The sequence below is a fragment of the Podarcis vaucheri genome (assembly GCF_965113315.1).
Source record: "Podarcis vaucheri genome assembly, chromosome: 4".
NCBI classification, from domain to species: Eukaryota; Metazoa; Chordata; class Lepidosauria; order Squamata; family Lacertidae; genus Podarcis; species Podarcis vaucheri.
In genome coordinates, this window is record NC_138762.1 from 52,544,016 (window position 1) to 52,604,963 (window position 60,948).

The 60,948-nt window shown below is 41.9% G+C and overlaps 2 protein-coding genes across 5 annotated transcripts; one reads left to right on the forward strand and one right to left on the reverse strand.

The window, feature by feature from the left end:
* Positions 1-8,827: 8,827 nt before the first annotated feature.
* On the reverse strand, positions 8,828-21,527 carry MRPL39 (mitochondrial ribosomal protein L39). 2 transcript variants are annotated; one of them, XM_082220790.1, is made up of 10 exons: positions 21,359-21,527; positions 18,184-18,390; positions 17,115-17,254; positions 16,114-16,213; positions 15,166-15,233; positions 13,550-13,662; positions 12,227-12,292; positions 11,097-11,250; positions 9,540-9,587; positions 8,828-8,953 (listed from the first exon to the last, which is right to left on the reverse strand). In XM_082220790.1, exons 2-10 carry the CDS (start codon positions 18,335-18,337, stop codon positions 8,888-8,890), a joined length of 909 nt encoding a protein of 302 aa, XP_082076916.1. In that variant the 5' UTR covers positions 18,338-18,390; positions 21,359-21,527; the 3' UTR covers positions 8,828-8,887. The 2 variants fall into 2 exon arrangements, with proteins under 2 accessions (XP_082076916.1, XP_082076915.1); XM_082220789.1 differs by lacking the exon at positions 21,359-21,527 and adding an exon at positions 19,815-19,973.
* Positions 21,528-31,211: 9,684 nt separating this feature from the next.
* JAM2 (junctional adhesion molecule 2) lies at positions 31,212-59,967 on the forward strand. 3 transcript variants are annotated; one of them, XM_082220803.1, is made up of 10 exons: positions 31,212-31,435; positions 41,624-41,689; positions 46,836-46,946; positions 48,486-48,638; positions 49,695-49,900; positions 51,049-51,151; positions 51,836-51,943; positions 55,506-55,521; positions 57,036-57,066; positions 58,380-59,967. In XM_082220803.1, exons 1-10 carry the CDS (start codon positions 31,381-31,383, stop codon positions 58,410-58,412), a joined length of 882 nt encoding a protein of 293 aa, XP_082076929.1. In that variant the 5' UTR covers positions 31,212-31,380; the 3' UTR covers positions 58,413-59,967. The 3 variants fall into 3 exon arrangements, with proteins under 3 accessions (XP_082076929.1, XP_082076930.1, XP_082076931.1); XM_082220804.1 differs by having other exon boundaries at positions 31,215-31,435; positions 57,039-57,066; XM_082220805.1 differs by lacking the exon at positions 58,380-59,967 and having other exon boundaries at positions 31,241-31,435; positions 57,039-58,373.
* Positions 59,968-60,948: the final 981 nt, after the last annotated feature.

The following is a 60,948-nucleotide window of genomic DNA, read 5'->3' on the forward strand; positions in this document are numbered from 1 at the left end:
GGTCAGATCATCTCTTTCAGAGAACCATTAACTATTTAGCTGCTTAGTTTAAGAGGTCAGCGTAAGGCATATTTTATTGGCCCAAACTACCCTTGACATGTGACTAAGTATTATGTTCTTCTTATCTTTGCCCATTTATATTCTTACCTTTGGTTTTATGTACATTGCTTTGAGAATATCTTTTCTTTTTCTTGATTTAGTGCTTTAGAAATTCATGTATAAAGTAAATAATAAATAGAAGCAACCCATTTGCATTCATTACTCTTTTTAAAAATAGCTTACAGAAATTACATAGTCTATAGAAAGTACACAGTGCATTTTCTAACATTGCATGGGATTTTTGTCACACACGCGCGCACACACACATTCTGAGAAGAGTGAAAAAAGAGGTCAGGGGATTTACTGAAAGCAAGGGGATGAGTCACCTTCATGACTTATAAAATGTCCCAAGGTTGTTAGGGGCTGGCTTTCTTTGCTTAACTTGCTCTACAAGGATGCACAGCACAGGGTCAATGCCAGCCACTTCCAGGGCACTGTTAACATGTGCTTTCTTTGTGTAGCTGGGCTTTTATTCTTTTTCCTCTCCCTTCAAGAGAGGGAGAAAGAGAAAAGGACATGCACATTGTGTGATTTTCGGTGCTCACGAAGTGGATCGAAAGGAAGTCTGTGGCCTCTTTGCTGAACTGCTTGCATCTATGAGGAAACAGCCTGCAACAAACAGGTAGGAGTATTTATGGTTTTTTAAAAGAGAGATTTAAAAAAAATTACAACACACAAGGAAATATAGAGTGGGCCAAGGAACTAGGGCATGGTGAAAGAGTCAAGGTGGTTAAAAATCAACCCCAGACATATGTAGAACTTCACCCAGACTGACAGGCTTAGGACAATGTGAAAACATAAATATAAATAAGCTCTTAAAAATAAGAGACTGTTATACAAACCAACAGTGTCTATCATTTGGGGTGCCCTTTAAATTATATTATGCCAAAAAGCCAAGAAATAGGGGCAATGCTTTAAAGAATTGTGTTAAAGTAACAAGCAACTGACAGCCTTGGGGGTCTTGCAGGTGATTTAACATTTGACTGTATCTACAGAAGTGACTGTGCAAATACAGCAGATTTTATTCGTTTTATAAGATGGTTTTACAAGTTTGCTTTAGCTTGCTACATATTAGGGCCACAAATCAGTACACCATGATCCAGTTACAAAGGTTATAATTAAGACCCATGGAAATTATTGTTGATTTTAACAAGACTCATGCATGGTCCTCTCAAGATACAACTCCTGTTTGCAACATTCCTTTATCAAAAACATCCTTTAAAAACTCATTTAGAACATGTATCCATACTCGCATCTTGAGGGTGATCTTTACAAAAACATGATTTATAATATTAAAATAACCAAATGCCTATAGAGGTATATTATAGTGATTTAAAATGCAAGTTTGGAGTCTTTTCGTATGCAGGTTCAGTTTTATTATATCAAAATGCAAGTAACTTGACAGATATTTCTATAATGAAGTAAATCTTTAGATGAGCAAAAGTAATATAGATTGTAAAGAGGATTTTATCTCTCATACACCCATCACACATGCAGTGAGAAAGACAGTGAACTCAGTCAAATAAGTGTCTAGATTTATTGGGGAAAGTACCGGTTGAGCATTTACTATGATAAAGAAGGTTGTAAGTTTGCTGGTTACTCCTGAGTAAGCATGGCTAAACCCATATTTTGTGCTCAAAATATTAAAGAAAGTAACTTCAAAAGGTAAGGAAATGCAGTTTTAAGTACATTGATGTCATGTAATGTTTAAATGTATTCAGAGACATATATCACAGAAATATCTTCAGCAAATAACTAATGACCAGTTTATACCTGCAGCAGAATCAAGTAGTAAAACTTTTCCTGGATAATACCAGTTCATGCTTGAATTGGAACTGAGAGGAGCATGGCTGTATTGCAGGTTTAAATGGGTGGAAATTGACTCCATATAAATAGAAAAATAGCACGGCAGGGTGAAAACTAGGATGAATCCATCTCCCAGACATGCTGAGATTCTATAGGTGAAAAGAGTCATTCCTCTTTGAAGCAGCATAGACAAATGCAGTCTTCCCATGTTGCAACCTGAAATGATATATCCTAGACACAGCTTTACTACTTGATTCTACAGAACGCTTTCAGCCAGCCCTTAAGCTATGGTTAGCGAGGAAAGAACATCAGAAACCATGGTTTCCTATTTAAAAAATGCACTTTGGACTGTTTTTCATGGTGGATTTGCATTAGCACTGCAGCCTTTATCAACTTGGTGAACTCCAAAGGTTTTCTGACTACAATTCCCATCAGCTTCAGAAAGCCCGCCCTATGCTGGCTGGGGCTGATAGGAGTTGTGGTCCAAAACATCTGGAAAGCCCCAGGTTGGTAAAGGCTTCACTTCCGTTCCAAGCACAGCACATGGTTTTCAGTGGTGCCTCCTACCCATTGCAGCTCTTTCTACCTCCAACTGTAAGAGTCAGAGGAGCCTCCAGAAGAGTATGGGCCACTGTGCAGAGAACTGTGGTATGGAACAAGAAATCAGTGGAATTTGTGGCACAATGTGCTTTGCACACGTGCTTTTCGCTAGCACAAAAACATTGCTGGATAGAACCCTTTGGGTGCATCCAGCCCAATTATAATCCAGCACCCCAGTCAAGCCCAGCCCCACAGCCAAGGCCCCTGGAAGGTGAACTGCACCATTTAAACAACAGTCCCAGAGTCCATCTTTTATGAAATGAAAATAAGGTGTTGACCAGTTTGGGTGAATTCCTATGCATCTGAACTGCAGAACTGGTGGTGGTGGCAATTGTGGAAGAAGAGCTTCATCTTCACATTTTCTTCACTAGGACTAAACAATCCACTGTTTCCATCTCCCCCACACTGTAGGTGGCCAGTTTTGTTTTAATGGAACCATGCAAACCTCGCCTCTTTTGTGGGAATTTGTGTTTGCAAGCTCTGAAAGGTAGCATGAGACCAGCTCTTTTCCTCCCATCTGCCTGAGTGAGGCAGCAGATCACCACATACTTTGGGATGAGTGTGAGGATCATCTTAGCTATACCCAAGGAAGCCCAGTGACTTTTGTTCTTCACTTAAGAGAAGCCTGATGACTTTGAGGGCCAAGTGATTAATGCATTTGAGTGGAAGGTAAGGGGAAATTTGGTGATTCTGCTCATCAGAATAATTAATTTCTCAGGTTTCTCAAAGGAAAAACAATACAATATAAAACAGAGAAAGGGGAGGGAAAGTACCTGCTTGATCTCCTTGTCAGTGAAGGGGTGACTCTGAGTCCAGTGAAGGGGTGACTCTGAGTCCCACTCCCTTCAGATACTGTGTCACCTGCAGTGCATTTTTGTTTACATGAGTTCCTCATGCTTGGCGACAGCCTCTTCCGGGCCTTTGAATGAGTCGAGTCTTGTAACTGCATTTAGCTGGCTTAATTTAGACTGAAAAGAAGAGGCAATTTCCATTTATCACTTAACTCACCGCATCTTAACATGACATCCACTTCCTCATTGCTCTTCAGTTGCGATTTAAGGGCTGCTATGAAAATTATATGCAGCCTCATTCACTTCCTTTAGAAAAGAAAAACTTCTGAAGACAAGCATTATTTCACAACTAACTTCGTGAAAGCTCCGAACAGCAGTTTAGGTGCAGGCCACTCACCAAAGAGGCAGGTGGCAAGAAACCCACATCAAGCAAACTCTCAGGTCAGCCCAGCTCCACACAAGCTGCCTTTGAAACCTGGGTCAAGATTGCAAATGGGTTCCCACATACAAGACCGAAGCTGGGAAGAGAGGGGGAAATTTTAGCCCTCTATAGACTATGGCTAGCTACAAGCTATTATAGGTTGTGGCCAACTAAATTCTATTCAGCATATACCCACTGAAATTAATGGCCCTAAGTTATTAATTGGTGGCCCCTAAGTTATTATTTTCAGGATCTACTCTGAGTAGGGAGGTGGGACCCAGTCCTGAGTAATTGCAACAGAAGGAATTAATTGTCCATAAAGTCTGTTCCCTGTACCAAAATTCTTTTCCTGCTAGAATACATTTCCTCCTTAAGTTCACAGCTTTTTTAATGTTACAGGTAAATCAAAGAGAAGACTGCAGCAGCTTCATCCACTCATGACTTCATCTTTCAGGCCACATGCTGTTAATGCTAATCGTGATAGGGGTTTATTTTATTTCTAACTGACTCCTACGTGTTAGCATTAGTGGTGTGCGGTGCTTATTTCCAGAACTGAAATGGAAAAACATCTGCCACTGGTGGAAGGAAAGCAGGAAGCAGCCACTGTGAGCCACCTTGATGCTGAGAAGACAGAAAATAACTACGGTACTTCACATACAGGTTTGCTAAAATGTTTGTGTTTTCCCACAACAGAATGAAACCACTTTCTCAATAAATCTTTTATTATGACCACGGACACGCACAAGTGACTGTGACTTTTTCTATTCATTTCATAAAGTGTGTGTTTTATTTTCAAGTCATGTGACTGGGCATCTTTCATTTTGCCTGATGCTTGGAAGTGGATTCCAAGCACTAGTGTAACCACAGAGATATTCCCAGTTGCATTTCCACAGCACTTAAGACACACACACTCCAACAATCTTGCAATCATGCAACTGGCTTCTTCCTTTCTTGACCAAGGTCTATCCTGGCTGGTGAAAAGTAGTTCAGGTTGGGAGATGGCATTGACCAGGTGGATCCATGATGTGGTGAATGTGTCTTTGTGCAATGGAGTGGCGCCTGCTGTACTTGAACAGGCAGTAGTATATCGACTCTTGAAGAAACTCACACTGTACCATATGGTTTTTAACAAGCTGCAATTACCCCCTCCTTTGGTAAGTTGGTGGAGAGAACAGTGGCTGGGCAGCTGCAGAAGTTCCTGAAGGACATAGATTATCGAGATATGCTTCAATCCAGGCTCAGACATGACTTTGAGGCTAGAATCGAAAGTGGGACAGGGGGAATGCATCTCAGCTTCTCAGCCTCTCAGTGGCTTTTGATACTACTGACCATTGTATGCTCATGGACCGGCTCTGTATTGGAGTCACTGTTCTACAGTGGTTTTGTTCCTACCCACATGGTCATGCCCAGACAACAGCAATGGGAGATGGTTTCAACCCCTTGGTCCTTGTGCTAGAGAGCGTCTGGCTACGATCTGGTCTCCAGTGCTGTTCAGTATCTACATGAAGCCACGAGGTGCAGTCATTAGGAGTGTAGAAGTGAAGTGTCATCAGTATGCTCAGAACTCTAACTGACCATACATCTCAGTCAGGAGAAGCTGTGCATGATCTGGACTGTTGTCTGGGTGCAGCGGTGGATTGGATGAGGGTCAATAAACTGAGCTTAACCCCTGGGAAGATGGAGGCACTGTGAGCGGGTGGTTCCAGTGGGTGGAAGGTTGATCAATTGTCTGTTCTGGATGAATTTGCATGCCCTCTGAAAGAACAGGTTTGGCGTTTGGAGGTGATCCTGGTTCCATCTTTTGTTACTGGGGTCTCAGTTAGCCTCAGTGGTTAGGAGTACCTTTTACCAGCTACAGCCATTCTTGGACTAGGCTATTCTGGCCACTGTGATTGGCCCACTGGGTAACCTCAAGACTTCATTATTGCAATACAGTCTAGGTGGGGTTACTCTCTTGGGCCTGCTGCAGACACTCCAACTGGATCAAACTATCAAAGGCTACTAGCCATGATAGCTATGCTCCACCTTCAGTGCCAGAGGCTATATGCTTCTTAATACCAGTTGCTGGAAATTGTAAGGGAGGGTGGGGAATGTTGCACACAGGTCTTGGTTTCAGGATTCCCATAGGAATCTGGTTGGTCACTGGTATATAGAGCTACTGAATATGAACATGGGAACATTTCAGCTGCCATACTCCTCTACAATAGCACAGTATGCATAAGCACTGTTAACAGTATCAATGTCCTAAGACTATTGGACATCACCCCAAGGCAGAAGTGGATACCCACAACAGGGCACAATACCAGCACAGCTACCTGTAGCCCATGTGTTTACAAAGTAGATATCACGTCTGTGGGGCAAGGAGAGAGAAACAGCATTGCTACCAAGTTTGTCTGGATTAGTAAACAAATATCTCAGGATTTGATGCTGGGGAAGTTCTTCCAAATACTGCAAGATATGTAACTTTAAAAGGTATATGGTGCAGGAGAGTAATCTCGGGAGCTTGCCAAATATATTGTTCCTGCAACATGATAGTCAAATACAGCCTCTGCATCTCATTCACTCATATTTTTCCATCTTCTCCATGAGATAAATGAATATATACTTCCATACAACTGTGGAAAAAATTAAAGAGACAATCCAAGTGGCTGGTCTTAATGGAGCAGCATAGTGACCACTGCATTCACAGCCCCTGTTCAAATCAGCCTGGGCGGGAGTGGAGGAAAAATGCCTTTTTGCTACACCAGCTCCCAGGCTGACATAGTGAAAAGCCTCAAAACACATTTCTTGCCATCATGTGATAGCTGCAGAGCTGGCTCGGGGGGGGGGGGAGTATTGCATATTGCAAGATTTCCATTTCTGTCATCCACCCCCTAAATAAACCCAGTTTTTCCCCTTCAACTGTTTCAAAGTTTCCAGAAACTTTACATCCTACACCCAGCAGCAAGAAAGGTCCACCACTATGGAAATGAAGGTGGGCTTGGGGTACTGAAATTAGTGCAGCAGATTTCAGAGTAAGCCAAGGCTTGCTGCAGATGTGTGCATCTACAGTACATGTGCAACTACAACAAGTTCTCACATACACACCCATGAATGGAAAACCGCTCTGGTATGTTCAAAACGGGACAGTCTGAGCAGCAGGAGATGCGATGAGCTTTCTACCTCAATGATCCCCTAAAATTTTAATTCAACCTCACAACCAGTCACCTTCCTCAGGAAGGAGGGCTAAGGGGCTAGGTGGTTAGTCCTCCCCATCAACAAATGATGCCAGCCATGCATCTGATATATAGATGCTGCCACGATATAGGAGGCAGACAAGAGGGATCACCTACTGCTGATTAGTCAAGAATATGTAGGGAAAGCAACTGTGTGTGGTACAAGTGAAAGTTGGTCTGCATATATAAAGAGAGGTGATTTTTACCATGTGAGTCAATGGCCAGCATCAGCTCTTCAAAACCTCAGGCAGACATCTCCCTCTGTCCCGCTAGCATGGATTCTATTTCCAGGGATATCAAGGGCTAAAGGTGATAACTCAGCTTGCCAATTCTGTACACAAGAATGAAGAACCTGTGCTCTTCTGGACATTGATAAATTAAAGCTCCTCATAATCCTTGACCATTGGCCATGATGGCTGGGGCTGGTGAGTGATGGAGTCAGTCATCATCTGCCATTACATGGAAATGGAGGTAAAGGTCAGTCTTACTGAAGACTGGGGGCAGGGGCTGCTCAAAATACACTCTATTGCTGCGACATTGCCCTTCGCACTTTTGAAAGACTGGTCTGTGTTCCAGTCTTATCATTTCTTTGACTAATTTTCTCCGGCTGGATCTGAATGTGTCCTTCAGGTTTATTTAAAACACTGTAACATGCGTATGTTTAATTGACTTGTAGAGAACACATCCACCGTAACAGCACTGTAACAGCAACATCTACCATGAACTGAATTTGAACTCATGCAACACAATTCCTGATGCAGAATTTTAAGTCACCAGGTTACCACACCAGAGAATGTATGGTTTAATGTCACTCTTGTAGCCCTCATTTGGTGGTGATGCTTCAGGGCTTCATATCCCATGGTAACCACCTGCACTAGCTCCCGGTGGAGTACAGGGTCAGGTTTAAGGTGCTGGCTTTGACCTTTAAAGCCCTATGCAGCCTAGGACCCATGTACCTACGGGACCGCCTCTCCTGGTATGCCCCACGGACCTTAAGGTCCACAAATGACAACATTTTGGAGGTCCCAGGTCGCAAAGTGGTTAGATTGGTCTCAATTAGGGCCAGGGCCTTTTCAGTGAAGAGACTAGGGCCCTGCAGGAGTTGACATCTTTCTGCAGGGCCTGCAAGACAGAGCTGTTCCGCCTGGCCTTTGGACTCCGTCTGACCCTTATGTTTCCCTCCCCTTATGGTCTTGATTTATCGGCTACTTTTAAATTGAGGCTGCATTTTTAATTACATTTTAACCTGTATTTTAAATTATTTTGTTTTTGTTTTGTTTTCCCCTATTATGTTTTTACTGTGATTTTATTGGTGTTAGCCGCCCTGAGCCCAGCTCTGGCCGGGGAGGGCGGAGTATAAATTTTTTAAAAATATTATTATTAATAATAATAATAATAATAATAAAATACATACATAACCCAGTACATATCAACTGTAAAATGTGCTAAGACTACAGGCTATGGACAGACATTATAGATGAGAGGCGACATCATTATCTAACTGGATTTGAAACCAACTTTCCCAATTCCTATTGCAGCAATCCTGTTGGCATAATTTAGTGGAAGCTTGCAGGTGTGCCAGCACATAGACTTATAAAACTGTAGAGTTGGAAGGGACTCTGAGGATCATCAAGTCCAACCTCCTACCATGCAGAAATATGCAGCTATCCTATATGGAGATTGAACTTGCAACCATGGCATTACCAGCACCGTGTTCTAACCAACTCAGCTATCCAGTGAACTTTCCCATCCGTAAAACTTTCATTTATGTTTACAGCTTACTTCTGATTTGATGAAGTAGGAGCAAGGGCCAACAAATGCTTTTTTGTCCAAGTCCATGAAAACCTACGGTCAGAAGTCCTCTTTGGGGGATTGATTGAATAATGAAATGGTACTTTACAAGGAAAACACAATTTAATGTTGACAAGTTTTACCCATGTGCAAATTAGAAAGACTTAGGCCGGTTCAATATTTGAGATTTCATTTTCATCTTTTGCTTCTTTCATTTTGTCTTCACTGATCTGCAAAACACAGTAAATAATTTACTGGAAGCATATATTCTCATATGCTACTTGCACCAGTTCCGAGTCATTCTTGCTCCTTCATTTAGAGCAAGTGAAGAAACACTGCGCTCATATTAAACAACCTGTCTATTAGCAGCCACTCTTTTCTCAACATGGATATTTCTCAACAAAACTGTTGTATCTGATGTATGAATGGCAAAGACACAGCATAGCTTTTACCTCCCCTGGGAAATGCTAATTTCCTCCGTCTTAAGGCATTAACACTTTCTCACTGAAAACTGTTCTATTAATACATACCATATTGGAGGAAATTACAGTTCTGTTTTAGTTACATATGCAAATTGGGATTGCAAAGCAAAGTTCCCATACTTTTTGAAGTTGTACAAATAAGCAGCAAAACTTTCAACAGATGGGCTAATATGGATCATGTAAAACTGATAATTTAAAATTTGCATTTTTGTATACATTTGATCCATAGCCCTATAAGAAATAAAACATTAAATACCCAAAGACAGCATGTCAACAATTCTAATAATAATAATAATAATAATAATAATAATAATAATAATGCAACTAGACTTACTAAGTTTCGAGACCTTTCCCGCAATCTGTGCCATATTGTGTGATGAAGCTGGAATGTGAAAGGGTGCAGTCAAGTATATAGCCAGACAGATGTCTTACCATGTCTACTTTAATGGCCTATGACAACTACTACTCTGACAAGAACTTCCGTCACTACAGTTTCACAATAACTACTCAAGAGGGTTTTATCCAACTTAGTCATACTCTTAGCTAGCCCATTGTAATCAGTGGACGAGTTAGCCATGACTAAATTAAGCCCACTGATTTCAATGGCTCTCGCAAGTATGATTTAGCAAGATAAAACTTAAAATGTAGCAGTATTTCTTTATACCGTATGTGTTTGGTTTATTTCGTTTATTAGTAAAATATAATGTAAAAAAGGAAAGTAAGCAACACTTTGGTAAGTTAACTTTAAGTGCCAGAAGAAGAGTATCATTTTTTTTTCCAAATATCTGTATCAAATGCATCATGCTGCCTTTTATTGTAAGCAACTTCGTAAACTGAGTATTTAAAACCCCCAAATATATCAAAAAAACTTGTGGTGTGTGTGTGTGTACATAAAAAGATTCCTAAATGCAAGCACATGCTTGTAACAAATTTATTTAAGTATGTAGAGAGAGATTTCTTTCAGCTCTTGACAAAAACTGCCAAGGGAGCACTGATCCAACACACACAAGCTGTTTAACATCTTTAACAAGTTTGTTCTCTACGATATACAAGAAAGATCTAACTACTGTTGCAAATGGACAACCAACAAATAGTATTAAATGGTCTGGTTGGGGGAAGTGGGGAACAGACCCCTTTAGGGAAGCATCCAACATCACATAAACGGAATTTCAATTGTGTGACAGGACTTCCCCTTCTTCTCTGCTCATACTCTCCCTGCCCGCCCCCCACCCAAAATCTGCTACAGAGGGCATCTAGGTTAGGAACTTTAAAGAGGCTGTGCTGCTTTTTATTCTTCATTAAAAGGAACAGATGGTCTTCTACATCAAATTTATATTTATATATTGAAAGTGATTCAAGCTGTTCTTTAATTAATTAAATAACATTTGCACCCAGCCTTTCCCTTAAAAAAAAGAACAAAAACCTAACAATTAAATTAAAAAGAAATGTAATTAACATAAGAAGGCTCCCTATGACAAAACTCAAAAAATCAAGCCATTTAATGGGGGCGGGATGCTCCAATGTTGTTGGACTTCCATCAGCCCCAGCCAGCACAGCCAAAAATCAGGGATGGTGAGATTTGTATTTCCACAACAGTGGGAGGGAAACAGCACTTCTATGACTGCTGTATAACAATTTTTGGTTTCCTCCTCTTTGTGCCATTTATAATTTACAGGTTTCAAATGAATGAGTTTCTACTTATTCTATGAAAAAGAGTAGTGGAACTACACATTGGAACTAAAAGTGCTATATCTCATGTCTAACGGGATAACTGAAGCTACTAACGCACCTTATACTGAAGCCCTGAAAAAAGTAAGACAAACACATCCACAAGCATCTTTTATGTTCCTTACTTCAATCACAAATATCTATAAGCAAATTGATGACTTACCTTTAAGTAAATTGGAACAGAGAGACCCTGGAATCTCCGCATAAGCTCAGACTCAGCACTTGGAACATTATGAGCAGCTGTCACCTCATACTGGTGACATAGGCTGGTTCTGGGAATCTGTGGGCCTTCACTAATGTCTACAAAGTCGCCTAACCTGATTGAAAGCAAAAACAAAGAAAGATTAATAACTTTTTTAAAAAGTGTATTTCCCCCCCAAAAAAAACATTTGTCTCATTTACTGCAAAACAAAAGCCCTGCCAATGCGATGCACCAATAGTCAGTAGATTTCAGAACTGTTCTTTTAGAAAACCTGATGTTGTTTATAGGTGAAGCTGTTTATGGGAGGAACTAAGAAGTATATATGCTATTATCTGTGTCACCTGCATTGACAGAGGAGATGCATCATTTGGGACCCCAAAAGGGAAGGTACCAGATTATTGTGGTAACACCATAATAAACCTAGCCTATGGAATCTAGTAAATAGGACAACTGACATGTAGCAGTCTGATTTTTAAAAGTCACATTTAAGGCATTTTGAACATTCTAGGCAGAAGAAGTCAAATCCCGAGAGCTCCCTATCCTGTAAGCAGAACTTTGCTCTTGGAACTCTAGATCCAACTCACAAGTACGGAATACAGTGGTACCTTAGGTTACAGATGCTTCAGGTTACAGACTCCGCTAACCCAGAAATAGTACCTTGGGTTAAGAACTTTGCCTCAGGATGAGAACGGAAATCGCGCGGCGGCAGCGGGAGGCCCCATTAGCTAAAGTGGTACCTCAGGTTAAGAACAGTTTCAGATTAAGAACGGGCCTCCAGAACAAATTAAGTTCTTAACCCGAGGTACCACTGTATTACATACAAACACATTTAAAATGTGATTCATTTCTATGCTGCTCTTCAATGTAAAATATCCCCACAGAGTCTCACCCCATGACTAGAATACGACTGAAAGCTGTTAAACAAGTTGCCTACTTGTACCTTCATTGTATCTGGGGAAATTCAAATCATTTTTGTGACTTGATGACAGGTAGCTCACGGTTACAAGGAATCCTAGCGTGCAAGCGCACGCGTTCTCTCTCTATATATATAATCCTAGTTATGAAACAAAAGCAAACAGGATTTTGCTCACCTGTGCAATTTTACTATTCTTTCAGAGTTCTGTGAAGCTTGCTGTTCAATTAACTCCCTTTTGTACCTACAGAACCAGAAAAGAGGCTCATAACTCAACATCACAAGGTATAAAGTGGAAGATCATAACCGAACTGGAAGAATACACATTATGCCACACTTCTTTGCATATTCATAACCTTATATTTTCCTTTCTAACTACTAGGTTCAACCGCCCTCTTTCCGAGGAGTTCTTCTCAAGGAATTGCCAAAAGAGCATCTTTCTTACAGTCCGCCAGTCCTAGGTAAGCAGTAGGCTTCCTTCTGTTAACTACTCAAATCCACAACAAACAGTGACAGTGACAGTGGAGTTAACTCAGATACATTACAAGCTCCACAATATATATTATATATTATATTATATATATAGGCATTATAGATACCTATACGTTCAGGCTTAAGCACATTGTTTCTCTTAGACAACACATCTCCCTTTACTTATATTCATTAACACTCTTTGTAGTATATTAATTTAGACTATCTACTACACAGCAAAAAAATAAGTTACATATGTAAGCTCTCTCACAGGTATGCATGGCATATATGGCTGCTTGGTTGACCTGAGTTGTTCCACATTCCTTTAATTACCAGCAACAGACTGTAGTGCCATCTACTGGCAAAAATGATGAAAAACTTCAGGTCAGTACCTTAGCAACTGAAAATTAACATTACAGTGGTACCTTGGGTTACATACGCTTCAGGTTACATACGCTTCAGATTACAGACTCTGCCAGAAATAGTATCTCGGATTAAGAACTTTGCTTCAGGATGAGAACAGAAATCGTGCTCCGGTGGTGCGGCGGCAGCGGGAGGCCCCATTAGCTAAAGTGGTGCTTCAGGTTAAGAACAGTTTCAGGTTAAGAACGGACCTCCGGAACGAATTCAGTACTTAACCCGAGGTACCACTGTACAGTCCTGTTTATGAACAATTCAATTTACGAACTCCACAAAACCAGAAGTAGTGTCCCGGTTTGAGAACTTTATCTCGGTCAAAGAACAGAATCCAAACGGTGGAAGGGCACTGGCGGTGGAAGGCCTCATTAGGGAAAGCATGCCTTGGTTTAAGAATGGTTTCGGTTTAAGAACGTACTTCCGGAACGGATTAAGTTTGTAAACCGAGGTACCACTGCAATTGTTTAATGTAACCAATTGGACCAGCTTTAAAACTCACTTAAATTACATATAAAACTTATCTCGTGAAATACAATACACAATTTCAGCAGAAGATACGGGTGGCCTGCTTTTAAAAAACATGTGCTATTAAACATAATATGGTAATACTGACTTGTTATGCTGAAAAATTTCAAGCGCCACTTTTGCATCAACATCCAGCATTTCAAACGGAAGGTCTTTATGAATTAGCTTGCTAACGTCTTTTGTAAGAGAATGGAGACTTTCCTTGGAAAAGAAGAAAAAAAATGTATGTATACACAGATCAACAAGACAAGCAAGGAATACAGAATGAAAATTAGCTCAGATGACTGAAATCCATGCCATGTAAGGGTTAGCCCTCACCCTCCAGTGGATTTTCCAAGGCCAAACCAATTGGGATAAGTCTTGCCTATGCTCAGCCTTGGAGTAAGGCAAGACGATGCAATATATAGACAACAAATAGTAAATATTAACTGTTCCCGGTGATTTTTCCTTGTTGTAATGTTTCATTCCCCCACCCCACCCCATAGACTGTAAAATTATTTAGCTTCTTTGGTTTTACAGCCACCCATGAAAAGTGCTCTCACTACTTTACTTCCACATAAGGCAAATAGTATTTACTCTGGAACCAGCCTGAAACTGCATTTACGGATTAAATAATAGACCAGAGCTTTCCAAACTCTTCATGTTGGTGACATGCTTTTTAGATATGCATCATTTCGCGACATGGTAATTCAGTTTTACTAGCAAACCGGAAGTTAAACTAACCCCTTTGAGCCCCGGGAGGAGCGTGGGGAGCGTTCGCACGACACACCTACACACTGCAGCCGACACAAACGTGTTGTGACACGACAGTTCAATAAGCTCTGTAATAGACCTTCTCTATTATACAAGCTCTTGCATGGGAAGGTCAATCTCAGTTTATAAAGACTAATTTGTAGTTAATTAATTCTCATGTTCACTGTTGAAACTAATACAAATAAAAGGGGAGGAATCATATTTTTACACAATATAGTACAAATGCTTGAGTAATTCCAGATGCCTGGTTTTGCTCAGTCAATTACAAGTATGCTGGAAAAGGACTAGCCTAAATAAAGTTTTGCCAATGCCAACCTAAATATCCCCAAGATGTGACTCCAAGCCTGAATGGATCTTAAGGAGACTTCTGTGAACAGAAGAGCTTCTGGAATTCATGGATGGCACTGAGATCCAATAAAAGATCCCATGCGCTGAAGAGAAATAAGCATTTTTCACTTATTTCTTCTTCCACCCTGCAACCTTCTGCGGGAGGTTTGGAACAGATTTTCAGGGGATGAGAGACAAGAGATGGAAGATGGAAATAGGCAAAAGTCATCTTTTCTGGTGGGAGCAAACTCAGGGTGGACTCCAACAATGCATAAGCAGCTTTCCTCTCACCTCTTCCTCTCCTCCGTCTTGAAGAATCCTATGTGTCCCCAAGATTTGTTTCAGAGGGTCCCACAATCCTCCAGAGCAGATTTTAAGGGCATGAAGAAGAGGAAAGGAGAGGAAGGGGAAATCCCAATGCACAAACAGAACTCTCTTCTGCTTAGGAACAGGCAATGTTGGATACAAGCTTTAGGATCCTAGCTAATGTCTATTGGACAGTATTTGCTGGCAGGTAGATCTGTGTTTGGTGAAAATTTCCCCTGTATTTTGTAACACTGAATAACCAAATATCCCCCAAATAAAGAGTACACTGGAACATGTCTAGGGAATCATCATACTTACAGAAGTTGGTTTCCAGTCGTCCAGCCTGCTGTCCAAGATTGCATCGTAGCAAAAAGCTCCCGATATCACTGCATGGCAAGTCAAGATCCAAAAGAAAATGAATAATTTTTGAAGTTAAGTCTGAACTAAACCTATTTTGCAATCCTAATGGTAGCCAACATATGGGGCTTCCTACAGTATCGGAATGCTCTTATACATGTTTATGGTGCAGCCAATGTGGAATATTGGGTATGATTATGGTTGCACCATCTAAAATGGGTAGTGATAGAATAGAGTAGGAAAAGAGGAGAGCAACCACAATATAGGGGTTGGGGCATTTTCTTTACAGCAAAGATAAATAAAACCTGGGTGGCTATTAAGGTCAACCTCTGACACCCTGCTCTGAGTTTCACCACCTTCTGGTGACTGGAGAAAAGGGTTTACACTTGCACTTCATCTTTGGAAGTCCTTTTTCAGAGAGGTTCTCCCAGTGTCAATGTTGTTCTCTTTTCAGCAAAGGTGAACGCATTTTTATCTGCTCAGACCTTTTAGATTTTCTACAATTTTTATCAGAGGTAAGTTACATTGAGAATCCATGAAGTTGACTAACAGTAGATTCCAAACAGCTAAGTAGTATTTCGCCATTCAACTTTTAACTAACTTATAGAATTGTCTGCTACAAGATATGGCAATGGCCATTAATGATGCAAACAGATAAAAATTATTTGATCCATTTGCGAAACAGGTTTTCTCTTTCCCCAAATCTCCTCACACAGGGCAAGGGGCCACTACAGAGCTGAGGAGAGGATGGGGAAGTCCACTCATACGAGATTAGAATTACTCTAAATTACCAAAGCTTTTGAAATGCATAAATTAAACAGACCTTTAATCAAAGAACCTTCTACATGTGTTCCAATATACAATGATCAACTTTCAAGAACAGTAAGTTTGCAACAGCAAAACATGTACCTGGCACTTCCGGAGCTCTAACAAGAGTGACTGGGTATTCATCTTTAAAGGCCTGTTCTAATACACAGCCCAGCATCATGGCACAAGAGCGCCAATAGGCCTGCAACAAAGGATTTCAAACAAACTTTATTTATTCTAACATCATGCCATGCCAGTTCAGTTCAAGTGAAAACAAAGTGTAAAATTCTCAAAATATGCAAGAAGACAGCTGCTAATATTAATGGATATCTCTCCACCTCACTTCTGACATAAAGTTTGCTTGTGGTAGAGAAGTGGAAATGTGAGGAGTGGAGCTGTCCTCCATTTTCATGTACTGTGTAGGACTAGTAATCGTTGAAAGATATGAAGCCCTCTAGAGCAGAGCCACATGTACAAGATCTTTCTAGAAATTGTTTGCTATATGGTAGGATCCAGATTCCCCATTAGAGGAATGGCCAGATTCTTTCCATTTTTGGAAGGCACCAAGATCCAACAGAGACTCTCTGATAGAGGAATAGGAGAAAGCGATCTTCAATGGTTCCTCCTTTTTCCTGTCTCCTCAAGCTGCTTCCCACACTATTATAGAGGGTCTCACAATTTTCTGGAGAGCTTTCCAGGACACACAGGATAAAGGAGAAATTGGGGGAGTTTCCTTCCCTGCCTTCCTCTTTCAGAGTAAAATAGAATTTCACAGAGCTATTCTGGATTCAACCGTTATTGGCCTGCATTTCTTACTGTTCTACTATAAAGAAGAGCATTGCTTATGCAGTTATGTGGAAAGAGATATAAATGTACTACAGAGGTGTGAGATTTAAAAATAGAAGAAAACCAGGAAGCCAAATATTTTGAATAATACATAAAGAGTAACCATGTATGACTATGTAGCGATTATTTTCTGCCCTCATCTTTGTGCTTGTATTCAACAAACAAGATTCAAATCCTTCTCTTACTTAAGTTTTATTCGAAAAAAGCTTCAACTCAAAGGGAAGAAAACACTGTGAAGAAAAATGGTACAAACATACTTTGTTCACCTCCTCCGGATCCTCACTTTTGAAAGTAAGAAACTCAATTTCACAGGAGTGAGTCAAAGGCCTGTACATATCCCAGATTTGTCCATCTACAAGGGCAAGTACCGATCTCTTACTGTGCCATTCACTTAAATCTAGGAAAGGAGAAAAAGTACAAAAAGTACAGCAAAATAATAGTGATAGTATAGTTGTACTTTGTTTACAATAATCAGCCAGACAATAAACCATCAATTAAAAAAGAGTGAGCAGCAGCGGCATTCTCCATGGACCAGCTGTTGCTCAGCCTTTACTGTCAGACACTATCAGAGCTCAAAAACATTTGGGATAACAGAAGAGAAAAGAGAGGACCTAGTCAGCCTATTTATTTTTTTAGATCATCTTGTAGAATGTTGTAAAGAAATTGGATGGATGGAGCATACTTCTCCTTCTTAGCTTGTTAGGAATTCCTGATAGATGTGAAATTAAAAATCAGGCAGGCATCCTTTTGATGGCCAGGGAAAGGTGGAACTAACAATGTTGGAGATTAACAAGGGTGGGAAACCACTGGACCTCAGCCTAATTTTGAAAACCACCTGGAAGGGATCATTCAAGTCCTTGGAAGAGCAGTCTGCCTCCCCACGCAAGCAACCTGTTGGGCAGGGAAGAATAGGATTCAGGAGAGAAAGACTGAACACCTGAAAGTGAGAGACAGAAAGAGTGGCTCTGTCTTCCATTGGCAAGTTACTCCTAAAGGAATGGGGGCCCATGAAGGGGGGGGGCCTCTACTCTCAACATACTAGATTGCTAGGCCCCATTAATAGATGATAAAATATAAAGGGGTGGGAGTAACCTATGGAGGGAGAGATTTCTGAATGGGATACAGGAGCAACTGGGTAATGGATCTGATTGTACTACCTTTGGAACAGTGAACTAGATTTACTTTAAAAAGGAACATTTATCACAAGGACATTCTTCTTCATATAAAATTAGCTGATGCACTGTCCGTCTTTTAAAAAGTGTGGTTTTGATTTGCCATTTGGCTTAAGGGTGACATAACTACAGCCCTCTATTTGCAAGTACTTACGCATAGCACAAGTGTAAGGAGTGGAAAGCCCTTTGTTCATTATTAAAAAAGTGCCTGGATTAGGTTTGCCAACATATTTAACTTCAATCTTCTCAATTCGTGGATAAAGTGACAATTGTCTCTCTTTCTCTTTTGTGAAGAGCTCACTGCGCATCTGAGCAATCTCAGCTACTGAGAGTTGAGGAGCGGGAGCTGTTGAAACAAGCCCTGGAAATAAAAGAAGTCTCATCAAACAGCATATTGCTTCATTTTAGTAAACAAAACAATCCCATGCCAGAACAGTTCCTTGGAAGCAAGCTCTAAGGCTCTAAGTGGAATAGTAGATAATTTATATATTATCAAAAAATGTTGCAGTAAACAAGACTTTGACAAGTTTTGAAACTATTAGGTAAGTTCATTACTCACCATCAATATCTATAATGAATAATCAGCATAAGAAAAAAGTACTTCATATATTCAGAAGTTCAAACATGTTCTTTAAATATACAATTCTATTAGACCTTACCAACAAGTCGGATCTAAAAGCAGTACAGCTGTGCCAGTATTCAGGGGCCTTTCCACACATCCATATTTTCATAGCTAGAACTAACTTGATCCAGTTTAATAGCCTTATCACCACATGCTACATTAGGGAGAGGGCTATCAGTGTTGTACAGGAAATTACTATTAATATGTTCACTGCTGTAACTAAAGGAAGAGAGGAAATTTTCATCATGGTGTAGTGGTTATAGTATTGAACTAGTACTGGGGAGAACTAGTTTTGAATCCTCACTCACGTCATGAAGCTCACTTGGTGACCATGGGCAAGACACACTGCCCAACCTAACCTACCATACAGGGCTGTTGTGAGCATAATTGGGAAGGGAGAAGTATGTACCGGCTTGAGCTCTTTCGAAGAAATACATAGTCCAAAAAATGGTGCAGGAGTTATGGCAAACCCTTTAAAAGTTGTGGGATGGAATAATCACAGTGTTTTTCCTCCTCCCACTTTAACACAAAACAAAAGGCATTTTTTAAAAAGGCAGGCGTGTCCCTGTAAATGTTTAGGCTGCCGCTATTCTCTGTCCACTAATACATATGCCAGTCAAATTATTCATACCATACAAAAAGGATGGGCCCTGCTCACAGCACAAAGATTCTGCATACTGCACAAGAGCACGCCACAAACGTGCCCTACCCCAGCAGCACACACTGCCCTAACCGCAAATCAGACTTCCTTTTCGTCCTATTGAAACTTAGCAAAACATAAGGTTTACCAAGCTGCAATATCTCTGGAGAGAGAGAGGAAGAGGAAGGACCACGGCGCTACCCACAAAGAGCAAAACTGGATCCAAAGCTCACAGCCTCTGGACTCGTTATGAACCTTCAGGGTTCAGCTTGGAATATATGAGGCGCCTACCTCATTTGGCTTAAAAATTAAAGATACAACTAGGCCCCAGCGTGCAAAAAAAAAAAAAAAAATCATGCTTCCGAAGGGCAAAGGGGTGGGTGGGAAACCGGCATTTCTTCACTTGGGAAAGCAAAGCACTGCAGTTCCCCACGTGCTGAAATGGGACGCGCAAATCACTTGGGAATGGAAAGGGGCAACGTTTCTCTCCCCACACCCGCCAGCCACTCCCTGGCGCACTCACTCCGGCTGCAGCCTCGCCACACTCCGCGGCTCCTCCAAAGGGAAGCCATCGCCAGGCGGATCCTTCGCCCCTCGAAGCCCGTCGCAAGCGGAGCACCAACAGTCGTCGCCTTCCGGAAAACAGCGGCTGAGAAACAAAGGTTCCGCCTCTCTTTCCCAGCGCGGCTCGGGACGGCTCCCCCCCCCCCCGCCCCGCAGCTTCTGGAAACGGCCCCTCGCGGGCTATGCGTTTGGAAGGAGCGGGCTGAGGCGCCTGCTCCTCTCTCGCCTGCTCGAGCGATTCTTTCAGCCCGTTTGGTCAGCTGCAGGTGGACAGGCAGAAATGCAAGAGGTGTAGCAATGGGCAGAGCTACTATGCCTATTTGATTTCTGTCCGCTGCGCAGCTGCTGCAAGGAAACTGGCCAGGAGACGGAGGGGTTGCAAACGGACCCTTTCTCTGTTCATACAGTGATCACCACCAACCAGGCGCCTTGGCACCCGCAGAGGTGCCCTAAACTGACGCTGAGCTTTCTTTAAAAAGAAAAAGTATGTCTCTAACCCTAGAAAGTTTTAGGGCAAAATGGGCAGGTACCATCTAAGTCGGGCATCCCCAACCTGTGGCCCTCCAGATGTTTTAGCCTACAACTCCTATGATCCCTAGCTAACAGGACCAGTGGTCAGTGGTGATGGGAACTGTAGTTCAAAACATCTGGAGGGCCAAAGGTTGGGGGTGCCTGATCTAAGTCATTTCTGTGAAATATGAGTGTGTGTGTGTGGCTTGGCCACTTTGTGTATTTTTCCAGGTACTGGGGGATGCTGCCTATTGCTATTCAACAGCGACAGTGTTTGTGGAGATCGCCACAATATTGATTTTACATGCACAACCAGGACTAGCAGAACATAGCTGACATCCCATGGTAAGCACAAGGAGCATCAAGAGCAGCTGTCTCTAGTTTTGTGTTGTGCCAAGCTCCCCATGGCAGCCATTTCGTGTAATGCCATTTTCCCCAACAGCTATTTAGCGACTGGCGCCCCCAGCATTCAGTCAACCCCTGGCATATATTATATCAGCACTGACTGGTTTGTAGAGCTGCCCCCTTGTGCCCCACCATCACCACCAAAAAAACACAGCACTGGTGGGGGGGGCACCAAATTTTGGCATCACACAGGGCGCTGCTGGAATTTGAGATCCCAAGGTCTGCCACTGTACATAGTGTGAATGTCTGCAAGGACAAAACCTTTGTACGTAGACCTGTACATATGAAAACTTCCATGTTATCCAGAGCATGAAGCAACTAGAAAGGGTAAAAATAAATATTCAGATCAGAATGTAAATTCAAGCAGTTACATCTGACTTCTGCATTGTCACACACAGCAAGTAAGATGACACCATTAATTGGATCAACTGTGCTGGACAGTTTTCGATACTGGAAGCAGGTTTTCAGATTGCACACGACTCTTGTCAGACAAAGGAATGTACCCATTAGCAGTTTAAAAGATAATGAGGTCATCCCCTCCCCACCCACACAACATTTAAATTTGCTTTTTAACATTGCTGTACATACCAGATAGGGGGGTGAGGATTTCTTCACCCGATGTGCATTACCTGATTGGTTGCCCTGCACCAAATTCCAATGGAGCTGTCATCTCATGCATAATGACTGTCTCAAATGTACACACTTCAGCTTAACTGTGACTTAAGTTTTCAGATCAAATGAAAGCTAATTTGAGGGGAAACACATCTAAACGCAGTAAACTACAGGATACATATGGATTGTGGCTAATATCATGTGTACTTGGCTTCAAAGTGCACTGCCGTTGTCGGAGAGCACTGACTTCTTCTTGTGAGCAATTGGACTTTAAAGTAACAACCCGTGAGTAGTACGGAAATTGGAATTGTAAAGAAAATTTTTATGAATTAGGCACAATCGGGGAAGGTGTAAACAGGAAGTCCGTCTCCCCTCCTTGTAAATAATTTAAAGCAAGGACCTGCTAACTAAGGTCGAGTGAACCCTCCCCCCCCCCTTTTTTTGGTAAAAGATTTTAATTTCACGGTTTGGCAGTTTAAGAAATTTTACTGGAGGATAAAGAGCTAATTTTGGGAGCTGATGTGCCACCCCCCAAAGCCTGTTGATGAGGTACTGAAGAGTTTGACAGCTGTCAAATTGGCTGTCAAGACGGAAAAAGAGAACTTTATTTCTGTTGCTCCTGCTGGTTATATTTGTTACAATTTTCTTACAATTTGTTGAAAACAAGGAAGAGCTGATACAAACTAACTTGATTTTTGGATTCAAACTGGAAGGAATATCAAGGAACCAAAATCCCTCTAGAGGGGGTTCTGGGACATTACAAGAATGGCTGGAGGAGGGAAAATTCAGGCTGAACTGGACAGAGTTTTTGTTCTCTTGGGAAAGTTACAAGGCCAAATTGATGTTTTGGCTACAAATGTTACAACTCTGGACTTAACAGTAAATAACATTATTGATTTTGATAAGGATTTGAATCAGGAAGTCTATTCAACTGGACAAAAAGAGAAACTTGAGAGCTTTGAGAATTTGGAGAAGGAGATATATGTTGTCCCTGAAGAAAAGGATGGAGGAGCTGTAATTTTGCAGATGACAAAGGAGAGCTTGAGGTCAGACATGATGGCAACAAAGGAAAATAAAAACTTGATGTGGAAAATCTGGCCTGAACTGGAGACTGAAAAATGGAGAGATCTCCTTATGTGGAGATCCGAAGACCGAAGGATTACAAACTTGCTTAAGGTGGAAGTTGGAGCTTTGGGGACATTTGGACTTGAAAGGAGTAAGAAACAAGATTTGGGCTCCACTTTTGAGTATGGAGGTCTGGCTGGAAGAAACATGGATCCCGTTGGGCCAGAGCTTCTCCGAGATTTGGTGTTCAATATTAAGGACTATCAAAAAAAACCGGCAGAGAGGAATTGAGAGAGAATTAAGAGCCTCGGATGTGAGATCTCCAGGCTGATAGTAGATTAAGACTACTATTTATTGGGGACTGAAACCGGGAAAGGGGGGGTGGAGTTTGGGAATCCAAAGGGTACATAATTATAATTTGTTTTGTTTTTATTTTGTTTTGTTATTTGTATGAAAATTGGGAAATTCGTGGAAGGGAATTTGGATCGACTTTAGAAAAAATGTTTTAAGAATGAGTATTGATGTATAAGTATTGATGTTTAAGTTTGGATAAGGTAAAATTGGTTTTTTAAAATGAACTAAATTAAATGAAAATAAGGTTAGCAAAAATAAATTGAGGAAATGGATGAAAGAGAAAAAGTAAAATAATAATATGTTAAATTAAATTATTAAGTTAAAGTTGAGAAATAAGTAATAAGGATTTGCTGAGCTAATAATTCGAATTGGAATACAAGAAGGGAAGGTGTGAGGAGGTCTGAGAAATAAGTTAAAAGAAATAAGCAATTGAAACTTTATGTGTTTTTGTTTTTAAGTTTTACATTTTTGTATGTTTGTTATATATATATATATATATACATACATGCAGGTTTTGGTGTCTTCGGGTGTCTTCCCGTGTAAGAGTCGGGGTGTCTGTGCGACGTTTCGACGAGGTCTCACTCGTCATCTTCAGGCTGGTGCTTTCGGCTTCTTGTTACTGGAACAGAGCAGAGTCTGGTGTGTGAGTTCCTATAAATACTGTTGAGGGGTGTGGTGTATAGCCTCCAACGTTCTGGGCAGAGAGGAAGTTCCTAGATTAGTGTGTCTTTTCTTCTTTTGTTCCTTAATTACTTGAGGGATATCTTGGGTGATTTCATGAGTGATATTCTGAATATCACTGGGTGGGTCATTAAGTGTAGATTAGTTGCTAAAGCTTTCGTGTCTTGACCTCTTGAGCTTGTGAAGAGTTTTTCTGAGAAGATGGCTGTGCTGCATTTAGTTGTGCTCTGGCTTGGCTTCGTGTATAGGGGCGAGCTATGGTTTTGTGCCTTGTGCCAGCCAGATCTGTGTAGGGATTGCAGGGGGGTGCAGCATCCGGAGGTGCCACTATAGTTTGGTTACTGGATGGAGTCTGTAATATGTCTGTGGAGAGGGTCTGGGTTTGGGTCTGGTGTGGTTGATTGGTGACGGCGTTCTGTGTGCCTCTGGTTCTGGTGTCGGTTTTTGTGGGGAGGGCTAATTTCCACATGTCTGGCAGGCGGGACGTGTCGTCACGCTTGTTCATGTTGTGAGGGTGTTTCTCTATCTCGATGGCTTCCATGATTATTCTCTTGTGGTGATGTTCCATGTTAAAGAGCAATTTGGAATCTGCAAAATTAATTTCGTGTCCTGTTTCTTTCATGTGTTGGAAAAGAGAGGAAGTTTTTTCTTCTTTTTTGACGGCATTCTTGTGTTCTGCGATACGTGCATTTATTCGTCTGTTTGTTTGTCCAATGTACGTGGCTGGGCAGACTTTGCAGGGTATTTCATAGACCCCTTGGTTTTCCAGCTGGATTTTGTCTTTTGGGTTTCTGAGGATATTGGCTATTTTTTGGTTGGTGCAGAAGGCTGTTTTGATATTGTGTTTATGGAGGATTTTGCTGATTTTGTCTGTAGTGCCCTTGATATAAGGAAGGAGGGCCATGCCATTGTTTTCTTCTGTGTCTTGGTTTTTGGGGGGTGTTTCTTTTTGGATTAGCTTCTGTAACTCAGTTGTCAAGTGGTCTTTGTCAGCCAGGCGTTTGGTTCTGGAGATGAGAGTCTTGGCTACGGAGTTTATTTGTGCAGGGTGGTGGTGTGATTGTGCATGTAAGTAGCGGTTGGTGTGTGTTTTTTTCCGGTAGATAGTGTGTCCTAGGGAGCCATCAGGTTTTTTGTAGATTAGGACGTCAAGAAAGGGGAGTTGGTTGTTGTCTTCAATCACACCACCACCCTGCACAAATAAACTCCGTAGCCAAGACTCTCATCTCCAGAACCAAACGCCTGGCTGACAAAGACCACTTGACAACTGAGTTACAGAATCTCTCAAATGTGTTAATCGCCAATGGATACCAAAAAAACAGGGTTACGAAGCTAATCCAAAAAGAAACACCCCCCAAAAACCAAGACACAGAAGAAAACAATGGCATGGCCCTCCTTCCTTATATCAAGGGCACTACAGACAAAATCAGCAAAATCCTCCATAAACACAATATCAAAACAGCCTTCTGCACCAACCAAAAAATAGCCAATATCCTCAGAAACCCAAAAGACAAAATCCAGCTGGAAAACCAAGGGGTCTATGAAATACCCTGCAAAGTCTGCCCAGCCACGTACATTGGACAAACAAACAGACGAATAAATGCACGTATCGCAGAACACAAGAATGCCGTCAAAAAAGAAGAAAAAACTTCCTCTCTTTTCCAACACATGAAAGAAACAGGACACGAAATTAATTTTGCAGATTCCAAATTGCTCTTTAACATGGAACATCACCACAAGAGAATAATCATGGAAGCCATCGAGATAGAGAAACACCCTCACAACATGAACAAGCGTGACGACACGTCCCGCCTGCCAGACATCTGGAAATTAGCCCTCCCCACAAAAACCGACACCAGAACCAGAGGCACACAGAACGCCGTCACCAATCAACCACACCAGACCCAAACCCAGACCCTCTCCACAGACATATTACAGACTCCATCCAGTAACCAAACTATAGTGGCACCTCTGGATGCTGCACCCCCCTGCAATCCCTACACAGATCTGGCTGGCACAAGGCACAAAACCATAGCTCGCCCCTATACACGAAGCCAAGCCAGAGCACAACTAAATGCAGCACAGCCATCTTCTCAGAAAAACTCTTCACAAGCTCAAGAGGTCAAGACACGAAAGCTTTAGCAACTAATCTACACTTAATGACCCACCCAGTGATATTCAGAATATCACTCATGAAATCACCCAAGATATCCCTCAAGTAATTAAGGAACAAAAGAAGAAAAGGCACACTAATCTAGGAACTTCCTCTCTGCCCAGAACGTTGGAGGCTATACACCACACCCCTCAACAGTATTTATAGGAACTCAAACACCAGACTCTGCTCTGTTCCAGTAACAAGAAGCCGAAAGCACCAGCCTGAAGATGACGAGTGAGACCTCGTCGAAACGTCGCACAGACACCCCGACTCTTACACGGGAAGACACCCGAAGACACCAAAACCTGCATTCCTGTACCCGTGAAAATCTACGAAAGCATATACATACACATATATATACACATATATATAGTTGTGGTTGCTTATTTTTGTTTTTGTTTCATTATAGAAAATGCTAATAAATATATATATTTTAAAAAAAACATCTAATTTTGTGCTTGCAGTAAAGTAGCAGCTTTCTTCTTTCTTTTGCTGCTAGAGGGCTCCATTTTAGAAGTTGTTGCTGGTCTTAATTTCATTTCAGAAAAACACCTTAGAACACTTCAATGCTTTCATCAAGTTCCATTGAGCTTATCCTGCTTGTGACATCATACACGGCCTCAGAATTCCATGTTTGCTTTTAACCTAAGTTATCTCCATGCCAACAGCAGTGACCAGTAAACTTGTGAAACATAACCATCAACCCGCCTTTCCAGCAACTGGGACATTTCCTTTTGCTTTTTTATATTAAAGCATGATGGAAGAGTTGTGTGTTGGCTGGAAGCATTTTATGGACATTTCATTTCTCAGCCCAACTCCAGCTGTTGCTACTGCTGCTACTTTCTGTTTGGTATAAATAACAATCTCTAAGAGGAAGATTATGAGAATCTATGAAATTGGTCAGAGAGGGTGTCTGGATCAGCTATGGTGAGGATATGTGTTTTATAAGTGAGGTAGTTCTGCACTAGCCAAGGAACAATGGATGCTTCCTAAAGGACTGAATTCCTGCTCCTTAAGGATGGAGGCCATTTTTTTGTATTTTGTTTCTTTCTCATAATGAGGATACAGCAAGCATATGTATGTGTGTGTGTGTGTGTAAATCTTGCTGACTGTATTCTCTCTCTCTCTCTCTCTCTCTCTCTCTCTCTGTGTGTGTGTGTGTGTGTGTCTCCCCACCCTTTGCATTCTACTTTCCCTCTCCATTTCCCTCTCTCCTTTATCCTCCTTCTTCAATCTTCTTTCTGTCAGAGTCATCTAGGGGCAAATGTCTATTAAGACCAGGCTGGGAAGAGACTATACCTAGAAAGATGTGGCATTCATTCTTTTGAATAAAAATTGGTAGATCCACTGCTGGATCAAACTCCCTTCCTATTAATCATGGATAATGAGACCTTTCAAGTAGAGCTATATTTTTCTTCATCTCTTACAAAATTCCAGCCCCAATACTGGAAGCTGTTTTGGATTCCAGAGCATTTTCTTTTTATGGAAATTACCCTTTCAGTCATTATCTTTTATTTCACCTTTTGATTTGACTGCATGCCATGAGCCAAAGGAAGCCAATGCTTGCCCTAAAGACCACTTCTTCACAACTTCCATGAGATAGAACTGTTTTTGTAATTTTGGCTGCATGTCAACATTTATTTTATGTCCTGGACAACACCGAGGTTTGGTTTTGTTTTGTTTTTTATGAAGGACAAAGCTGCAATCATCTGTGGAGCAATTATAAATTGGCCTTTTTGTAGATGATGGAGAGATGTAACGTCTTGGGTGGCAAAAGACAAACAGCCACACCAGCAGAAAAATTGATATAGTTGTTAGAGACATTGTTTCATTTTTCCCCCCAGCACACTTTCATTTAGGCATGCACCTCTTAATTCCATGGTACAAATTATCCTGGTTTCACTTCCTTTTTCATGGTTAAGAGTTTGTTTCGAATAGTTTGTTTTCATTATATATTTGGATTATATTATAACAATTGTAATGTTTGGAGATTTTGAATTTCTTTAATTAAAAAATAAAACTTGTTTTTTTCTTTTCATAGACTTTTATTTTTGCGGGGGGGGGGGATTAATTTGACATTCCCTCTCATGCGCATACACAAACAGTTGTTCATTATATTTGCTTTTTACCTTAGATTCGTATGCAGAAATTCTCCAAACACAATAATCTGTAAAATGACCAAGTTCCAACAGCCTTTGATCAGTTTGGCTGGTACCACAGTTGGCATATTTGACTAACCTCATAACAAAAGTCAGCCACTGATGACATGATGGAGACCACAATAGGAACCAAAATGGCATGGTTTGATATTTTAATATGTAGCTAGGGAAGGAATGGCTTGCTAGTCTATGGTCTCAGGAACAAGAGTAGATAGCTCAACATTTCAAGTATCCATTGGATCCATTCTGGGTTAAGAAGATGGCACCTCAGGTGCTTGCAAGCGGCAAGTAAAAATCTTTATGGGGACAAATTCAGACAGTGGCACCTCTCGTCCTATATAATGTCCTTTCACCACTACCCCCAGGTTATCTCTCATGGCACACCAGGACAGACCCATCAGGGATCATAGCCTCAGCTCTCTTTTGCTGCTCCTCCTCTGCTGTTCTTTCCTAGCCTCTGGCTTTCTGTAATAAAGAGCCTAGTTCTCCAAATGTATGCATTTAAATAAATATAATCAGCTTTCCCGAACGTGCATTTTTATACCTTCTTTTCATGAATGTATACAGTTTCATGCACACTTTACCCTACCACATGCATTTTTGTAGAGAACTGCATTGCCAAATTTGGAGACGTGTGAATTTCAAAGAATGGTTGGTCGTCTTTTCGCTGATGTATTGTTTTGGAACGTGTGAAATAGGCAGGTTAACCTTTAAATATGAACTGAATCAAATTTCTCCCTCAAGGTTCATCTACTCCATAGAAGGCAGATGGGTAGCCTGTGGCCCCTGGCTCAATTTCATGCGGCCCTTGGCCTGATTTCATGTATATGGAAAAGAGGGAAGAACAAGGGGAGAAGAGATAACACAAAGGGAGAGAATAGCGGGTGGCAGAAAGTTGGAGAGGAAGGAGTGACAAAAAGAGAGAAAGCAAAGAGGTTGGGCGGGGAGAGAAAAGGGGGTGCCTAACCCAGTTTGGGCTCTGAGAAGTTAACCCCAGGGGAACGGTGCCCTCGACAGAGAAGAGATTGCCCCCAATGAGAAGAACCAACATTGTTCTTTTGTTATCATTTAGTGCAGGAACACCCAATAGCAGTGAATTTCCTTTATTTCTCATCCAGGCCAAATCTTTTTCAAGTGGCAGACAATTGATGGCTTTAGGCATTTTGCCAAAACCTGTTTCTTTAGCAAGGCCTTGAGCTGAAAAACTTTTCTTTCCTCGCTATGAATAGGTTAAGGCTGTTTTCCTTTCTCTCTTAAGTTCTGGGGTTTTATTAGTTGCTTTCAGCAGAGAGGGATAATTATTGTTTGGGGATTTTGTGCATGTGTTTCAATGGCCCTCCGGAGCAGGCTTTGAGGGTGTGCAGAAGCACATAGGCTGGAGGAGAGGCAGATGAATTCCCATTGCACAGGAAAAACCCTGTTTGTGCAGTGTTGGATTCCACTCTGTTTATATCTTATGTTGTTAAAATATTAACATAGAAACTTATTCATAATTAAATTATTGATTAAAATGGATTAAAGCACTTTGTTGCTCTAGTACAGGGGTGACCAATGTGGTGCCATCAAGATGCTGATGGACTACAACTCCCATCATCTCTGACTACTGGCTGGGGCTGATGAGAGTTGCAGTCTGTCAACATCTGGAGGATGCCACGGTGGCTATCCATGCTCTCTAGCACAACATACTCACTTTAGTGAAGAAACCTAGAGAAGTATTGAGGAAATGAATGAAAATGTGGGGAATGAGCAAATCAAACACTCTGCAAGCAAATCAGGATGAATGCTCAATAAAGACCAGATATAGTCTGACTTCAGGCTTTGTGCAAGCAAATTGGGATGAACACTCCATGAACAAGTCATTGGGAGGAGCCTTGTAAGACAACTGTACTGTTACAGTATATGATGGCCACCAATTTGGATGGCTTTAAAAAAGGATCAGGCAAATTCATTGAGAAAGCTGTTGATGGTTACTAGCCAGAATGACTCTGCTCTACTACCACAGCTGGAGGCAGCGATGCCTCTGAATACCAGTTGCTGCATACTACTGGAGGAGGGAATGCTCTTGTGTTCAGACCCTTATTGCAGGTTTCAAACAGGCATCTTGGGTGGCCACTATGGAAATAGGATGCTCAACTAGATGGGCCATTGGCCCGATGATGCAGCAGGCTCTTCTTATGCTCCTGAAATGAGAAATGTTCTCATGTTGCATTAATATAGCACGGGACTGAATCCAGCACCATCAGTCAATGCAGCACAGCGCACTTCAACTAGTGCCAGCACATGGCAAAGTTGGACAGCTGCCTCCCAAGAGCTGATGTTTGGAGAGTTAACTGAAGTGTGTTTCTGACATGTTAAAACCCCTAGCCCGTTTCTGATGCAATCCTGACCATGCCTGCTCAGATATTGATGTCAGTGGAGCTTACTGCTAGGGGACTGAGGTTAGGATTGCAGCTGCAGTCTTCCAGGACCAGGGGATCCACTCTTGCTTTCTTTATTGAAGGACCACACACACGAAAGGAAACTGGTGGTGTTCTAGGCAATAGGTATGAGATCATTTTGATGCAAGATGGACTATCAAAAGGTTGCTTGGCGGGATGTACTAAGAGGAACAGCAAGAATGCTCACTGGAAACAATGGGATACAACTGAAGGTGCACAGGAGATAATGGGAACTCCTGATCGTTTGTTTCAATCGATACCTGTTGCTTTTTTATGGGCCTTAGAAAAGGGGGGCTGACCTTTGGCCAGAAACCGTCTTTCATCTACCTCACAGTGTTTTGAGGCAAAAATGTAAAGGGAGAAAGCATGTACACCACCTTGGGGGAAAGCTGGGCTATAACTACATAAATGAAGATGTGCTAGATAAAAATTAAGCCCCAACAGAACTGTAATACCCGATGGAATGGGAGGCTAGACGCCGCGTGGTGCAGCGGTGAAGAGTGTCGGGCTAAGAGCTGGGCGGCGACCAGGGTTCAAATCCCCACTCGGCCATGAAGCTCCCTGGGCCAGGCACTGCCTCTCAGCCAACCTCCCTCGCAGGGTTGTTGGGGAGATTTAATGAGGAGCAGGAGAACCACGTGCGCCACCTCGAGCTCCTTCGAGAAAAGGGGGGCATGTCGATGCAATAAGGAAACCTGGTACGGGCTTGTTGTCCGGCAAAGAGGCAAAAAGCTCGCTCTCTCTCCAGCGCCTTCAAAAAGCAGCGCGATCCCTTCCTTCTCCTCGGCTGCTTCTGGCCGCCCCTTCTGCGGAGAAGTTGCCGAGAAGAGTTAAAGGAAACGTCCCTCGATGTGCAAAGGGGAGGGGGGCAGAGGGGCGAGGCAGGGGAGGCTGAGCAGCTCGGGCCCGTCCCTCTCCGCCTAGGACCCAGCGGAAACCCCTGCCCATCTCCCCGGCTCGACGGGAGAGGCGCCGTCCCCCTCCCCTGCTCGAGGTGCCCGGGCGAAGGAAGGGAGGGAGGGTGGAGCCGGAGAAGGCGACCCCCCCACCCCGTCCAGCTGCGTGGCCAGGCTCTCTTTCCCCGCCCCCGGCCCCTTCCCTCGTGGGGGCGAACGGAAAAGCGGCGAGCCAGCTGTTGCTGCGAAGATGGCGAGCCGCCGCGTCTTCTGGCTGCTCTTCTGGCACTTGGGCTTCCTGGGCTGTAAGTCGCTTCTCTGTCTCCGCCTCTCCTTCCCCGTAGGGCAGCGGCTCTCCCTCTTTCTCTCCTGGGGGAGAGGGCGCTCGGCTCGCCTGGAAAACCAACCCCAAGTCCTTCCTCGCCGCCGCGCAGCCAAGTTCGCCGCCTCCTTGCGAGGAGCATCTGGCTGTTTTTTCCAGGGAGCGACGCCAGCAAGTGGCTCGCTCTCTTTTCGCTTACAAAAGGTCCACCTCCTCCTGGTTCGGAAGAGCAACCTCGCCTCTCCCGGCTTCTCTGGTCTGCCTCCTCTTTCTTCTCGCCGACTCTTCCTACTAGGCGGTACTGCCGCGAAGCAGAGGACGGGACTCGCCCTCCCCCGCCCCAGCCGCCGCTCGATTTGATTTGATTAGCGAGGCCGGCTGGAAACGCGCTGGCCGCCCCAGGAGGCAGGCGCACGCGGCGGCGGGGAAGCCGAGGCTTAAAGCGGAGCGGCGCCTGCTGGGGGTCTGTTAACCAGGCAGGGCCGCCGGAGGGCACCGGGGTCAGCTGGTGTCAATTCCCAACGCGCGCTTTGATTGAGAACGCTGCGATCTTGGGATGCTCATTTACCCAAAGCGTTTAAGGTGCATGGGCGTGTCCCTTCACACTTGCCTCGCTTCTAAGCCTGTATGATAATTGGTGGGAAGGAGACTGCTGGGCACACCGACTGTGGAGTGAGACCCGTGGAATCTGGGGAAAGATAGCTATTAGGAAGAAGGAGTTTGGGGTATTTGGGAGATGGGGACCAGGGACTCTCCACGTGCTTTTGTCCTCCCGCTCCTATGAGCCATAGCAAACTTCGCCAATGGTCAGGACTGTTGGGAGTTGTGGAATTGCGAGGGCCTCAGTTTCCCCAGCCCTATTCTAAAGTGTGTTTTGAAAGTGGTTGAAAGCCTTGTTTGCAGTTTTGAGACTAGAAATCTGGCTTTATTTAAAGTGGGATTTCTACTTTGTTTAGGAGAGGGGAAATCCTGTACATTTTTACTTGCGAGTTGGCTCACCTGAACTCAGTGGGACTAAGTTCTGAGGCAACATGCCTAGGATCTGGCTATATATAAGACTTATTCCAGGCTTCCTCAGCCTTAGCCCTCCAGCTAGCAGTGGTCAGGGATGATGGGAATTGTAGTCTCAAAACATCTGGAGGGCCGAGGCTGAGGAAGCCTGACTTATTCCCATGGAAGATTGCAGCTGTGACACACAATCCTTAAGACTGGATTCACTCCACTGATTACTGTGGAATCACAGTGTTTTCAGTGCTGGGTTGTAAATCCATATTCACACAAATTGAAGCCCAGATGTGAACAACTGGAGCGGGGGGAAGCTGTGAAAAGCATGGTCGGGGAACTAACTTCAATGTACTCTAGGACTATAAAGTAAGCACACCTGAAGTTCCACTGAGTTCAGTGGTGCTTTCTCCTAAGTACGAATAGGATTCTGCAGCCATGCACCATGAACCTAAACATCTCACTTGGGACTAAACCTAGAGTTTAATGGAACCTGCTCTCTGATAAATGTGCCTTAGGCAGTTGACTTGGAAGTAAAATAAATTGAACAAGTGGGCTGTACATTGGTTGTATGTTGTGTGAAGAAATACAAAAGAGACTTGTGGGCTTGGCAACTATATTATTTATTTCTTGACCTAAACCACTGAGCCTTAGGCTTACCGATCAGAAGGTCGGTGGTTTGAATCCCCGCGATGGGGTGAGCTCCAGTTGCTTGGTCCTAGCTCCTGCCAACCTAGCAGTTCGAAAGCACATCAAAGTGCAAGTACAGTGGTACCTCGGGTTAAGTACTTAATTCGTTCCGGAGGTCCGTTCTTAACCTGAAACTGTTCTTAACCTGAAGCACCACTTTAGCTAATGGGGCCTCCTGCTGCTGCCATGCTGCCAGAGCACAATTTCTGTTCTCATCCTGAAGCAAAGTTCTTCACCTGAAGCACTATTTCTGGGTTAGCGGAGTCTGTAACCTGAAGGGCATGTAACCTGAGGTACCACTGTAGATAAATAGGTACTGTTCCAGTGGGAAGGTAAATGGCGTTTCCGTGCGCTGCGCTGGTTTGCCAGAAGTGGCTTGGTCATGCTGGCCACATGAGCCAGAAGCTGCCTGCGGACAAACACTGGCTCCCTTGGCCAGTAAAGCGAGATGAGTGTCGCAACCCCAGAGTCGTCCACGACTGGACTTAATGGTCAGGGGTCCCTTTATCTTTACTAAAGGAATTGTTGAAAAAAATTGCAAAGGGAAAGGTGCACAAAGTGAGATTTTTATGTGCCTGAAACTGAAACTTTTAAGAGACTTAAAATTTTATATTGCAATTCACAAGATTATTCAAAATGATTTGTGTGCTAGAGCATTTTCTTTTGTATTTCAGAAAGATAATCAAGCATTGTTGTGATACTTAATCTTGCAGTTTAAAATAAATTCAGCAGTTTCAGATTCTGTGCTTTTCATCTTTTCTAGAAGAAACCTGTTTTTGAAAATTGAAGTTAGCCGTTTGGGGGAGAGTTGCATGTAGTTAGTCTTGCCTAGGGTTCAAAATAACCTGGCACCAACACATTAAAGCACATTCAAAGCACATTATTTCCCTCACAGAATTATGGACACTGTAATTTACTCCTCACAGAGCAATTCCCAGCAACCATTAACAAACAACAGTGCCCCAAAGGACTGGTCTTCAACTCGTGGGTCACAGCCTGATCCAAGGTGGGTTGCAACAAGAGCACTGCCACCCTGAAAATGTATGGTAAAAGATTAAGAAATGGGTCCCCAAATGCATGTTTGGGTTAAAAGCCGGTCCTAGGTCTGAAAATATTGAATATATGCTTTAAAGGTATAACAACATCTTCAAACTGGTTAAGGAATCAAAACATGCATTCCTTTTTAGGAGGGTTATGAAACATATGGGGGGTTGTTTTGTTTTTATTTTTCTTTAAAAAAGATTGTCAGAGCCCCTGAAAGCAAAAGTAACATGCATGAAAACAATCAAAAGCATGCCCTCAAAGATTATGTTTTCTCTTGATAAATATAACTTCAATGAAGAGGAGGGAAGTGGAGAAAAACACCCCACCCAAGAACTGTGTTGAACGCAGATAGGTGAAGCCAAACCACACAGCTGTGAAAACAATGTGTATTGAAATATGTCGGATATCTGACTAGTATGCTTGTTAAGCTTTAATTCTCGGCAGATTTGGTACTTTGTACTTGTACACTGTAGTGATTTCAAATTGATGTGATTATTGGAAGATTAGATATGTTTCTGTTTTGATGGCTTAATATAATTTTAGAAATTGTTCCCCGTCTGCATTTCCCCTGTCCCAAGATCCTTCCATAAATCAGGATTACACCTATCAGTGAAAGATATCTTCCTCAAAGCATTTTTCACACAAGATGCAAATTACTTTGATATTGTGTTGGGAACTGATTTTAATCTCAGTTAAGCTTTGTATAGTAAAGAATTGTTCCAGAGCTATCCAAACTTTATAAGCTCAAATTGTACTGTTATGAATCTATGGGTGCAAGACACCCTGAATTCTGGATTAAGTTGGTGTTAGAATTTAATTAAGGTTGGGCTGTTGGAACAGGGAAGTAGCAAGACCTGTGTGTGTTTAAGATGTGTGTTAGCTGCTATTAATCCTCTGGAATTAGCGTATGCGGAGAGACAATTAACCTAGGCAAAGTACAGAAGTTGTGTATCAGCCCACCCTCTTTAATCCAAGGCAATCAAAACAAAGTTAGTTTTGTTTGAGGCAATAACCTGGGGGGTAATGATCCATTAGCACAACAAAGCATCAAAGAACTAGGCGTAAGAATGCAAAGACCAGGGTTTAGGTTAGCAAGCGCATAACAGGTGGGATGTGGCAGGGCAGGGATGATGCTGCTGCCTTTGGAAGAAGCTGGCGTCCACTTGGGATGTGATGTTTGAAACCTCCACAGTAGGCACTGGTTTTATATGTGCGTAAATAAACCATATAGCATAAAGACACCACACTGGAATGCATCCACTGTGAAACCTGAAACTCCTAGAGCTGTATCCGGCTAAGTTCTACTCAGAGCTGTTGTTGGCATCTGTCTGTCTCGGGAGACAATGGAGTGTGCCTCCGAAGGTGAAGTCAAACCACAGGAGAATCACAGAAATTAATGGACTTGCTACTACTATTTTTAAGAATGCTACCAACCTGATGGACACTTTCAAATCCTGCCAGGCTGGTAGTTGCCAGGGACGTGGATGCATCGCATTGACAAGCCGTTAACTCTCAACCTCCAGTTTTTCAACTGTAAGAAAGGCTATGATGATGGTAATGATAATAATGGTTGTCAAATACTGCACACTTAAAAGTGCTACATAAATGGTAAGCCAGGATAAGTCTTGCTACATTTGACAGCACTGTAAAGTGCAATTCTCTTCTGCTTTGTTGAGAAGCTTCATGGGCTCTCTTAAATACTAATCCTGAATCTGAACAAAGAAAAGTTCTCAGCATTTTTTCTATTGCCCAGTTTTGTTGCAAAGCTGAGGTAATGCAATCTGCTGCAGTTTCCTGAGTCTAAAGCCCTGCAGAAAAAAAGCCATGAAGGTTGGGGTTCTTCTTCTTTGTAAGATCCTGGGTCAGCGTGCTAATATTCATGAATGGTTTTTCTACTTTACTGCCTTTGTAAGAGCTTGGAGCAGAGAGCTGCATAGCAACGGAGGCTTCCTTAGAGATTCACCTTCAGCGGCAGGCTCTTCCTTTTGTATAAAAGAAGGGAAGTGAAAAATGCAACAGTTGAGGCCACTTAAAAGTAGCACCGTTAACCCAACAAATGAGGTACAGAGCAAAATGCCGTGTTGCTGTGTGTTTTCCTGTTTGCCTTGCCATTGTTCTGTGTCATCTGTATCCTATCTGCCCTGTGTGCGTTTGCTTTTTGTATAAACAGTTGTTTTTAAAAAGACCTAAATAAGGGCTTGAGTTGAAAGTTTGCAATTGTTAGCTTACTACAAAAGGTGCCAGTTGATCTTTATCAAACAAACATTGCTTTCTGTTTTTAAATTATTATTTATTTATTTTTAAAAAGGAAGATTACATGACATTGTTTTTGCATTATTATGTAAAACTTTAAGGGTTTAATTCTAGATTCCAACAGTAGTTCAGGGCACTGCAATGCCTGCGGAAGGCAAGCTGTAGCTCCACACTGGATCACATGCTTTGTAAGCACGTAATCCAATGCTCAGTCCCCCCATACGTCTCATTCATGGATAGCTAATGTGGCTTCCTCAGAAGTTAGCAGCAGGGCCCAATGATCAGGGTTGATGGGAGTTGTGCTCTAACAATGCTTGGCAGGCCACATGTTCCCAATCCCTGATGTAGAGGGTGACATATTGGTTGCTTAGTTATTTCATTATTAATTACATTTCTATACTGCCCTTCATCCAAAGATCACAGGATGGTTTACAATTAAAAAATGCAAAAAGCACATACAATAAACAAACAAACACAACAATAACAACAACACCCACAGTGTAAAAGGCCCTAGATTGTTTAATTAGCCAAAGGCCTGGAAAAAGAGGAATGTTTTTGCCTGGCACCTAAAGATATGTAGCGAGGCTTTGAGAGTCAGCTTGGCTGCAGTCTGTTTTGGAATCGATAAATTACTGGCTACCAGTGCACCAACAATATCTGAAGGGCCCTGTGTTGGCTAGCTTTGCTCTAGTTCATGGGTAGGCAAACCAAGGCCCGGAGGCCGGATCCGGCCCAATTGCCTTCTAAATCCAGCCTGCAGATGGTCCAGGAATCAGTGTGTTTTTACATGGATAGAATGTCTGCTTTTATTCAAAATGCATCTCAGGGTTATTTGTGGGGCAAAGGAATTTGTTCATTCTCTCCCCCCCAAAAGAAATAGTTTGGCCCCCCACCAGGTCCGAGGGACAGTGCACCAGCCCCCTGCTGAAAAGGTTTGCTGACCCCTCCTCTAGTTAAAGCATCTTCCATGGCGTAGCTGTAGAAGAGACGTCTGGTGGGTTGCTGCCTCTGAAGAAGCTGTTCTGGGTTTGATGTTTCCAATGGTCTGAGCAGTATAACCTGTACTGAGTCCAGTGTACTGTGTATTGAAGCCGGGGAGCCTGTGTGCCGAGGCCCAGGTGGCTTCCATAATCTAGTCAAAGGGTTTCATCAAATACAGTGGTACCTCGGATTAAGTACTTAATATGTTCCGGAGGTCCGTTCTTAACCTGAAGCTGTTCCTAACCTGAAGCACCACTTTAGCTAATGGGGCCTCCTGCTGCTGCGCCGCCGCTGGAGCATGATTTCTGTTCTCATCCTGAAGCAAAGTTCTTAACCCAAGGTACTATTTCTGGGTTAGCGGAGTCTGTAACCTGAAGCGTATGTAACCTGAAGCATATGTAACCTGAGGTTCCACTGTACTGCTGTTCCACTAGCACAGCAGACTACCCTAATAGGACGTTTCTCTCGTTTTCTTCAGTTTCCCATGCACCGTCAAAATCTGCTCCAAGGAATTGGAGAACTCCCTGCCCCAGAGCAGATTATGAGGTTGTGCAGAGAAGGGAAAGGGAAACCCGATTGTACAAGTAGCATTCTGCATGTGTGCACACAAACCCAAAGTTACCTGGGAGGTGTAGCGACCTTGGCAGTGTGTAGGATGGCTGTAGTCAAATGAGGAAGTAGTTCTTCTATCCATAGCAGGTGTACAGGTGAGGAAATTTTGGCTACTGTATCTTTCCCCAGCACATCATGCACCAACACAAAATTATTTCCTCTACAGAATTATCATAGACATGATACATGTGTTGTACAAAGGTGCAACAGGGTTTGCAATCTTAGTGGATCTTGCATTCCTGTTTAAAAAAAAAGAAAGACATGAAGCATTTTAGTTTTGCAGCCATTTGGACAACATTTGCATTTTTTAGGCTTCATAAATTGGCAGCGTTTCCAACAACTTTGTTGCTATGGAAATAAACTCTGTGCAGCTCTTACAATAGCAGTGTAAGTCGATTATTTGTAAGATACTAAGCTTTTTTAAAGACGCCTGACCCCCATTTTCCTATTCATTGCCAAGAAACAGAAGAGGCAGCAAAATTCTCAAGCCTGGTTCAAAGTTAAGTTTGGGCATTTTTATCCTGTTGATGCTTACCAAAAGAAACTGGAAAATATTTATTCAATTTATAAATCAAAAGCATTATGGGAAGAAAAAGGATCTTTGTGCAGAATCTTCAAAGTTTTCTGTTACTGAATTGTGTCCTTAATTCATAGATGTATGTAGTAATATTGTGCTCAAGGAACTCAGTGCAACTCCCACTGAAAGCAAGCGGTTAATGAGGTTGGATGGGTCTTGAAATCTCAGTTTCTCATTTCACCTCCCCCCCCCCCGGTTCCGTCTTAAATTCAGTTCACCACATGCCTACATCAGTTGTTGTTGTTGGTTGTTGTTTTTTAATTCTCTTGAAAATATGTCTTTATTTTAGTGCATATTTCTCTTAATATACACTTTGCATGCAATTTTGCCTAATAGGGTGTCTTTTTCTTTGACAGTTTCACTAATGTAATGCATTTTATATATGCTTTCCCCTGATATGCACATTTTTAATACACTTTTTGGGGGTTGATGAACTGCATTGCAAAATTTGCAAGACTGTGAATTACAAAGGATAGCTGTGCTTCAGTTTACTTGCTCTTTTGGGAAGTGAGAATTGGCTAGATCCAGATTAAAATCCAAACCAAACTGAATTTCTTCCCCATCCTAGTGGTTGATAATGTGTGCTGGTAAAGGTCCAAGCCTGCAAGAACAGTGCACATACATCTCAGGTCCAGGATGCTTTTTAAAACATATACAGTGGTGCCCCGCAAGATGAATGCCTCGCAAGATGGAAAACTCGCTAGACGAAAGGGTTTTCCGTTTTTGAGCTGCTTCGCAAGACGAATTTCCCTATGGGCTTGCTTCGCAAGACGAAAACGTCTTGCAAGTTTGTTTCCTTTTTCTTAACACCGTTAATACAGTTACGACTTGACTTTGAGGAGCAACTCATAGAACGCAGTGTACATAGTAGCCTTTTTTGAGGTTTTTAAAGACTTTGGTGATTTTTGAAGCTTTTCCAAAACTTCTTTTGCAGCCATTTGGTAAGTTAAGCTTTTAAAACTTTTTTGGGGGTTTTTGGATTTTGGGTTGGGGTGTTTGGAATTCAAGGACTTGGTGTTGGGAAGGGGTTTGCAAGAATCTGGAAGCTTGTGTTTTTTTTCTGCATTTTTATTATTTTCTGTGACCATTGGACCACTCTGCTGTTTTTTTAAAAAAATTCTGGATTTGAATTTCTGTGTGCTGGGTGGCTGGGGGAACAGTTGGGGAGGGCTTTGCAAGAATCTGGAAGCTTGTGGTTTTTTTCTGCATTTTTATGATTTTCTGTGACCATTGGGCCACTCTGCTGTTTTTTTAAAAAAAATCCTGGGTTTGAATTTTGAAATGCTCTTTACAGTATGTGTGACTTTAAAGAGCACTTAATAAACTCTTGTTGTACCAAATTTGGCTTTGTTTTGACTTTTTTTGACCATAGGAACCCATTAATTGATTTTCAATGCATTCCTATGGGAAACCGTGCTTCGCAAGACGAAAAATTCGCTAGACGAAAAAATTCGCGGAATGAATTAATTTCGTCTTGCGAGGCACCACTGTATTAAAAAATGTGTTACCTTACATGTGATTTTGTATGTGCATGTATTGCATTCAGAAAGGTGGTTCATGTGAGGTCTGCCCTACTGGATTCACACACAAAAAACATTTGTTTTAGCTTTGAAAAGTTCTAGTCAAAATTTCCCCACCTCACCTTTTGTCTGAGCTTTCTTGTTATTTCATTCTCAGTGATGTGTATAAGGAGTCTTTCAGTTAACGTTTTTATAAATGTCTCTGTTCAGAATTCTGGAACATATTCACAGTTCCTAAAAATGTTTCCAAAGTAACTGAAGACAAGGGTGAAAGTTTGCATGCATCTGTTTTTTCTCCTGAAAATGGTAAACTATTTCAATGGGGGGGGGGGACGACAGTACTTACTAGCAACCAGCAAAAACAGTAGTAGAAAAAATGCTGACTTTTGAAATATATGTATATTTATTTCCCTCTAATTATACTGCCTATATTATTTAATAGCAGCGGTGGTAAGACTAACTATAGATTGCATAGTGGAAACACACATTTTATTTAATGCACAAACACATGCATACATTTCCTAGATTATTTATTAGTTTAAATCAAAGTAGAAAAATGGTGGGGAAGGGGTAGCCAGAAAAAGGCTTCACAACTTTGGATGAAAACGTGTAGTCATCTTTAGAAGCAGTAAGCTTTAGATGAATTGTGGGTATTCAAAAAGCCTTATGCATGCAGCCCAGATTGGTTTCAGTGGGACTGAAGTGAAACAAACTTTGCCTGGCTCCAACAGAGCTGTTAGCACACTCAGATGCAGAGTGTCATTAGAGGGAGTGCTTATATTAATATTCCATGTGGAATCACCACACTTGGTATGGTCTGACCTGTAAATGGGAGCGAATCGTAATATTTATGGAAGGGATCTGAAATGCAGCCCCCTAAATTGAAAGGTTCTCAAGACTTTCACCATCCCTATTGGATAATCCTCAGTCTTCCCTGAAAAGACCAGAGAATATCATTTCCAGTTGCACAACTTGGCTGCGCAACTTAGAATCATTGTTGAGCTGTAGTCATAACATGAAAATTATAACCCTCCCCTCCCTCTGCCTTCTTTGGCTGGTTGAAGTACAGTACTGATGTTGAGAAATGTGCGAAAGGATGTTGTAGTGCAACAGTAAAATAACTGCTTATCTCTGGTGTTGCTCAGCTGAAACCTGAGTGATTCTTTTAAGGGCAGTTTACATTTCATCTGATGGTTAAATACTATAATCCAGAACTGCACCTAGAGTTAAAATACAGTGTACATTTGGCACTGATGCAGGTGTATGGAAATAAGAGTTGCACTTGTAGATTAAAAGAAGAAAAGGACTCTGAAATACATTTGCACATGCATGGTTAAAAAAACCTAACTAGTTAGTTTGATCTCCTTTGCAGGCAACACGATTTAAGCAAACAGCCAACTACATGACTGCAGAGGACATTTATTTGATTTTTTTTAAAAAAGAAAAACAGTGAATGGACACTGCAATGTAAAGGATTTCTTTTTCCTTTCAGATTATAAAGCATATGGAATCGTCGTAGAGACAGACACGAAAGATGTTACAGCAAACGAATTTGAGGGTACAGTATGTGTATGACTGTGTACATCTTATATCAGTGGATAAGTGAAAGTCCTGAGATGAATTTTAAAAGGCTGTTTGATAAAAGTGCAGTGGAGTGATACAATGGATACAGCAGCAACAAAATGAAGTTGGATTGTATATATAAAAAAGGAATCCCATTTGTCCCCCTCAACTGATTGTCCCCAAATCTATTCTATTCCCAAGCCTCCAGAGCAGATTTTGTGTGCATGTGCGGTGGGGGGGGGGGGGTTCAGAGAGAAAAGAGCAGGAAGAACTTTGGTTGCATAAGCAGAAGTCCTTGCATAAACAGGGTGACTTTGTTACATACAAACCTGTGGGTGCTTCCAGACAGGTGTTTGGTGTGAAATTGCTGTTTCAAGTTTTTTGCAATGTCTATACAATATCATTGGAGTTGAAATGCCAGCCTGTACTTCTCCCTATTTAATAGAGTTGCTTTTCGTGGGGCAAATCCAAATTATTAGTATTTTTAAAAAAACCATCAACATAAGGTTGAGATTTCAGAACAACCCTTTTTCGCAGCCCATCTGATCCAGCAGAACTTAACAGTTTTTAAAGTTCCATTGATTTTAATGGGTGAAATTGCAATATATGCTTAGCCCATCAGTTGAAACCATTGGGATTTGATAGTGCTTGACATGGACCATATTGTAACCATTTTGGGTAAGTGTCAACAGACAAGTCCATACCATTGTTCTTTGGGAGCATCCCACAAATTACAGAAAAGACTTCTAAGATTAGAATATTAAGAATCCAACCAATTTCTGGGGAGGGGGGCAGCCATTGGGAAGGCTCAAGATTTTTCTATGTACCACCAAACTGTCCGCTGGAATATTCAGATTCAGTTTGGCTTTTCTTTTTTGGAGTGTGAACTCTGTAATGGAGGCTCTCAGAACTCTCAGAACTCTGTAATGGAGGCATGTTACTCCTCCCGCCTTAGGGGAGAAACCATTTAGAAACACCCTCTTTTATGTTCTGAATTTCAAGTGATCTAATTTTCTAATCATATAACTTTTTTAAAAAAATATATCACTATACACCTCTTCTTGATTTTAACCCACTCTGCCTAATGTCACTTAAAATTGTTATACAATACTGGTAAATGGATTATTTGCGTTTGTGTGAGAGAAAGTGAGGCACGAATGCATTTTACAGGGCAAATGGGGGGGGATTCATTAATTATTGGACATTAATTATAAGGACCTACGGTTTCTGAAACTTTTGAAATACAAACAAAAGAACTGGTTCAAGCTGTGAACCTAGGGGGTAGGAAATACGAAGGCTTGGCTCCAGGCCTTCTGTACACATACTATTAATATTCTCTACCAGCGCACAGCCACAGTCAGTGTTCTTTAGGGTCACAATTCATGCAGCGTAAAGGTAAAACCGTACAGACTTGGCTGTTGCCCTTCGTGAATGGAATGTGCTCCTGGGGACGCTTCCAGAATTGTCTGCAACATGCACAGCAGGAATGGGGGAACTTTTTCAACTTGGGGGCCACATTTCCTGCTGGGCAGCCTTCCTGGGGCCAGATGCCAGTGATGGGCAGGGCCAGAGGTAAAAGTGAACAGAGTGACAAATGTGAATTCTGTACTTGTACAGTAGGCTAGCTTCTTCACACACTCACATCCCCCCCCCCGGTCCTCTATTTGTACAAGCAAGAGGCATAACCAGAATTAAAGAATTTACTCTAGCCCAGCAAAAACAGTGAAGGAAGGTGTGAAGCAGGGCTGACAACGGGTGTGGCCTGGGGTGTGAGGGTGTGGCTAGGGAGGGTGTGTGAGTTGAGAATCCCATGGGCCAGATACAGAGGTGTGGAGGGTCATATTTGGCTGCAGGTCTGAGGTTCCCCACCTATCATAGACAGACTCCATTGCAGATGTGCATGGATTCATTGACAGAGAAGTCAATATGAAAAGCTAGGCGATGACTCTAAAATCACAAGATGCCTTTAATATACATGAGAAGAAGCTATAAAGGGAATGTGTACTCGCAGTGCATGGAACTCTGTACGCAACCCTGTAGAGCTTTGGGTTATTGTCAGAATCATGTGCTTTGAGTCTGTTTTAACAATTAATCTCTGAACAAATGTTTTCTCGCTCTCTCTTTCTGTATTTTTCTTTTCATTTCCCACCCATGTGTGTATATCTCTCTGCATGTTTTGTTTTGTTTGAGTATCTTTATTGGCTGTTCTGCTGTGGACTGCCAGGAAAGGTCACTTGGCATCGTTTAGGCTGTTATCCCCTTCCACAGCATTTCCCCTTGCCAGAACAAAATGGGAACTAGTACAGTGTGCCAACTGTAACAACTATAGACAACCTGATGTGAAATAAAGAACATGGGTCCTCTGTGGAAGAGTCAGTAATTGTGTTGGTCCGATCATTTTCTGAGTTAGTGGCTTTGCATTTGCTGTGATTGATTTGAAAGATACTACCGTAAAGCCACACTTAACGTTTGTCCCATGTTTTCTTCTATTTCACCCATGATTTCTAGACACAGGTCTAATGAGTTTTTCTTTCATTCTGCTGCTTTCCCTGGGAAAACCCACTGTTTACTGCTAAATCAGAACAAACATCAATCCACAAAAAACCTTATTGATGTTTGTTCTGATTCAGCAGTAAACTGCAGGTTTTCATGGGGAAAGTGGTGGAACAAAAGAAAAACCTCCCAGACTTATTCCTAGAAATCATATTACAAACAGAAGTGAAGATGAATCATTAGACATTGTGCTTCCTCTTGACAGTTTCTTTCTTTGTCTTTTCTGGATCTATTTGTTATTGTTTTTTCAGAAATATTTCCATCTGTCCTTATCCACATTCCATTTTATCTTTATTGCCAATTCTCTCATCCACACCCTTCTCAGATTTGCATTTTTGTTTTTCTTCTTGAGTGACCACCCATGTCAGCTATTCATTCGTGTGTGTGTGTATCCCCCTGTCATCTACAGTTTTTTGCTTTTATCTTTCTTCCCTTACAAATATAAAAGTTTAGGAACCTCCCCCCCCCCTGGAGAAATGCCAGGGAGAAACCATCTTTGAAAAGGTTTGTCTTTAAAATTAGGCTGCATGAACAAGAGCAAAATAGGGTAGCTTCCCCACTGTGCAGATTTGAAATTCTGAAATCCCATATCCCTCCTCGTTTTTAATTCTATAATATTAGCAATATGAGAACCAGCCAAATAAAATACTTGTAAGAATAGAACACAGTGGTCTCGTAACTTACCTTTCTTAAAAGCATAATAAAACATTAAGAAAAGACTACTTGATGCAGGCATTTCAGGAAAGACACCACCTATTCCGCTCAATCAGAACTTCGGAAACAAAAGCATTTCCACTGCTTTGCTGTGGAAGTCTGTCATATGAATGTTGTTTATGATTTCCTGGAGCAGGATAAGATCCCATCATTAGAACTTATTTTAACATGCTTTTGAAATGCAACAAATGTTCTTTTGGGTGGAGTAATATGGGGCTTACATGCACATTGCATGAGCAATATGGGGTTATATCTAATTGATTGAGAAAGTTTCCAAAATGGCCACAATGGTGTGTGTGTGTGTGTGTGTGTGTGTGTGTGAATAAAGTGTCCTGCTACAATTTGCAGGCATCAATAATATAACACAATAGCTGGCCAATTTCACCACCTAACCTTGTAGCTGCTTTTATGCTCACAATATGTAATTGCAAAGTCTGTAAGTATGTCTGTCGTTCTTATTCTTTGAACATTTGCAACATGGAAAGTTGTAGGCGTGAATGAAGAAATGAGACTGTACATGGAGTTAGACTTTAATTATAGGGAGTCAGGCCGGGCCACTGCTGGTACCTGCCACTGTACACACACATCATGTGTGCATAAACAGGAAGTAAAAACTATTGGGCACAAGATCATCTCCCACAATTACCTTTGCAGGTTGAGACATTGTGGTTTTTTTCCACACTAGTAAACCACAGCCAGAAAGCCAAGAAACTTGGCTTCACATCATAGTTTGTTTGGAGTCAAGCAAACTAAAATTCTTGGTTCTGACATAATCCTAAACCAGGGATTGTGGTTTGTTGCTCCTGCTTGTGCTAGGAGAGGGAGCAAAGTGGGAGCTGTCTGCATGTTCACATTACACATTTACCATGGTTTACCATCATGTGTGAACACAGCTAATCAGGGCTGACCCAAGACATTTTGGTTCCTGAGGTGAAGCACAAAATAGTGCCCCTTTCCTGCCTGGGAAGAAGTGGGGAGTGAAGCTGTATATTAGGAACAAGGGGTGAATAAAGATCTACATGTGATCCTTTTCTTGAAGGTCAGATCTGCTGCTGTCGATTCTGCTACCTGAGGTGATTGCCTCACCTTGCCTCATGGATGGGCCAGTCCTGCTGCCAATGAATTCCTTCAAATTCCTTGCTTCTTAAGTATCAATCAGCCTTTAGAGATGAATAATCATTATGGTCTTAGTGAGAAAGATGAAGACTGTAAAATGCTTGATGATTCACAACTTGTTTAGTGCTCTTGATGTTTAGCTTTTCTGATGTTTAGCAATTGCTTGGCTTCTTTGGATTTATTTTTGTACTACTGTAAACTTAGGGGCGCCTCTCATCCCACATGTTGTGTTTATACAGTGGTACCTCAGGTTAAATACTTAATTCATTCCGGAGGTCCGTTCTTAACCTGAAACTGTTCTTAACCTGAAGCACCACTTTAGCTAATGAGGCCTCCTGTTGCTGCTGCACTGCTGGAGCACAATTTCTGTTCTCATCCTGAAGCAAAGTTCTTAACCCGAGGTACTATTTCTGGGTTAGCGGAGTCTGTAACCTGAAGTGTATGTAACCTGAAGTGTATGTAACCTGAGGTTACCACTGTATATGGATTTATTTCTGTAAAATTCCCATGCCACCTGCAGAATCTGAAAGGCTTGGGTCCAGATATCTTAAGAGTTATGCACCAAAATCCCGAATAGGTGCACACTTTGGGCATGATGAGAAGTTTGTGCATTCTGTACTCCATTGTATACACACAAAATGTATATGGACTGTTAATCTGTAGAGTCATTCTACAAAAGTTAGTTCTGAAAGTGTGCCAATTGTTTGTAGTGTATTCCAACTCAGAGCAGAAACAATGACGTATTTTCCCCTCTGCAGAGGCATTTCTAAGCTGTAAACACAATGAAGGGAAGGAAACTACAAGAGTAGAATGGAAAAAAATTACCAAAACTGGAGTTACATTTGTCTACTTTGAAGGTTCCTTTGTTGGTAAGAAAATGCTTACATTTATGTTTGTGTGTGTGTTTACTGTGCTGCTGAGGGCTTGTGTCCTTCATGTGAAATGTTCCCATGTTCAGGATTGCATGGAGAAATCACAGGATGTACATGGATTTATTTTTTACTGTTCTAACCAATTCTCCTCCCAAGAAGGTCAAGATGACGTACATTGTTCTTTCCTTCCATTTTATCTTCACTCAACCCTGTGAGTTAAGTTAAGCTAGGAGTTACCAGCTGGCCCAAGGTCACCCAGCAAGCTTCAAAGCTGAATGGGCATTTGAACCCGAGTCTCATGGATTGAGCTTGTAGCTCTAGCAGCCATTTCCATGACTGTGAATCAACTGTAGAAATAGCTGCTGCCTACTTTGCTGAACAAGAGGATAGCCTGTTTGGCTCACATGTTCCTTTTAGTCATAGGCACATTTCTTAATAGATAAATCAAATAAAATTGATTTGACTGCCTGACGTAAGATTTAATTAAGTGACATTCCCTATATGTGTGTGTGTTTGTGTGTGGAGTAACTAGTTAACAGAACATACATATTGCATTCTGCTGTTGTAGAGTTCTTGTGTGTCACTGAAAATCTCCCATCCTTTGTTTCAAGGGTTGCTCAAACACTTGAAAGGCAAAGTCGCACATATGTGGCTTTCCTCCATTTTCCATTCATGTTCCTGACTGTCCTGACTAACCCTTCTTCAAACAGCTAACATCCACACTCAAGCATCCCATTCCATCTGTAGCTTGGCTTACTCTGTCTTGTAGTGCTGTCTGCTGGTGTAACAGTTTTGAGGGAGAAATGAGAAAAAGCATGCATCTCATGTGTGAACCTGCCTTTAAGTCACAAATTAGGTCTTGCACAAAATGGCTCCTCTGCTTTCAGTGGTGTCATTTCGAGTATGCTCTGAGCATCTGTATGGGGGAGAGAATGGGGTGGGAAATCGGGGGATGAGGAATTAAAGGGGGACACTGCCAGCAGTCACAGCCCTGTAGCAGCAACCACAAAACATGTCCTGATAGCCACTAGCTGCTATTTTGCTCTAACAATTTCCCCCCAGAAAAGGAATTATATGATTAGGATATATAGCAGGAGTTGCCAACTCAGTGCCTGGGAGCCATGGCATCCACAAAGGCCTTCATTTGGCTTAATAATGGTATTGATAATAAACAGGGTACTTGTGTCTTTAACAGCTGTATGACTGATAGTGGCTGATAGTTCTCATTTGAAAACATTCTGCTGCAACATATGAAAGCTTGCAATGTATCAAAATTGCATGCGAAATATGTGTTTGAGACACCAAATCCCTTAATAAACTAGCTCATATGAATGGAGTGTTGGAAGGTCTTAGGGAGAAAATAAATATCGTGGGGAATGGCAGGTAAGAGAGCCAGGTAGAGAATGGCAGGTAGAGAGCCACTGGCATTGTATTCTGGAAAACCAGTCTTTTTTCCCTAATTGTTTTATACATTTATAAAGCAAACTTGAGGAAGTTCCTTTCTAGCCATTGCTCTCTGTCTTGATTGTTTTGCAGGTGATTTTAAAAAGCGAGGAGAAAGAGTGCAATCAAGCATCCGCATTAAAAATGTGACTAGAAAGGATTCTGGGAAATACCGTTGTGAAATTAGTGCATCCACGGAACATGGACAACAAATAGGGGAAGTTATAGTCTCTCTCTTAGTGTTGGGTAAGAATCTAAACAAAGCTATTTTGAGGTAACACTATTCAGTAGTACATTTCTTCTTACATTTTGTTTGCCACCCGATTACAGAAGGGGCAATAGGGCTTGCCGATCGAAAGGTCGGTGGTTCGAATCCCCGCGGCGGGGTGCGCTCCCGCTGCTCGGTCCCAGCGCCTGCCCACCTAGCAGTTCGAAAGCACCCCCGGGGGCAAGTAGATAAATAGGTACCGCTTACCAGCGGGAAGGTAAACGGCGTTCCGTGTGCGGCTCTGGCTCGCCAGAGCAGCGTTGTCACGCTGGCCACGTGACCCGGAAGTGTCTTCGGACAGCGCTGGCCCCCGGCAATAGATGTGAGATGGGCGCACAAACCCCAGAGTCTGTCAAGACTGGCCCGTTCGGGCAGGGGTACCTTTACCTTTACAATAAAATATCCAGGTTTTTGGTGTGTGTGTGTGTGTGTGTGTGCTGTCTTTGAAAGAAACCCCCTGTTTCATTTTATATCATCTTACTGTTATCTGAAATGTACACATCCATTGGGCCTGGGATAATTTTTGTTAAATTAATGGTATGAACCAGACTTTAAAGCCAACCATTTTGTAAAGAGATAAGTAGCTGGGAACTAATTTTAGACATTCTGAAATAGATTATTTAAAATGTATGAATGGGGTTGTATCCAGAGTGGACTCACTGAGAATACATGATTAAGTTCATTGATTTCAGTGGGTCTACTCTGAGGAGTAGTATTTAGATGTTAGTTTGATACAACCGGTTATTTTTTATCTCTAGTTGTGGAAGAGAAAGTCTGGACATAATGCACCTCAGATCAGTATTTTGTTTACAACTAAAGATTATATTACATTTGCTGATTCATTGTGAAAAAATCTTAAGCACTGGCTTACATCAAACTTCTGTCGGACAATGCCAGAGGCGAGGAACAGTACGCATACAATGTGATGCATAAACCACTCAGTCCAGCTTCCTTTATTAGAGCAACTTGTGAGCAAATAGGCAGGTTTAGCCATTCAGATATTTTACTTTGAAACAGATCATGTCATTTCCTAGTCCCACCAGCTCCTCCTGCTTGTGAAGTGCCCAGCTCAGCTATGACGGGGACAGTAGTGGAGCTACGCTGTAAAGAAAACAATGGTGTTCCTGTGTCAAAGTACAGATGGTATAGGAATGGCGTTCTTCTGCCGGAAAGCCCAGCATTGCGGAGCATTAAAAAAGAGAGACTTCCTTATATCATGAATGCCACAACTGGAACTCTGGTTAGTGAACCTCTGCTCAATACCACTTATCATTGGACTTTACTTAGCCCAAGAAAAGGCTTAACATTCTACTGCGGAAATTCAACATAGTATCAGGACCCTACTGTGTGGTTTTGGGGTTTTTTGCCTCACAGTTGCATAGAGATATAGTCAATAGGACCTCTTTCAGTCACCTTGCATCCTACACGTTGTATATCTTTTGATATATAGCTCAGAACCAGTATGATGCGTTGCTGATTCACCCATAGGATGATAAAATAGATTGACGAGTATGAGAAAATGTTAGGAAAATGGGATATATTTTACAAAGCGGAGATATATACTTATCTCACCAAATGTCTGCTGCAGTAACTGAATTGGCTCATCCACGCTTCTGTTTGTCTGGTGATTTCTAAGCATGGGTCCAAGAGGTTTTTCTTTTGTACCGCTGCTTTCCTCAGGAAAGCCCGCTGTTTACTGCTGAATTGGAACAAATGTCAATCTGCAGAAAACCCAACTGATTTTTGATCCATGAGCACTTCTTATTTCTGCTACACCCCAATTTTCAGAACTGTTTCATTTCTCTCTCCTCCCCCTAAAAAGTTTGAAAGCAGTTTGGCCAAAAATATTGGTGTGCTGGCACTGCTTTGGCCACCCTCTCCCATCCCTTAGATCAGTTGTCACTGTCAGACTGGACAGTCATTTTGCATTCTGGAAAACTGTGACATACACTCATTGGTTTTCAAACAGCTTAGTTCTCGAACATCTTGGCTCCTGAACATCACAAATCTGGAAGTGACTGTTCTAGTTTGCAAACTATTTTTGGAAGCCAAATGTCCGACGGGGCTTCTGCAGCTTCCGATTGGCTGCAGGAGCTTCCTGCAGCCAATCAGATGCCACATTTGGGTTTTCAAACGTTTTGGAAGTCGAACGGACTTCTGGAACGGATTCTGTTCGACTTCCAAGGTACGACTGTATTCTAAATCCACTTCATTGATGGTGGTGGTAATCATCATCATCATCAAAATGCAATGGCATAATGTACTAGAAATGTTGTCTCAGTTTTGACTGCTCATTCCCATTTTTTTTTAAAAGTTGGAATATTCTACTTCTCTCTCTCTCTCTCTCTCTCTCTCTCTCTCTCTCTCTTTTTTTTTTTTTTTTACCAGCAATTCAATTCTGTTTCAAAGAATGACACTGGAGAGTACTACTGTGAAGCTGACAATAAAGTTGGACAGCCTCAGAAATGTTCTGTAAAGCGAATGCAAGTTGGTAAATGTCAAATTCCAGTGTGACCAACCAACCTTGAGATGAGAATGTCTTAATTACAAGACAGAGTTAGGAAACTAAAAAGTGTTAGTTCACCTTCCAGCTTCAAACTTGGTTATGTGGCACATCTTTAAAGGCCCAGTTTGGATGATTAATAAAAAGAGAAAATATTTTAAGCAAACAAATACATTTTACAGGACACTGCCACAAGTTTTCTTGAAAAAATATACTGGGGGGGGGACCCAAGAGGGTGGCCTGCACCTAAACCGTTCCCTTAAATAGGCTAGGAGTGGGCTGGTCACAGCCCCTAAACCCCTGCCTCTGATTGGCTTAGCTGGCGCTGTCTCCCCCTGCTGCGCCACAAGATGGCGGCCTCCACGGATCCAAGTGGTCAGTGTAGCACCATTTTTAGAAAGAAGGATCCAGGATAGTGAGGATTGCAACTTGAAATGCCTTTAGATGCACCTTTGCAGATGGAAACGCAGGGAGCATATAATATTTTCACTAACTTCAGTTCCTGGACCAGCTGTGTAGAGTGATTATCTGGCCATAGTTATTATAGTTTAACAAACAGTCGCTCTTCCCAGGGCTCTACCATGCCCTATTTGAGAGTGTATATATCATGAATATTGCCTTCTATACTCAACCTCCAATTTGAAATTATATTTGTTTTGCTTTCCATGCTAGATGACCTTAATGTAGGTGGCATCATAGCTGCGGTGGTCATTGTGGCTTTGATAATAGCTTCCTGTGGTCTCGGGGTATATTATGCACAAAAGAAGGGCTACTTTTCAAGTAAGTGAAACTTCTTCCTTCCCGGATTGATCAGTAAGTTCCCGTGCTTAAATATTTGTGAACTGTGTGTGGTTGTGGGCCGGCAGAAGCCAAGATGGTTTCGGAACAGAGCTAGCACACATGGAAGGGGGTGATAGGAAGGAGGGTGGTGGAAGGGGGTGATAGGAAAAGGGGGAGATAGGAAAATAAAAGGAAAAACAACTTTAGCCTTGGAAATAACAGCAGAACCAGCTGCCAGAAAGCAGTACTTCTGGTCTGCGTTGAAAGCTAATGTTTTTTCCATGTGGATGGATAATGAACAGTTCCTGTAAATAAAAGATGCTGCCCTTGTAATAACAGAGAGTTGGAGTCAGCGTTGCATGTTCTGTTTTCAACCCAGTTTTTATTAGAGGGTGGGTAGAGAACTTATGATATACAATCTTCTGAGTCTTTATTGGAAGGCTGTAATTTTTTTAACCTTTAAGCTGGTGGCAAAATGTCTAAATATTGCAATTTCCTAGAATTGGTTTTTGACACCCCCCCCCCCCCGCTTTTAACAACCTTGGGTATTTTACATCTGTAACTGTTCAATTTGTGGTGCGATTCAGCTAAGTTTGATCCAGGGTAGGCCTATTGAAATTAATGCTCCTAACTTAGTCATGTTGATTAATTTCAGTGACTGTACTCTGAGTAAAACTTAGCTGACTCCCTAGAGCCAGCCCACCCATGAGGCAGGGTGAAGCAGCTGCCTCAGGTGGCAGAAGCACAAAAGGCAGTGTCCCACCTGCCCCACCACTTCTGGTACTTGCTGCTGCCACTTGTCTACCCTGCCCCTGGGTGGAGAAGATGAGTGTCAAGGCATTGTGGAATGCTTTTCCTTTTGCTAAGTGTTGGCCAGGATGGTGTTCCACCACCGATGGAAATTGGACGGGGGGCACTGCGGCAGGGGGACAAGAGGGGCACAGGCTACCCCTGTGACTACCATTCAATAACAAACAGTCATGGATTGGAGTACACTAAATCTTAATCTACACTAGACTGCAGAATTTTACCTCGATGGATTTTTCACATGGTGTTGAATTTAGGTACCATTTAAAGCCAAGATACCTGCAGCCAGTTGAGGCATCACTGCAACAGGCTGGGACACCTTTGTTGGCAAATGCTCCGGGGGGGGGGGGGGGGCGGATGGCAGACCCCCTGTGCCTCCAAGCATCTCCCAGTAGGCACGTCTCTGGAATGGCATGTTCCTTCACTCCAGAGTGCCCCTCTGTGACACTTCTCATATGAAAAGTGCACACAAGTCTTCTGGCATCACACAGCAAGAAGATAGAAACATCTGTAGATCTAAACTACGCTTTATTCACAATATATACAGAGAATCCATAATCACGTCTGTGCCCTCCAAACTCTGGCAGAAACAGAAAGCATACAGCAAAAGCGAAAGTACAGTCCAATAACACTCTCAGACGGAAGAGATAAGACAGTCTTCCGTTCCCACACTCTTCTCAGAAATCTCATGTGATTTATACTAATCACGCTAGTAAAATCCTAACAACCTATTCCCATGGTCTTCCTTCATGCCAGTTGGCCTATAACCGTATGGAAGATCCACATGGGAAATGAGATCAATGCAGCTCCCCAGCAAAGAGATTTCTACCTGGCAATATTCACATGGAAAGGAAATTGTTGTTTTCACAGTGGTTGCTGTTCTCTGTATCTGATGTTACTGGCGCAGTGTGGGACTGAAGCCTGGGACTCCCAGCTGCTGCTGAAGTTGTATATGAGGTGGGCTTAATGCAACCGAGTCAGGCTTAGTACGTTTCCACAGCCATTGTAAAAAGCCATCAGCACACAGAAAAGACAGCACAGTTTCTCGTGGGTTCATCTGCGATATGCAACGAAATATATTTCAGTTGTCTAAAAGCCAGTCAGTACATGTAGACAATATTTCAGTAAAAGCTCAAACACCATGGTTTCTGCCCTGTTATATCACATTGCTGATTTTTGGATGCAAGTTTTGATATGAAATTTCTGCAGAATTTGATTAGCCAGCTCCCTCTGCTGGGTAACAATGAGAGTGCATCTCCCTGTCCCCCAAATATTTTTTTCTTTCTTTAAAATAAAAGTTTTATTTCCCCAGAATCAGGGTTCATCCACATTCCTCTTTGCCCTGTGATTTCTAGGCATGGGTCTGAGAGGTTTTTCTTTTACTAGGAAAACCCGCTGTTTACAGCTGAATCGGAACAAAAATCAATCCACAGAAAAACCAATTGACGCTTGTTCCTATTCTGCAGTAAACCACGAGGGACAAAATAACCATCTAACTCAACAGTGTGCTGTAAGATAGGACCATTTTTGTCCTAGGAGCAATTAGGAAGAAGTCAGGCATCTTCAGAACCCACTTAGACCAAATAATTAAGTAGTAATTTATTGACTATATGTTACTTTGTAATTTAGCAATAAATTATTACAGTGGTGCCTCGCAAGACGAAAAGTATCCATTCTGTGATTCTCTTCCTCTAGCGGTTTTTTTTGTCTTGCGAAGCAAGCCCATTGAAGGATTAGCGGATTAGCGCTATTAGAGGCTTTTAGAGGCTTTTAGCGGCTTACCTGCTGCTCGGATTAGCTGATAAGTGGCCTAGCGCTATTAGCGGCTTATCTGCTGATCGGATCAGCTGATAAGCGGCTTAGCGCTATTAGCGGCTTATCTGCTGATCGGATCAGCTGATAAGCGGCTTAGTGCTATTAGCGGCTTTTAGCTGCTTATCTGCTGATCGGATCAGCTGATAAGTGGCTTAGCGGCTTAGAAAAGGGGGGGGAGGGGAAAAACCAGCAGGAACTCGCAAGACATTGTCGTCTTGCGAAGCAAGCCCATAGGAGATTCGTTTTGCGAAGCACCTCCAAAACGGAAAACTCTTTCATCTAGCGAGTTTTCCGTCTTGCGAGGCACCACTGTACTTGGGAATTACTTGGCAACTTATTTTGTAAGTTGTTTTGACAAATTATTTTGTATTGCCCTACGTACTGTGGAATTCTTTTTTAAATATAATGAACTGACATGGCTTCCTTTCTATCATTTATAGAGTGCAAGCATGGTCTACAAAGAATTGTTTTAGAATCTTTATTTTGTTCACACATGCAGCAATCTAGGGAGGCACTTTGTGGGGCACAGGAGGGAGTGACTTAACATCTAGTCACAAGGCCACATCAGATCAGACAGCGATGTAAACTACAGATCACATAATATAATTAGCTTCAAATTATTTAACCACATCTTTCTCACAGAGAAAGGAGGAAAAACATAACCAAACTACAGAAAAGGTGGGTGAATGTATGGAAAACCCCTGCTTTAAATGGTCTTAAATAGAACTTTTATTAACACTTAGCTGGGTGATCTGATTGGGAATATGTGGAAAACCTGATGTTTGTCTGAAAGTAAATCTCTGCAAGATCAGAAGGAAATATGTGAACATATATTTATGGCAGCTGTTCCAGAGACTGGTGTAAAGTGTGCAGTTAGGCAGTGTGAAGTATTGAGAATGACACTTGCTTATCTTTCTTTTCCTGTTTTTTTATCCCCCAGAAGCACATTCTTCAGCGTAAGTATATTTATTTACCTTTCTGTTTGCCACTTTTGAACAGCTGAAACATTGACTGTAGTTGCAAATATTGATCCAAGGATCAATAGTTTTGCACTGTTGTGCAGAATCCCTTGCCTTAGTCATATCGGGTCGGATCCAAACTTCTCCTTCCATCCACAGGTGATTTTTGATCCTGGATGAAAGGATCTAGCTGACAGTAGGGGGTGAGGAGGCAACTTTTTCCAATCCCCCTCCAGCGCCATCTCCCACACTGTTTGGCTTGTATGTCTGTCTGTTACAACTCCCTGAAGCATTTCCTCAGAAAGCACAAGGGGCTGTAGGGGGTATGGGGGGAAAACTCCCTTTCCCCCTTTTGCTAGCCGGAGCAAAATCTGGATCCAAGCCATTTCATTTCCTAGCCTATAATACCTAAAGCTGGCCTCAGTTGGCTAATATTTTAAGAGGACTCCGGTCGCCCATTGGCTACTAATTTTAAGAAGCAATAAGGAGGCCTTGAACAGTCTTCCCTATAAAGGATTGCACCATAGAACCATAGGGTTGAAAAGAACCCCGAGGGTCATCTAGTCCAATCCCCTTCTCTGAGCAGACTCACTGAAACCAGTGGATCAGATTTAAATGAGTGCATTCTCAGTAGAACTACCATATTTTTTGCTCTATAAGATTCACCAGACCACAAGACGCACCTAGTTTTTGGAGGAGAAAAACAAGAAAAAAAATATTCTGAATCTCAGAAGCCAGAACAGCAAGAGCGATTGCTGCGCAGTGAAAGCAGCAATCCCTCTTGCTGTTCTGGCTTCTGTGATAGCTGCGCAGCCTGCGTTCGCTCCATAAGACACACACACATTTGCCCTTACTTTTTAGGAGAGAAAAAGTGAGTCTTATAGGGCAAAAAATACGGTAAATACTGTATACATTCAGTACTTCTGTCACTGAAAATGTACAAGGCAATTTCTTTCAAAGTTCATATGTATATATGCCGATGTTTTCTTTGTTAATAAGTACACAGTGCAACAGCTGCTTTACAAGGTTGGTAAAGCAATATTGTCTATATTTTGAAACCCATGTAACAGACCTATCTGGATAAAATTACTTATGTTTAAATAAAAAATAGTATAGGGTTTAACTCAATTATATGATTTATAATGTGATCTTGTGGGTATTGCTTCTGTAACAGTTAGACAAAAATTAATTGAACGTTAAGCCCCAAATTTAGAAATAATACGATTAATTGACTTCTTACATGCAGGCAAATTCCCAGTAATGGGGAGCCTGTGGCCCTCCAGTTCTTGTTGGGATTCTATACTCTCACCGTCCCTGAACCATTGGCCATGCAGGCTGGGGATACTGGGAGTTGGAATCCAATAGCATCTGCAGAGCCACAGGTTCCCTTATCCTTGCTCCAAGAAAATTCAGTAGAAACATGAATGTATGGAAAACAAAACTCTATATAAGTAATGTGCATGAGATGCCCAGATAAAACAGTATACTTTCTCCCACTTTTGTTTTGCTAGCAGGAAGAACAAAGCTGCAAACAGTGAAAAGGTGAGCATTCTGTATCCATGCGGTAGTGGCACTGGCAAGATTAATTCACCCATTATGTCTGCTTCAGGAAGGGTGGAGATAATGTACTTTCTCATGCCACAACTCTAAAGTACAGAACGGCTAAGAGCACAGCTATTCACCCAGGCAACATGGTAAACTGGACTGCACCAATTCAGATGCAGGGAGCAAGGGGGGAATTATCTCTGAACGTTCTTCCATATAAAAGTGTCCCATAAAAAGGTGGCTAGCATATTAGGGAAGAAAACTATGCTTGGCTACTATTTACAGAAAGTTGTTTTGAATTATGTCCCGCATAATGTCCCATCTGACCTGGTAGAGAATAGCAAGAGATGCATCAGGTTATTTCTGTTGCCATCTTACTCAGCTGTACGCTCCTCTATACATTATACCGGTGGTTATGGAAAGGAGCATTTGCCAGAAAGAGGCTATTTCCAGCAGTCTTGTTACATACTGAATACATACCAGCTCTCAGGAAGGTGTATCTCCATCTAGTGGCAAGATCATGAATTTCTATAGCCTTACCCAGATTACATATTAAATACTGTTCTTTTCCCCCACTCCTGACAACTTGTAGGATCAGTGTTAACACAAAGCAGTGGTAGATGGCAGCCATACTAAACTTTTTCACACTGCATGACACCGCGAGAGCTGGCTAGACAGGATGGTTTTCACCAAACTCCCTTCTACATATAAGATCAAGGGGAGGGAGGGACTTCAGTGGGAATCAGTCTGTATACATGGAGGAAGCTTTGTTGTTATTTTTTACCATCATAATGACAGCACAGAACCACTGAAATGGCAACAAGCTTAGGATACAGTCCACATTGAGGTTTATTCAGCTGATCTTATGCTCAGGTGGGGATGCATGGATTAAAGAGTGTTTGCTTCACATATGTGAGTCAGCTTGTAGAGTTCTTTTCACAATGATATGGATGACACAGAAAACTGCTAAACTGGGGGTGGATAACTTGTAGTCCTGCAGATGTTGCTGGACTTCAGCTCCCATCAGCCATGCGGATGGAAGTTGTAGTCCAACATTTGGAGGGCCGCAGGCTTAGCTGCCCCTTATGTAATGCATAGGACCTTCCAGATGTCTTGGACTCGAATTCCCATCAGCATCAGCCAACATTGCCCAAAGTTAGGGATAGCTGGAGTCTGCACCATGTTTGCCACTCCTGCTGTAATGCTATGTGGTGTGCTTTTATAATTATTGCTGGTGAATGGATATTAGTACAAAACCTTCTACTGCAACTATCTGAATTATCTCAACAGTTCTTCTTTCTGTTCCTTAGGATTTCAAGCACACCAAGTCCTTTGTTATTTAAAAGAAATCCACCCTCTGAGGAACACCAAATGAGCATTTGCTGGAGCAGAATATCAAAGGGATGCTTGGACTCTATTATATAAATATCAAGAGTGGTACATGCAAAAAATAAACCAATGGCAAAGCCAAGGCACTATTGCTAAAAGCTGAAGAAACACGATTGTCAAAAGTTGTTTTAACGTAGTTTGATAGTGCTTTTCTAACCTGGTGGTTGTAGATTATGCAATTGCAAGGGGTTTCTTACTGTGTAATGTCCCCAAAAGGATAGGAGAGGAGGTGATGAAGTGCACAATTCTAGTCGCCACATCTCAAAAAGGATACCATGCAACTAGAAAAGGTGCAACCAAAAGATCAAAGGACTGGAACAACTCCTCTATGAGGAAAGGTGACAGATTTATAAAATTGTTGAGGAAGTGGCTGAAGTATGCCCCCCCATAACTCCAGAACTTCTGTGCCATCCAGTGAAGGTAATCGGAGAGTCTGAACAGAGAAAAGGAAATAGTTCTTTATACCATACATAGCTAACTTGGGTTTTTGCTGTCTTTAAAAGGAAGCTATACAAACTCATGGATGATAAGAGTTATAATTGGCTATATACTCTTTTATGATGCCAGTTGCCTGGGAGTAAGTGGAGAGGACAATTGCCTTCATGTCTTCCTTGTGGGCTACCTAGAGGTCTCTGGCTGGTGACTTTGGGAAACAAGATATTGGATTATATGAAGCCAACCCTCTAGGAAGAACTGTCAGGAGTAAGTAGCCTGATCATTATTGCCCTTGGCTCCTTTGGGAAGGGCAGGATATAAATTTAGTAACTTCAATAATTTAACTATTCAGGGCCAATATTTTGGGCTGGGACATAGATGCCTCTAAGGAGGATTTGTCCTTTTCTCCATTGTGCAGGTCAAGACAATGTTAAGGGGGTAATTCTACCATCAAGCCAGCAAGCGGGCTGTGGGAAGAACTGTGCAGTAGGAACAGTCTTGATTGTTGATCTTATTTTATCTACTCCTGCATTCTGGTCCAGGATAGCTAGAACCTCAAAAGACATCATGTGTAGAGTGAGTGAGGATCTTTCCTTGTTCTAGAGTAGAAGATCTACATGTGATGTCTTGCCCTATAAAAAACTTTACTCCAGCCTGCTTGTAAGCTAACTTTAAAGGCCTAAATGGCAGAAAGGCAATATATGAATCAAATAAAGAGTTCTGCAGTTTAAGAGCTTTTTACTCATAATTTTTGTGGAACATGATAGGTTCCACAGCCAAGATCAGAATAATATTGTTCAAAGCCGTTTTTGCCTCCACTATTTAAATGTCTTGACTCTTTCACTCTATCTAAACAATAACAAAATTATGCAGGTATAGATCTGTTGAAGTGTAGTGCATTCTTACCACTGCTCATTTTTCGCCCCTTAAACCCTATTTATGATTTATTTTCTGAAGACTGTACATTTTGCCTGAGAAGAAATCCTTTTCACCACTCAATGCTAACGAATGCCTTAATGATTTTTTTTATAAAAATGTCTTGGATGGTATAAATAAATCACATATGCTTTGTTACTAGTGTGATCATGATGCCGATGCTTAAGACAAAACATGGGTACGAATGTTAGGTTTCTTAAATAAAAAAAAGCAAGACAAATTCCTAAGCCGGATTCTCATCTCCACCCAAGAACCTTAAACCTCACAGATGGCTATAATTTATTGCCCTAACTTTGTTCTGTTGACATTGCTAGCCTCACCATATTATAAGTATCTTATTAGAGATGTGAGAAATGTGGTTACTACACCTAGGCTAGGGATGGGGAGCATGTGTTACTTTAGTTGTTGCTGGATTGTTGCTGGACCCAAGACAGCATGGCCAATGGGCATAGATGGGAGCTGTCGTAATGCAACATCTAGAAGTCCACAGGTTCCCCATGCTTCCTACAAGCATTAATAGTGTAATGTGATGCTTTTTGTTTCAAGGATAAAAAACCTTGTATAGGAAAACCTTAGATCCAAGTATAGATCTCAAATTAATATGCAGTCAGTTCTGATCAACCAAGTAATCAATTATCTGCATTATACGCATGACTATGACTAATTGTCAAAGGTTGGCCAAAGCTTCAGGTACTATTTACACAATTTTCCTGTGTAAACTACTCAATTATTTCAAATTTCTTTCCCAATATAGCAACTATTTTCAAGCACATTTGCTTGTACCAGTTGGTGTGGACTTTTCAGTTATTAATTTATTTTTAAAAGCATGCCACCACACTTTCAAGAACAAGTATGGAGTTACAAACATTTACCATTAATCATGTGTCCCTCCAACCCTGTACACATTTCCTTAGAAGCAAATCCTACTCATTTCAATGGCATCCATTAAGTAAAGGCAAATATTATATAAGGGTGCCAGTCAACAGTAAATCAATGAAAGGCAAAGAAACTAACTTAAAACCTTTTATATATTATTTCAACTATTTGAGGAATTTTATTTTAACAAATGTAGTCTATTCAATAGTCTGATAGACCACATTTTCCATCTACAGTATTATA

Excerpts from the sequence above, each read along its gene's own strand:
- MRPL39 (XM_082220789.1), bottom strand. The coding sequence starts at position 19,863 with ATGGCTTCCCTTTGGAGGAGCCGCGGAGTGTGGCGAGGCTGCAGCCGG. Across the intron at positions 12,293-13,549 it reads GAAATTTTTCAGCATAACAA|GTACAAAAGGGAGTTAATTG; the intron begins GTCAGTATTACC and ends CTGGTTCTGTAG. Across the intron at positions 9,588-11,096 it reads CTGTTCCAATTTACTTAAAG|CTTCATCACACAATATGGCA; the intron begins GTAAGTCATCAA and ends TTCACATTCCAG.
- JAM2 (XM_082220805.1), top strand. The coding sequence starts at position 31,381 with ATGGCGAGCCGCCGCGTCTTCTGGCTGCTCTTCTGGCACTTGGGCTTC. Across the intron at positions 46,947-48,485 it reads CTTTGAAGGTTCCTTTGTTG|GTGATTTTAAAAAGCGAGGA; the intron begins GTAAGAAAATGC and ends ATTGTTTTGCAG. Across the intron at positions 48,639-49,694 it reads AGTCTCTCTCTTAGTGTTGG|TCCCACCAGCTCCTCCTGCT; the intron begins GTAAGAATCTAA and ends GTCATTTCCTAG.